Raw genomic sequence first — 62,143 nt, 5'->3', positions numbered from 1 at the left:
AAAAACTACCCAAGAAGGCGCATTTCTGGCAGGCTTTCATTATTTTCCTGCTGTGCTCAGGACTGCTCCCAGCTCTCTCTGGAGCCACGCAAAGTGTGTTTGATGGCCTTCTCAGTGACTGGCTACACCACCAGAAAACAGCACACAAACCAGACCTGTGGTGCTCCCGCTGCTCGGCTGAGCTGCTAGCACTCTCTTTCATGTTTAACCTCAGACTGCCAAGAATCAACAACCCTTTCTACCCAACTGCTGGCACTCTCTGCCTCCATGAGACCGTGAGTTAGGATGTGACGAGACTCTGCTAATTGAGAAGAATAAATGTTTCCTGTAAACTCTAACTTCATTACATTCTTTGACCTGACAAAGGACCTTATAACTGTTCCATGGCTTTAATACACCTACGACGCTTTCGCTCCAGTAGAAACTCTCATAACAGCTTAGTATTACTAATGTGTACCATCACAGTGACCCAAAACCCTATTACAGTAACACCGTACAGACAGAGAACAAAGCTGCTGCCCCACTGACTGGGGGGGCAGACACACAGCCTGACAGCTTTACTGTAAGTGGAAATTCCCTGCAGTCTAAGAATAATATTAAACTTGCTTCTCAGGACCACCAGATGACCTTGCCTTGACACATGGCTTAATTTCTCTCCGGAATCAGTGCAGACTGGAGCAATTCTGATGTGGTCACCAATTTAGTGACACCATCCCTTTCAAACTTCACCACTCCCACACCAAGGTAGCAAAAGACCAGTTTGCAACAAAGAGTCCTTGTTATTAAAGGAATCTTGAGCACTTATCAAAGAACACGATCCAGCATCCCCCACCTAACCCCTGCATACTTTCAAGGCATGAAAATTGCTAAGAAAAGCCAAGCAAGGTTGTCAGGAAGACATCAGACTTCAAACTGCTACAGAAGAAAACAGAGGATACACACCAAATCCTCAGCCGACCTTGCATAACTCACCCAGTACCTGTATTTCTCAACAGGACCACCACAGATACTCACTTACCATTACATGAGAGTAATTAAACTATTAAAATAACAGACAACAGTAATTTCCATACAAGGAGTTCTTTATGCCAACTCCCAAAACTTTTGTTAGAGATTTTAACACCTCTTCAATGCTGAAACTATTCACAGACAGGTAAAAAGGCATAGGATTGATACAGCAGATGTGAAAGATGATGCATAAAATCCATCGCAGGGTTCAAGTGCCACTTATCCAACTTCTTTGCCCCCTCCATCCACCACACAGAAAAGTAAAAATACTTCCAAAGATACCATACCGACATGGGAAAATTAAAGGCAAGCTGAACTGAAATGCAGCTCAAAAACCATTTACAACTTGTGGTTTAAGAATCACCTCATTAAAAAAAAACAAAAAACCAAAAAGTAACAAACTTGACACAGATTCAGGCCTACCCCAAAACTTAACAACAAAAAAGAGCTCATGAAAACCCAGCCGTTCAGAGAGAAACAGCTTTCGCCTTAGAAATAACATACAGCAGGACAATTAACAGGTCGACCTTTAAAGGAAACCGATGCCCTCTTCTCCAGGTATCCAACTTAAAGGCTTCTGTTGTCAGTGGAAAACAAAACAAAACAAAAGCAAACCCCAACAGCTGCACGCCCTCCTCCCCTAAACCCCACACAATATGAACACATAAGGGGGCAGCAATCGGAGACTGCATTTCGGCCTCTCTGGCAGGTTCTTTTGTTCTTGCCGATTCCATACACCGGAGGAAATGTCTCTCCCCTGCGATCGCAGGCAACCCTCCACAAGCATAAATCCTCCACTTCCAGATACTTAAGGTTCAGTGCACTTCCACTTGCTGCTTGTCATGAGCGCGTATCTGGATTAACTCTGACAGCAGACCCTCACACTGGCGGGGCAGGCTCGCTACCAGGGCTGGAGGTACCATGCGTAGTGAAGGAAATTAAAGACAACGGCAGGGGAATCGCCACCCCACGGGGGGACAGCGGCGCCCACCACAGCACCCTTCCCCGGGAGGGGCCGGCCCGGCTCCCTCGGCCCCGGGGCGGGCGGCCGCCTCCCCGCGGCTATCACGGCGCTTATACGCCTTCACGAGCCGACAACGAGCGCTCGGCGCTCGCCCCCGGCAGCCAGGACCGCTCCCTGCCCCCCAGCGCGGTGCCCCGGCGGTGGCGCCCCCGCCCGCGGCCCCGCTCCCCGCCACCCTCCGGCCCCCCGGGCCGCGCTCGAAGGCGGCCGCAGCGCTCGGGCCCGGCGCCGCCACACAGCCCGGGGACGGCGAGGGCGGGCGGACGCCGCCAGCCTGGGATGGGCCGGGGGAGTGTTTTTCCACAAAAAAAAGGCAAAAAAAAAAAAAAAAAGGCCTTTCCGCTCACCTGGCGCCACGCCGCTCCTCACGGCCGCCTCACATCGCCCCGCCCCGCGCGCCGCCTCAGCGCTCCAGAAGGTTCCAGCGGGAACGGCGCGCGGCGGGGGGCGGCGGCGCTGCCGACTGAGCGGCCCAGCTCTGGGGATGGCCGACATGTGGGATCCGTTAGGGCGTTGAGAAGGAATTCACGTTCATTGTTTGCCTTGAAATATAAAGGTTATAAAACTTAACGGCCGCATGACAAGGAAACGATATGAAACACTCGGAGATTTACAGAGCCGCGGCGAGGTCCCTCGGGCCTGTGGGCCGGGAGCCGCTGTGCACCAGCAACACAACCCGTGGTTTGGGCGCCGAGGGCTTCTGGCACTTTTCTTTTTTTTTTCTTTTTTTTGACCTTGCAGACTGGTATTCAGTTACCACAGCAGCTCCAAAGTAAAACAGAAACACAGCTTGTATCTTCTTTCAAATATTTATTTCTTTTGTCCTGTTAACATCAAATCATGAAAGGAATTGTAAGGATTTAGGAAGGGGGGGGCGAGGGGTAAAGAGAATGAAAGCAGGAGAAAGGAGAAAAAAAACCAACAACGCAATGGCTTAATTTCTCACAGCATGTGCGGCATAAACGAACAGCAAACACACACCGCAGAAAAATGTGAACAAGGCTCCGGGCGCTCAGCGCCCCCAGGAAACCCACCATGAGTGTGAGCATGGGTGCCCCAGCAGTGAGTGTGAGTGCGCCAGCACCGTGTCCGCCATCAGCCCCCGGGGGGCCGGTGCCACCAGGTGTGCCCAGCACCCCTGCCCCTCGCCCAGCATCTCCACCCCTCACCCAGCACCCTCGCCCAGCACCCCCGCCCCTCGCCCAGCTCCCCTGCCCTGGCAGCAGCCTGCAGCCCACAGCCCAACCACCGTCAGCGTTAAGGCGTGGGAGCATCGCAATTACGGCATGAAGCGGAAGCTGCCATCTAACATAACGGGTCAAGTACAACTGGGAACAGCCCATTACGAATTTGCCACTAGGGTTTGTCTGCACACAGCGACGTACCTGAGCTAGCAACAGTTCCCAGGCAAACTGCGCTGCGACGTGCATGTCAGACCGAGGCCCCGGCAGCAGCCGTGCTGACCCATGGGCCCAGCCCTATAGCGGCCGTGAGGGCCCTGCCAGCCATGAACCGCTACCATCCCGCGCTGCCGCACCGGGCAGGGCTGTACAGTTCTCGGTCTCACCCTTGCCCTGTGTATGCAATAGAAACTGCAGCGCTCTGGCAGGACAAGAACTGCAAAGGTCTATGTCAAAACACTGCATTTGCAGTTTTGATACACAAGTTTCAACCCCACACTCTGAAGTCGAGAGGGAGGAGGGAGAATATAAGCATCAGGTGAACTGAATTGTGCTCAGCAGCAAGCACGATTTTTCTGCTAGCACACCTGTGTCTCAGTGCATCCAGACATTCTGCTCTTTTTTTGTACATTTGCTCACTTTCCCAATGTAAGTGGCAGTACAACTTTATTCCACTTGAGGTTTATTTTCTGAAATGAACTAAGGATGAGTATGCAGCAACAAGAATCCTAAAAAATCATGCCATTCCCTTCATATGGAAATATACTGCACCCTGAGGTCAGGTCACTTTTTATATTAATTAAATATTTCCAGGATCAGCACAGTATGGATCCAACCTCCCCCGACCTAAGGCTTAGAGAAAGGTGAATCCAGTGAAAGCAACAAAACCAAACTGAAAATCTTCCACTGTAAGTAAAAATCTTCCACTGTAAGTAAAGGCAAATGCACTTTTGACAGTATCCCAAGTTAAGAGGTTTTTTTCCCTTGAAAATGTCTGTAAGCATGTTTTTTGATGAGAAGATTGGAATATGTCATGAGCACACATTCAAGTACGCATTTGCATTAATACTGTTGCCAGAAGCCATCTCACAGTCATCACCAGACACACTGGAGCCCCTGGGAAGCTTCCTGTGGGATTGGGAGGCAGCCAGCCAGGGGAAAGCAAAGCCACCACTCATCTGGACGGCCAGTTCCACAGGAAAACGATACATTAATGAATGGCAAACACTCAAAGTGGTGGTTATGGTGAATAGCTTGCAAGCAAATAATTGGCCGTGAACCATTAAGTATTTAAATATTTGATAAATGAAAATTTGAAAGAAGTCTATTTAAAAACAATCCATTGAAAGAAAACAGGCTAATTTTACAGCAAGACTTGCCCATGTCAAAGAGTACTGCTAGCTGTAACGAAGATCACTAGAATAAGTTGCCCATCCAGCTTTAAAGCACATCCAATGCAGTATGTACTTTACACTGCAAAAGGACACTTTCAGGTATCATTAAAACAATCTATTTTAATATTCCTGAATGCTAAATTATCAGAAGAAATCAGATAGCAGTACTGGGTACCTTGCAGTTCAGGGCTTGTACCATCTTTCCATTATCCTGACAGATGGAAAGCATTCACGTGCTTTACTTTGTGTTTATTTTCTACTTCAGTACTGATCTATAAATGCCAGGAGATCTACAGTTCATTATTTGTCCCCAAAAGTGGGGATGTTGTACCTAAACCTACTGTATGCACTCTAGGGACTTTTCATGCATATACTGCCCATTCCAGCAAACCTTCCTTCTTTCATTACTTGATTTTTAGTCTACGATTCCCCCTTTAATGATAAACTGGTTAAATTTTGGCCAGCCACTACCTAACAGTCCTTCCTAGTTCAAATCCTAATCCTGTAGGTGTTAAAACCAATATGCAGTTATCAACTCATTAGGCAAAAGTAATTATAGCTCTCTGGGCTTTCCATACACTTGTGGCTTTAAAGGAAGCTGATCTTGAAGATATTTAGGGAAGTTTGCAGCATTAATGTATAAGAAGGTGTGGGCGCAGGCATGCCCAGGTGAGAGACTGCCTGAAGGGAAGGCACAGAGATGAATAATCTGCATGCACAGCATTCTGGCTCAGAAACTCTCAAAACATAGTCCTCCCCAATAGGAACAATTGGAAGAGACAGAGAAAACGGTGAAAAATGAAGGGATCAGCAGAAATAAGACCTAATATAAACCCAACTAAAATAAACGCAGCATGGCTCCTGTGGCTCATTCAAAAGAAGGTCTTCTCTGAGAGCTCATTTGCAAGAACTCAGCGCACTGAAGAAGGCAGACAGACTGCAGCTTCCTCTGTCGTGCGCTATTAGGAGCCACTGGCAAATCTGATTGACAATACGAAGAGGTTTTTAAAGGGAAATACTGAAGATTGCAATGCTACCTACCAGACTGCGTCACAGGGAACGTGACATCTCTAGCCAGAAAGCATCAGTGCTCCTAAATGCTGGGCTTAAGAGTTTGAAAGAATGAAGATTGTTTTCTTAATTGATGTAGGGAATGAGATCTGTGAGGAGTACTTGTGTGAATTAAAAAATAAATTGTAGCTTTTACATAAGAAAACTTACAAATCTGTAATTTGATTGAACAGAGGGGACGTGTATCGGGACACCTATTTTTGAAACTGGTATGAAGATGCATTGACTCTGTATGTTCAAAGCAATCAAAATGAGGTCAGACGGCTCAATGCTGTAACGCTGTAATGATGGAAGCAGAGCATTCTGTTGAATGATTAAACACAGTTGTTTGTACATGACTTCTTTGGTTTTTAATGTATGTAGCAACTTTTGCTGCAGGGCATCAACACTTTTTAAATTTTTTTTCTGTGTCAGCATCAGATCCCTCCTGAAGAAATTCAAGGTTATATTTGATTTGATTAACATGCTTGTTAAACCTCAGCTATGCTAACAGGACAACAGAGAAGATGAATGTGGTTTAGGGTTCAAAAGTATTGCAATAGTTTATGTGGGTGAAGGTGGTTTCTTGCACTAGCATACAGTTGAGAAACACATCAGATTGCTAATACTGAATATTCAAGAATATCAGAATATTGACAGTTACAGACTATTCAGCCACCGAAGCACACCCAACATTGCTTGGTGGTGTCTCTCTCTCCTGTCTTTTGCATAGCCCTTCGAATAGTAACAAAATTGTGCCCAGCTCTGCAAGCATTCTCCATGAATCTGCAGCCTTGACAGGAGTCCAGAAGGAACGAAAAGGTATTTTATTGCTGTGGAAAAGAAAGACTGATCTATGATTCTGTTTAGTCCTATTGCTGATTTGAGTCAATCATATTCTTCCCACTTAATTATTAACAAGGGGAAATGTGGCCTGAGACCTCAAGGAATCAGCTAGGAGGGACTGAGGCTTCTCTCTCTGGTAGCTGAGAGTCTTCTTCATTCTCTAAGGCTGACGCTGAACCAAAGAATTGCTTTGTTCTCAGATGGACATTTTAAAAATCTTTTTTTTTAAAAAAGGACTTCTTTTGCTACATTCAACAGTCGAGATAGCAGAGACAATGAGCCTGTCACCTCTGCTTTTACTTGCACGAGGGAGAGTTGCAGGGGGTGTAACGACCATGTGAGTGAACTGATGTTGCTATGACATGTCTGCATGAAATGCGCATTCCCAGCAGGCTCCAGGATGAGGAACTGTGTGTTTGGATATCACTTGTTTTCCATTATGGCCATTTCCATCTTCTGTTAACATTCTTCTGAGATGAGCCCTTTCTATTATAAAGCCTTATTCCATATGACAGCATTTTTCATAGAGCCAAAATACTCCAGAAACCATATCACCCCTGCATTTATGTCAGTCCTCTCTCTTCATAAAGGCACTAACAGTTGACTTTCCTGGAAAAGATAGCAATGAATCGCCTCCTTTTCTTACAGCTAATGTTAATAGTGTGATGTGCCAGAACAGTATCTGGGAACACTCATCAGGTCAAGAGCAAAGCCCAAAGCAGCAGCAGGTGGCTATACTCCAAAGTGCCTAATGCTAAAAAAGGAAGACGAAGAAGCTTTTCAGTTAAATGTATTCACACAACAACGTCCAATGTTTGCACAGAGTCGTTCAAGGGAAGGAATCAGTCAGGGGTCACAGCTAAGGCAGGACTTGTGGCAGTCCTGTAGGCTACTCTCAGGCACCCTATAGGCAAATAGAGACCTCACTGCAGTACTTGGGTTTGAACCGGCTACCACGTGTCAGCTCGTTCGTTAGCCTATTTTCTTCAAAAGTGTCTTGCAGGACCAGAAGTTGAAATCAGTTTGTGCAGTGATTATATGTACCGCAGCTTTCCATGCAGTCTTCCTCTGTACTAGTGCACTGTAATGGCTGCTCGCTCAGGTAAGCGATCTCGGTGGTAAACTGCCTCGGACCTGCAGGGAGGCACGTTTGGCAGCCAGGGCCGCTTTCATCCAGAAGCCTACTGGCTTCTGAGAGGTCTGGATTTAAGGCATTGATATGCCAGCAGGGCTCCTCTACATCAATTCCGCATTGCTGGGGGAAGAGGATGCTTGGGGAAGATGTCAAAAAGCAACTTTTCACTTTTGTATTCTATCAATTATCGTTTGATTAACATAAGGAAATCTCATGCCTAGGATGCCTGCCTGTGAGAAGCCTGTACAACAGAGAGGCAACTCTTTCAGATAAGTAAAATTCAAATTAAAAAACATTCTTTTGCATAAGAAAAAACCAGGAAACTGAACAACATCTACCTAGTAGCACTAGGTCAGGATGATTACCAGCACAAGCCAGAGCCATATGTCCTTGTAATACCTAGGCATGATGGATAACCTTTGCAGCTGGCTAGAAAAAATGGGGTGGTGAGTCAAACTGACCCTTCCTTGTTTTTACACGTATGGGTTGCTTTCCCTTCCTCAAAAAACAAAGCGACAGCAAACCGTAACAGGCATATTGGGGCGTTCTGAACCAGCAAGCTACAAAGTTAATGGACTGCTTTTTAGGGCATGGTGACCCATGGGAATGAGCAGGAGTAACAGCACACTTCTTTTATAGACTGTTTTTGGATGAAAATCACGTGCCTCTGTTATTATATAACTTCAAGAATTATGGTAGCACGTTGCCTTTGTCTGTTTAGGGCCACCACACTCCCCCTAAGATCGTATCTATCCTCTGTTTTGTTTTCTCATATACTTACTCTTTGGTCACTCTCAAGCTCAAATTAGAGTGCTTTCTTCCCTCATTTAAGGAGGAACTGTTCAAGATTTATGCAGAAAGATCAACATTTGCCTAGGGTTTTTTTCTGTGTTAATATGTCACGATGCCCATGGCAAAGGCGAGCATAAGGAACTAATAAGTTTGGACTCTTTGGGAAGGTGTGAAATATAAATTGCCTCCTCAGAGGTCCGTGCTTTTCAGCTGTATCCAGTCCTCACAGGCCGGCTCAGTGTGCATTTCTGCTAAAGCGTCAGCTGGAGGGATCCGTTTCAGAAACAAGAGAGGGTGTGATGTTTCAAGCAAAGATGACAGGAGCAGGGGAACTCACTGCCTTCTAAGGTACTGGCAACATTCGGGTTGTGTCTTCCGTCTGTAGCCCACAGGCTGCCGTACCTGAGCCCCGTGCAAACTGCCTGGTCCTCTCTCTAGCACATTACCTTGCAGATCTGACTCTCCTCAAGAATACAGAAAGGGTTGTTTCTGTTGAAGCTGTCAACTCCCTGAAGGTATTGAAGAAAGGTACTGAGGCAATCTTAGTAGCACAGAGCGTGGGAAGAGGGGCAGTTTATCAGTCAGAAAAGTTACTAAATTGCCAGCTTCCCGTAGAAATCACTGGATAAAAGAGAATGAGTAGCAGAGAAGGTGAAGTTCTGGTTTTCTTCATGTCTTTCTTCAAGTTAGTTGCTGAAATCTGCGGGAGGTGCCTGCCAGTAGTCACATCTCAGAACCTCTAACACTCTAACAAAGGAGATTCTGTTCCTCAGAGAACCTTGTGACTGACAAGTTTCAGTCAGTCTCCAAACTCCAGCAGGCTGAGAAGCAATACCAGGTTGAAGGATCTTCGCACCAGGGAGGTGAAAGCTGCAAAGACAGCGCAGAATATTCTGATTCTCAGGGCTGTCGGTTGGTTGGTGAAAAATGCAAAAGGTTACATTTGAAACAGTCTTGCTTTACCCCCAAACTTATGAACAAGTGCTGTCAAAAAAGTGGCTGTCACCCAGATTAAGTTTATTAAAGCCACATGAAGGAATAAAACCAAACTAGATGATCCAAGGTCACCCTGTATTCTTTTCTCAACAGTTGCACTTCAGCTAGAGGAAAACGCTAGGCCCAATTAACTTCTGCTACAAACAGGTGTGTTCTCTTTGAAATAAATGCACCCACTTATGCTCTGCCTGCATTGAGTCTGTTGCTGGGTTTTTATGAGATTTGGCAAGTGCAGTGCTATCTGTTAATATCTGAAGGTGGGAGTGTTCAGGGAGTTGTCTGAAAGGCTTGCAAGACTAGATCTGATCATACCCACCCACGCTAATTAACACATTACATAAAAGTACAACAAGTTTCTCTTTGCAAACATCAGAATCACTTGCCCAGGCATTTTCTGTGAAGTTCTGGAAGAACTACAGGGATGGACTCATCACTTTTTAACCTCAACAGAACAATCAATGAGTAGATAGGGTGCAGGGTTCACTCCTTTTCTTCATCCTGCTAGGAAATGTCATGAGCAGGGACATGGCTGGAATGACCTTGTTTAAGTTCACCAAGGGCGCACAAGGGAACATGATCCCCCCCCCCCATCAAAAACAAAACACAAAATCAAATATTGAACATGAGGAATCGGACTGACTTACAAAGGACTCCTCTGCTCCCTGCCCTGCCTCACTAATTCTGAAAATTAGTTTGTATAAACACCAGCCTCTGAAAACACGTGGAAAAGAAAAATCCTCCCATTTAAATAAGGTCTTTTAATGTCAGGAGAACGTATGTCCCAAAACGGCTAACATTTCTGTATCATTCACATTTTAAACCAGCAACAATCTCCTGTATAAAAATGACAGTAAGGGGTTGTCTCCTTCTTCCCAGATCGGAGCAAGTAAAACTAATTTAGTATGAAACTTCTGTGACCTGCTCATACAACTTCACCTAGATTCCTCCAGCAGGATAATAAATATATACCATGATTTCAATTTACTCCAGACTCTTTGTATGACATCTGGCTTCAAGATGGTGGCACTGAAAAGTGCAGTGATGACATAGGAAAACAGAAGGAAAAAAAATAATTGTGCAGTGGAAAGCAGGAGGCGGTGGAGAGAGCAGGGAAAACCAAAATTAAAATAAGTCAAAGGGCGGAAATTCCTTTGAGAAGGCCTTAGGCTTCAACAAAGCTTGTCGACATTTGCAGCACTTCAAGATTACCCAATACTAACCTTATGTGAAAAGGGACAGTAGACCTCAGCAGGCATTCCAGAGGAGCCTTTCTGTTACAAAAAAAAAGTCTTCAAATGTATCCATCCAAATTTGCAAGTAGCTGAATGGATGGAAAGCATTCTATCTCACAATACTCACAAGAAAGCCTCCTACCCAACTCCTCCCTACTATCTGAAAAGCAAAGTCAGTGTTTTCCTCATCATTTTGTTTGCTGCATACCTCTCCCCCACTGTGCCTGCTATTTGACCTGCTGTCCACCCAGAGACCCTGAGGGAAAGAGAGGGAAGTCTGTGTGTGTGTGAGTGTGTGTGTAGGAGAGGAGGGAGATGATGAGAGTCTCAGCTACCGCCCGACTTGTTTATATTCATTAGAAAGAAATCAACATGTAAGGCAACCTCTGAACATCTTTTATGCAGTGCCGGCAAAGAGCAGATTCATCTAAGGGACAGGATTTTGGGGATGAGCGGGGATTTAATGTCAAAGGGTGTACTAGTTTTTACCTCACTGTTGCATTAGAATGTTATCAATGAATAGAATTTCAGCATAAAGGTTTAATTTAAGGGGGGCACTGCAGGGTGCCCTCTCTCACCAATTCTGTTTGCTCTTGCATCCACAGGCCTGGCATGCCTGATTGTGATTAATGAGAAACTAGAAAGGATTAGAGTGCATGAGGGGGGGTATGTATAATGATCCCTTCCCCTCCCAAGCATCTCTTCATAAACATGGTACCTTCAGTATTCCTAGCAGATCCTGGAAGGGTTCTCCCCTCATTGCACTTGTGATTTCAATGAACTGGGTTTCTTCTCAAAACTGACAAAAAATAAAGCTGAAAGCTTCTATTAGGGTGGGCGTCAAAATCACAGAGATCAAAGTTTCTTTTCATCCTCTCCAGAGAGCCTCAGACATCTAGGAATTCAAAACAAAACTCCATTGTAAGAAACCTTTTCAAAGCTGGCACAGTGCTACAGCTTACATGTTCTGAACTCAGAAGGAAAGCACTGACCCAGACAGGAGAGCTCCTCAACATACCGGTGCAGGCAGCGGGGCCTGCCGCAGTGGCACTTCTGCCAACACCTTCCTCCCAAACTGCTCAAGAAGAGAGATAGCTACTGCTTCACAGTACGGCTCAGATCTTCAGATTTTAATATTCACACCATTACACCTAAGTAGTTGGTCTCCATTCTACATGGCAGAACCAAAGGAATATTTCAAATACAGCTCATAGCTTTTCTGCTTGAACTTAGATCTCTTTTAGGAAGTTATCTATTTTGGCATATGGGGTTTATCCTCTTCTAAATTTTTGTTTCAAACCTCTTGGTTTATGAGCAAGTACTGCTTTTCCTTTCTATAGCATGTTCCATTTGAATTTGCTGAGCTTTCAACAAACATTTAGGTAGTCAGGCTTAAGAGGTAGGGAAACACTAGAAATATCTGCTTTGCAGGTCAGGGCACACCTTGAAATTATGCAGTTTGCCCCAGGTCATGCAGGACGTCTATGGAAAAGCTCGAAATTCAAGTCAGGAGCCCTAAATTCACTCCTTTACTTTAACCCCGTGGCCTTCCTTGAGGCACTTCGTTCAGGTGCTCTCCAGTTAGGCTTGCTACTTTCCTGTATTGCAATTATATTAATTCCTCTTTTAGTAGTGTTCCAATAGGTTTCAGCTACATTACTATGCCTAGTGCTGCACACTGCATCTGGCATAGGAATGCAGTGTTGCTCTTACTAGGCTGTCAAAGAGAATATATCATTACAAAAATAAATAATGTCTAGCTGCTTCTGCCATTTCAGTCCAAGCAGTATTTATCGCTTTTGGCTGATCAGTGCCTGATTCAATGCCCCTGAAAAACAATGGGGATATTCCCAGTTGAATTCAATGTGCATTTAATCAGGTCTTTGCTAACTGTGCTTCCAAACTTCACATTTCATGAGCACAACAGTACTGTCTCTTCTATTTTTAGAGCATTATTCCACTTACTTCACTGTGCAGATTGATACAATGGATTTTCCTCTGCATGGATTATGTCAGTGAATGTATGTTTGTACAGGCAGGCTCTAGTTTTAGTTCTAGATTTAGCTCATCCCCAATGTGATGCTGCCTACATGCAGCGTGGCAATCTGGGATTAATGCTAAATATATATATATATTTTTTTTTTTTATCATAAATGAATGAAAATATTCAGAAAGACAATTAAATTCCATGTATGAGTTCAGTGACAGAAAGCATCTTCTATTCAAACTGTCTGCTCTTCTGACTGAGCATTCCTCTCCAGCCTTCGCAGGTGAAGTAAGACAGCTTTCCTGCACCCAGCACAGTCCTTCCAGGCAGAAGTCCTTGGTGGCCTTTAACAAAGAAAAGATTACTCCACACTTTGTTCCTTCCTTCCCTGATGTGAGCTGGGAACAGCTTCATTAGGGGATGTAAAGTGAAGGAAGGGAAGTAAGTTTCCATTAGATGTCCATAACTTTTAGTTCGTCAAAGTATTTTTTAAGTTCCCCATTGAAAAAGCTGAAATGAAACCAGTAGCAGTTCGTAATTGCAGTTCCTCTGAAAAGAGGGAATAAAGTATGTTAGGGGTGTGATGTGCTGCCTCTCAGCCGAGACAGCCTACAGACACTTCAGAAACAAAAATTACATCTTAAAAATATGAGTAGATTTAACAATTGAACTCTAAAGAATTAAACATCGTATAAACATTTCACACTTTCTGTTTTTCTTTCCAAGGGTCCATAGTCTAGTCATTCAGTCCTGTGCAAAGGTCATGTTACTATGGATATGACCTGCAAGAAATGTGTTGCCTCAGAGCAGCACAAGTCACATGAACAGGCTAAAAGCCAAGACTGCTGATTCACAGTCTTGTCAGGATTTTCATGCTTGTGTTGTTGGTTTCACTGAAGAATAGTAGAATAGTCCTTGCACCACCAAGTCTATGTTCGTCCTTTAAAAGTGTTCATGCAGGTGTAGCTCCCAGAAAACTTGTGGATTTCTTCAAGTGCTGCCTGAGGGAGAATGCTGTGGGAGAAGCAGAAAAAATAAGCAGATCAGACAAACCTCTTAAGTCTATTCTAGTAAGAGGATGTGTAAGTACGCGTTTACATGCATGCATATGTAAGGATACATATTCTCAAAAATCAGCTAGTGAGAGTGCACAGACAAAACGTGTCAGTATCCCACTGTGAGTAGGCCTACAGGGAGAAAGTTATATCAGGTTGCTCTTTCTCTACAGAAATACTTGTCCAAAAAGGTCTGTAAAATCTGTAACTTGGAAGATACCATCATTCCTCCCAACTACTACCTTGTACTCTGAAATACACAAATTTAAACAGAGTTCTCTGGTTAACTTGCCATCTATTTGTGCTAGTCAAGTGACCCCCGTATTATAAGACATGGATATAGATCTAATTTCATGACAGCTACTGTCATGGAAAATAAATGATTCATTCTTACAATAAAGGAGAACAGCCCTTTTCAGTCTGTAGAATTTCTGGGAACTTTTGAGAGTATCCCAGATTTTACATTAAGAGCAAAGCATTTATTGTGAATTATTTCCTCTTGTTTGAAATGCAATATTGTAATGAATTCCCACGGAAGTCTCATGACCTTGTTTCAATTCCTGACTGAAGCAGGTTTTCCAAAGGCTTTAGTGCAAACTTGCATGGAAACAAATTTTAAATGTCCTTTCTCTTCAGTTGTTTCAGGATATGAACTTCTTTCCTAAAGGACTTTAAAATTCCTGTCCTAATCATCCACAGAAATATTTTTTAATAGTTTCACAAGCCATGATCTCTAAATACAGCTGTGATGTACATATCTTACTGTACTGAAATCCTTTACAGTATAAAGCCTGGAGTCCAAAGAGTGACTTACTAAATCAAAATCAACTACCTGCATATGTTAATTGTTAAGAAATTTCGTAGATACAAATGCCAGTTCAGACCTCAGGAATCCAGATTTTGGGAGTGAAACTACTTTTGTAAAGGGGTTATATCCAGGGAAAACATCTACAAAGGGAATCTCAGGAAGTTTTCTCCCTTTTGCTTCTCTGACTGTCTTCCATGGGAAGGGATGAAGCAATCTGTTCCTGGATCCCACGTTACAGTCACACTGAGGTTTGCCTTGGTGGACAGGCACAGAGGACCATAAGCCCACCTTGCCTAACCGGCTAGGCTTTTGCTGGGCAAAAGAAATATTTACCTTTTTAGGATGACAAGAACATGCATTGTCCATGGAAGGAGCAGGAAAGCTTGATTCATCTGAACAGCTTCTACTGTCCTCCTAGCCACTGTCTCTGGCTTGAGAGGAGGAAAAAGATTAGGGAACCTGAATAAACAAAGTAGAAAATAAAATAATTATTTGTTAACCAAATTCCTTCTTTAAGAAATCAGTGTCCAAGTCCTGTAACTCACTAAGCTACCGCTGGTTACTGGCATTCAAACATGCCCCAAAGCAGGCTGAAAGAAGCAGAAAGTTCCAGTTCCATCCAGAAAGCTGGAAAGCAGAAAGCCCAGTTCCAACCAGTACTGCTGGGTTAGCTAAACGGTTAAGAAGGTACAAGTTGGTGCCTTTAGGGAGAAGTGGCAGAGTGTATTTGGAACCTTGATTCAGGGATTTTCTTAAACTGTATGCAGACCAGTAAGAAAATACTGTCTTTTCAGTGTTGGTGGTTTTCCTCTTCCTCTCTGTTGCTCTTTGCTTGATTCAAATTCTTGACAGGTGAAAGACAAGTATTATCCCCCATGGCTTCTAATATCAAACATAAGGCTTTTCCCAGCTCCAGCCATAGCCTGATACCACGTATTTTCTTGACTAAAAGAATACAAGCTATATTACTAGGCTACTTTGTCCATTGTAAAAGATTAATTTGGTCAGCTGTTAGTCTTTGAATTTAGCTTGTTTTCTTAGACAGAGGTAAAAAGGAGGTAGATAGCCTTACTTCAGTAAGCAGCTGCCATTCCTTTCAATGGGAAAGAATTGAGTATTTCAGCCACTAAAGAAGGAATTTGTACTGTTAATTCTCAAGTAATTTGTGAACTGCTCCTTTTGAATGACCTCAGTTTTCAGATTGCCTCCCCTCCCTCTTTGGTAGCTGCATATGGCCCAAATACGCTCAGGGAAAAATAGCTTTCAGTTTTCTCTGTAGAAGCAAATGTCTCACTCAGTACAGGCGGGCTGTATGAATATGCCAGCAAACTGAGGGAACCAGTCTGATGAGTCCCAAGTGGCCTAGAGTGACCCTCTGTTCCCAGGCAGCCAAATGAGACATCAAATTCTCCTAACTAAATGAAGCATTAATTAGGAGTGTATTCTGATGATTCATTTAAAATGAGATGCTTTATTCTAGTTCCCCTGGACTGACCTGATTCTCATGCCCTGAAACATCTCTGTGCTCGTATGGAAGGGCAAGACTGTTGTGGCATTCACTCCTGGGCAGTCCAGCAGCCCCAAGGTCAGGCTCTCCATAAAGGCAAAGGATGAGGCTTTGGAGGTGCAGTAGTCAATGGCACCAGGGATGGCTGACAAGGCCAGGACAGAGTTCAGGCAAACAATGTGTCCATTCTGCAGCTCCAGCATCCTTGGCAGGAATGCTTTGGTGGTCTGAAGAACAACAGAGTTGATTTTTTTTTAAAAAAAAAAAAAAAAAGTTTGCTCAGCAGACATACAACAAAACCAATAGTTACTGTAAAAAATAAGGTGACACGGAAACAACAAGCCAAACTGTGCTGCTTATTACACGAGGAAAAGGGTGGGAGAGTACCTTGTTGCTTTGTCATTTTCTGAAAGATTCCAAATAGGCAACGTTTGTGCAGACACAAAACAAAATCTTCCCTAGCACGTAAGTAAGCAGTACCCACAGATCAAGGCCGTGAACAGAATGCTTTGTATGTTTAAAAACTTGTACAGGATAAAGTCTTCAATGATGTGATGACATCACAAGAAGCTCTTTTTTTACTACTATTACCTAAATCAAAATTGAATTAGTTTCACACTAGCTTCCTTCGCTGAACAACGTCGTCTCGGTCTCTTCTGATGTTCCATACGCATCACTACAGAAAACTATCTTCTGTGAGTTCAGGCTTTTTCAAGAGAAATCAAATATTTTACTGGAAGTCACAGAATGGGGATACAAAAGCATCAAATACTGTGTTACTACTGGAAAAATTAAGTGGTTTTAGACTTCTTTCCTTTGGCTCTTGCCCCTCACATTGTTTTTTCTGTCTCCTTTTCATGTCAGACCGATTTTACCAAGCATCATTTAGAAAGGCCTAGTAGCAGCCAAGTGTTTGCTGGCTGTAAGCTATCACTCTCATTCCCAGTTGTGAATACACGTAATACAGGAGCTTATCTTACCCAGAACTGTCCCAGGGTGTTTATATGTTGTGATTTGAGCAGTGCATCATCATCGCTGTCCATCAGGCTCTTACCGTGGACCACAGCAGCATTGTTCACCAGGATAGTGATATCACCCACCTGCAAAAAAAGCAAATGACTTGTTACAACTAATATCTCTCCTCACGAATCAGCAGTCACCCTCATATCTGAGCATCTCTCATTGCTTGAATACATTATTATTTTCATAGCTTTTGATGTTATTGCCTATAGGCCTTGTAATCCTTCTGGATCACTTAAAGCAGGTAGCTAGACTGAATGGTCACCCTTCTTTTTTCCCAGTTTGCCAATATATTTTTATTCTCATCAAATATAATTGTTACTAAATGCTGCCCACAGTGTTTCCACAGACACTAACCTTTTCCCGCACAGCTTTGGCTTGCTGATAGACCTCCTCTCGATTTCCTACATCACAAATGAAATAATGGCATTCTGTCCCCATCATCCTGATTTCCTCTGTAGTCTCCTTCAGGCATTTCTCTGTTCGACCCCACAGGATGATCTGCAGCAAGAAACTTTTGTTAGAGTCAAACTGCTTCTGCTTCAAATCTAAGCTAATTAAAACATGCTTCTAACTTCAACAGTTTGATGAACATCTTTGAAGTGTTTTCACTGCCAGCCCTGTTGCATTGTTTCATTTAAGACTAACAATGATTTTCTATTACATGGGGATGGGACTTCAGTATCACAGTGGTAGCTGTCTCCCACTGCTGACAGTCTATTTACAGGTTCTTTACAAGCAACACGATAGCTTACACAAAAAATCAGATCTTTAGCCTAACATGACAAATAGATGAATCACTTGGCAAATTTTCTGTATCAGGAAATCTCAAGTCTATTCCTGTTTTCGCTATACACACACAGAAAGATAAATTTATTCTGAAATCACAGCCCTTCCTGTATATCTGGTATGTTATCTACTTCTTGTTCTACATCTGGAGATATTACCTGCTCTGGAGTAACACGTATTTTTTCAGCATATCATATGTAACTATTTGCAATGCTGTTTGCAGGCAGGTGTCCTAGGTACATTTCAAACCAGAGGTTCCTCCTAATACAGACACTCAAGGTGAGACATTTCAAGCATGAATTTATTTTGCAGCTAATATATGCAAGAATTCACGTGCCACTCCCTTTTAACAGAATAAAAATGATACGACACTGCTTGTACAAAGAATGATTCTGAATATCTGCAGAAATAAAACATTCAAATAATAGAGCATGGATTTGATGTATAATGAAGACATAAGCAGCACAACAATCCTGTCTGTATTTCTACACCATCATGGAGGTCAGAAATAGAAATAACTTGAAAAACTACCAGGTTCCTTAACATTCATGGTGGGGCTTTATCCAGTATTTTTCCTAGTGAGACAACAGTATTAGTCTCAAGGATGAGATAGTTCTTCCACCACTGTCTTTCAAACATTAATCTACAGCTAAACAGATTTAACAAAAATATTTCTTTCCTACTATATAACCTTATTTTCTATTTCTTTTAAGGCTACTGGAAGGAATGTGATTTTGTCTTTCTGTTACCTAAGACATTTATATATGAATCAGTCTACCCTTTTTGCTCTTTAAGCTAAGTCTTCTCAGCATTCAGCATGTTATGAATGGTGAGTCACTTGCCATTCTGCAAAAAATAAATTACTGAATGGAGTATGTTATGGAAATCAGCTGACTGCTCTGTGAGGCACACAGCAAGATCCAAAAGAGAAAAAAGAAAAGGTCGGTACTGCTTACAACTGCAATTGTGAGCACTGATAATGCAAAACTACTATTTGTACTAAAAAATAAATGAGGACACTCACGTAGTCAAACGTAGGTTTACTCTGATCAGGGAACTGGGAAACTGGGCTTTGAAAATGGAAACAGCTTTGTTGCTCTCAGAACAGTGCTACTTCCACGCAGTGGCCTTATCATCTGTGATCCAGGATTACAATTGATTCCTGTACCACTGTGTATAAAGTATGAATCTGACTGGTACACTGATATTTTTTAATGGTTAAAAATAAGTACACTTAAACTTTAAATAATTGTTGAGTTTTCCAGAAGTTGAAAGAACAGGAAAAAAAGGTCTGAACTACATCACTGTTTATAACTCAATCCTTGCAATTCACTTAATAATAGCAAGATAAACAAAAAATTAGGACCTGTGGTATTCCCTCCCCACCACAAATCTCCTGCAGAGAGCTTTAACATGCTTATTTTTAAGGACTAGTTAAGCTTATCTCATAACTGGTACTAAAACTAATTTCTGGCAAGGTCAAAGAGCTCTTCCAGTGTGACTAAGCAAGGCTAAAACACAGAAGTACCTGGGTCCTTAACTATTTCCTAAATGAGTTACATTTACAATTAATCCCATTTATAAGTCATTGGCACTTCTGTCAACATAAACACACACAGACTGATAGACTTATATTCTCAAAATCACCAAAGGACTACCGAGTTGGTTAACCAGAAACTTCAGAGCATGTATAAATATGCCAGAGCTGTTTCATGGGAAATCTTGTATCAGGGGAAGCAATTTTCAAGGAAAAAGCTGTGACCAGACTTAGAAACTGTAAGAAAGCACATGGCTAAAAATGTGGCTTGTGTATTGGCTTGTCTTTGAAAGTCTCAGCATTATCCCCCTCGGCCATCAGGCTTTGACATCTACGCAAAGCTTGTAAAACTGATGGCTATGTACATGCTTCTGAACTCCGAGCTAGACTGGGTGATATTTCTTATGCCTACTCTGAAGGGAAATCAAGAACATGTGAGACATTTCACAAGCTTTCAGGAAATATTTACAAAACACTGTTCAACTATAAGCATACACACTTACTTGCTCTCTCTTTCACAACCAACATCTCTGTGGAAAGAGGAGGAAAAAACCCACTACAAAATGTCAACTGTAAGCATCAAGTTTGATGCCAAACACAGTTCACATCGGTGTGAACTTCAACTTCTTAGCAGGACTGATCAGTCAAATGCAAACACTAAAAAATTAACTGACAAGTTGAAGAGTGATGGAAGGTAGAGGAAGAGGAGAGAAAAGAGAAATAAGGTGTCAGACAAGGTGAGTAAGGCAAGAAACTGACCTCACATACCTAGCATTCCAGGGTTTCAAACTGCTATTGCAAAACAAAAAGTAGATCCCCCATCTTCAGTTTAATCTGTCTCAAACATCCATACAGTCTCCTATTCCCAAGAGTTGCCACTGATGCATTGAATGTCAGGAAATATACATGGAAGAATAGTTAAGCAAAGGACAACCTGTCAAAGGAACATCTGTGTGTGATGCAGCTCTCGGACATAACATTTTTTATGCCCCAACAGTTACTTTGGGACCTTTAATATCCTACAGGCAAGTCTTGCAAGGTAACCCCATTAAAATTTGGGCCATCTGGGGAAGACAGAATTTGCTGGTTATCCTGCTGACAGCATTAACTTCAGTAAAGATTTTTTTTTTTCCATGGGAAGTTTTTGTGTCCTTGATACTGGTCATACTCAGGTGAAGGCTTCAGCCTTTGTAAGAAAAAAAGGAGTAAATAAAAGACCATTCTTTTGTGAGGGGTGAAAGTTCCCTAACGACACAGTGGGAAGTGAAGCTTTCTGCCGTCATTTCTGCTACTTTTTACAGATGGATAAAACTCAAAACTCAATACATGGTTTTGATCCAAATTCAAGCTTGACTGCTCCTACAAGATTATATGAGACTTTCAAATTCTCTCTTACATCTGGCCAAATTAAATTGGCATGGGCTTCCCTTGGGCCTCCTAGGATATCAGATCTTACAAAGAGACAAGACTTAGCTGCTGCATTAGCCTCATTGTTGAGGCTTCTGTTGCTCCTGAACTCTCTTGTCTTTACAGAGGGCTTTGGCTTAGTGTTTCTGTGTAGGCAATACTTTCTTCTTTTCTTGTTTGCAGCAGGTTCACCAACGTTCTTCTAGGTCCCTACCTCTACTATTGCCTTCTGAGATTGTCTACAAGCCTACTCATCAGTCCCCTGCTCTCCTGATTTCACCTCCTTCTGCAAATTTGCAATTTGACAGTTTGCTGCCAGGCACTCATAAGGTTGTGTTATTTGCAACATTCTCACTGAACCATTCAACTCGGCAGCTTCAGAGTCGGGGATAACCATGCAGCTCTCAGGGCTCCACAACAAAAACTTTTGCTCACTGTTGAACTGATGGATGACTGTGCGCCTGGGGGCTGCGTGTTGCTGATGGCACTTCCCTTTATCTGCAAGCGTGTGAAGAACTCTCCTTTTATTCTTTGCTCAGTCCTCATCAAGAAAGGCACGGTTCAGCCTTATCCTGCCCTAGTCAGGACTTGAGGGCTCTGCATTTGTAAGGAGTCTAGACCTGAGTTTAGGAAATGGTCCATTTGATTAGGATGCACAGTTTTGAAAATGTAGATGTGGGTCTCAGTCTGGTCTGTGTCTCCTTTCCTTTTTAAGTTTAATTCCAAATTGGCAATAAGCATGTCCAACTGGAGGCTAAGTCCTGGAGAGAATGACTCTTACAGACACCGAGGTTCCTGTCTGAGACAGAGGAAAATGCAGAGGAATAAAGGAGAAAAGACACTGTGTTCCTTATTACACAGCCTGTCAGGATGTTGCACAGCCACCCGTTCACGGTAATTTAATGGTGGATAGAGGAATATTTAATTCGTGTTTCGGGTAAGTTCTTGGACAGACAGTTTTCCGTCCTGGAAATAATCCAGCCCCTATTTCTTCTCCCCCTTCATCTCTCATCATCCTCTCCTGCCTGCGCCTCCCTGCTGCCCTAGACACGCTCTCCTTTCAAGACCTTACTGACCAGAAAGCTGGGAGGGCAGCAGCCCAGCGAGGGGCCAGCCCCCGCTGCGGCAGCCCTCCGCCCCAGCCGCCCCCCGCCAGGCCTTACCTCCGCCTGACCCCGCGGGCCGGCAGGCAGGTGGCTCGGGAAAGCCACCGCTTGTGCCGCGCTGCGGGCCGGGGGCGGCAGGGTGGCAGTCCTGCCACTGCACTACGGAGTAACAGATTTACGGCGACAGAGGAACTTAACACGCCCTCCTCTTAATTAACTTTAAAGTAGGCAAGGGCTGTGACATCACAGCTCAGTGCAGATTTTCCCAGGATTTATTCATGAGCAGATTTTTGCAAAACAAACCTTATCTCCAGATCTTCTCCCCTCCGGCCAGCCCCAGAACTCCTTATCTGCCCTTCGGAAAATGATTTCAGGCAGAGTGGCAGGCTCAGTAGACACTGCATCCTCTGCTCCCAGAGGACTCGTTTAACTCTGGACTTAATCTGCTAATGAGACATGCCCTGAGGTCGGAGGGGAGTCAAGAGGAAGGTTTTAGCTGCCCTTGTACTAAGGCAACACTGTAATAGCGGCCGAGGCTGGCTGCTTGCCAAAAGCCCCAAACCTGACTGCAGGTTGAAATCCTGATTTTCACCGTAACACAAGTAAGAGTTATGCTTTTGACTGCCACAGAATCAGATAAAGCCACTAATTTATATAAACTGGTGTAGATTGAAGCTGCTGTCAACCACAATATACATGCATGATCTATGCTTCCAGAGCCTGAAGTATATTATTGGTGCAGGAGATGAGGTTAAAGCTAATTTTACATAATTCACAAGGCTATTACTTAACTTGTTTGGTCTGATTTTACTGCTAGCAGAGCGCAAGAACGGCAGCAAAGGAATGCTGCCCTTTTACATCATCAATTAATTTGTCACTGTATCTTCAGCAAACATGCTGGGCTAGACATTATCCCTCCACTGAACTGGACCAGTATCGGAAAAGGTGTCCCACAACAAAAGTATTTCTGACACTGAACATGTGCCATTTCTTGACACTCCCCTTGGATTATCTGGGTTGTATGTTAGTAGTACAGAATTGTTCACTCTTGGTCTTTTCCAACACAACAACGTGCACTGTGATTAGCAGATATAACTGCCATTCCAAAAGTTTCTGCATCTTACAATTCATGAAGCAATTCTCTGTATCAATTTGAAGACACTGAAAGATTGAAGTGTTAGACACAAGAGTGCCCTTCCTGCTGATCTCATTAAGGCTGCCTTCACAAATCAACCACAACGCCTGGCCACAGATCACCAGAGATAGCAAGTAGTTGGTAGGTCAACACATTTCATCCCCCTCTTTCAACTTCCTTCCTAGTCCAGCGAAACAAAAGTTGCTCTATTTGAGTTGGTATCTGTAACTGTGCAGACTGCTACCTTTGTTCAAACAGAGAAAGCTGTTCTGCACCCAATACTGAAAGTTCCTGCATACTTTTAGGAAGTACAAAGTGTAGATAATCCACTGGAGTATGCCGGTTTTATCCCCATGTATTTACACAGCCTGGTAGTACTAACTCACAGTTGGTCCTCCAAAGAAATCCATTCCAGTGTATCCCATAATCCTGGCAGAGTTTTGCAAATCATGGGAACAGGAGGCTAAATCCTACAGCCTCAAAAGTGTTCCTGTATTTTGCTTGTCAATGGGATAAGGTTTTTCTCCACCCCTTCCCCTCTCTCGCCCCCAGGCAAAGTCAGGCAAGTCCTTTCAGGAGCTCTGGCTGGGACAGGCATGCTAAAACCAGATTACTGGAAGAGCAGAAGGTGTGGCTGTTCAGTGTGAAAAGCCAATCTTTGCTTTAGAAAGGAAAAAAAGAAGCTTTTGATGCCTGAAGTAGGTCAAAATACTTAACCCAGCCCCTTACTGACACTTATATAAAAGTAAGCAAACAAAGCAGGCCAGTGGCAAAATTTTCTCCATTCCCACAGTGGAAAGTGAATATCAAAGCTGCCAGGGATGGGTATAAGAAAGATTACAGGTAAGCATGGGGGAATTGAGGGAGTAAGCCTATTTACCTATTTTACACACAAACTTTTCTAGGTTAGTATTTAGAAGAAGTTGTAAAGAGATTAGACTATAAGAATTTATCTTAAATTTAATCCTGCCACCATGGTAAGCACAAAACACAGACTTTATCATAAACAGGTTTGAGTTAAGGTCAGGAGTAACATACAGTAATGAGATTAAAAGTTAGGTCTAAAGAGACTTCAGAAGGAGACTAAAAGAGTGAATTCCAATTTCTTTAGTCTAGAGTCAGACCTTTTATTACTTTATACATTGATTTAGCACTCAACGGGATTAACATTATCCACCTAAACCACAGTCAGTTCCAACTGTATCCCAGTCATCCCTTTTTTCCTCTGAAGGAACAAAACAGCACCTAAAAAAATAATTGAGAAGTATGTAAACACCTGTCTTCTATTCAGTAGAGGCCCTCCTTGGAAGTAAAATTTGTAATTTTCTGTCTGCATATAGGCATTTAAACCCAGCTCCCTCTAAAGAAGGGAACAAATGCCTACTGTTCTCACAGTCAGGACTATTTAAGGACAGGTGGCCCCATGCTGACTTTTTTCCAGTGGTTTTTCCAATTGCTTTCGTCTGCAACATGAACTGCGACTCCAGACTGCCTTGGGAGTAACACTTTTCAGCTCTGTGGTACAGAACAGTTGAGGAAGGGGAAGGGTTAGGGTTGTTTGCAAGAAGAGGTCATGCAGGAGTCAGCCTTTACAATCCTATTAACGCTGGGACAGGGTCATATGGAGTGCACGTTCCAACCAAAGCACCAAGTGGCCACAAGCTGTCACCCGGCAAAGGGTCCTGGAAGCATTTGAGGGGAAAAAAAAAAAACAAACAAAAAAAAAAACACCAAACAAACAACAAAAAAAAAGAGACAGATTTTTAATGGTGAATGTCTGCCACACCATGTGTTAGAACCGGCCTCTGCTCCAGGGAACCAAAGCACACAAAGAAATATCCAGCAATAAAATTCTCTGGCTGCAAAGCAGAAAGATGTGGCATGTTTAGGGGGTGGGGAGGGGGTTAAGTTTAAGTTATGTATTTGAGGAAAGGCTTTGTAGATAGCTACCAACAGAAATGTAATACTCCATCCTGTAAAAATAACCAGCGTGCTGCTGCCTCCATTTGCTTGGCATGCCATCCTTATAATCCAGATTCATATAAAAAAGTCCGCAGAGATCTCAGGAAATTGTGGGGAGGGTAAATATGCAGGTGCAGAAAGCCCTTTGGTACTGCAAGCACAGCAGACAGGATGAAGGGATAGAAAGTCAGTAAATAACATTTCAAAGGAGGAAAAGAAAGTACTGGTTCTTCTTGACAGAAATGCCATGGTCTGGCAGGGCGTTTTAACATAGCAGAAGGTTTGCCATTTGCACGTTTTCCTTCGAAAATGCTGCATTATTATTTTTAATTCTTCCATATACCTCTCAGGGTAAAGAGTTATTAACATGTGGCAGGTTAAATGTTCATGTAATAGAGTTAAACATTTACTATGACAGAAAATTATGTTGACACTGAACGGTGAGAGTGTTTGTTTTTGTAAAGCCAAAAACAATCAGAAGTTTAGGTTACAGGGTAAGGTTAGAAGTAAGGGACTTGTTAAATTAAAAATATGGATCCAACAGTAGTATTTCCATCACGTGACTGGGTGAAAGTAACTCCTAAAATTGTCCAGTTCAACCTACACTTAACTGAAAAGTCTGCTACTTCTTAACTAACACAGTGGAAAAATCAGACCTAACACACATTTACAGAAAAGAAGAATTAAAGAGCTATAAACTGGGTGCCAATAGAACTGGATTATTTTGTAGAGTTTGCCTTTTATTTCCGAGATGAGTGCTGTAACAGAGTGCCTAATCTTGAAATGCTGAGCGGTTTGAATGTGGAGCAGGGAAGGCCGGCCACTGCATCACCACCCCTGAGACAGCACTCAGACCTGTGGGCTAGACCATGTGTAGCTTACAGAAGGACCAGTTATGCTGAATTACCAGCTTAGAGTAAAGCATTGTCAGTGTTAATTCAGAACATCTTCAAGTTGTGCTTTGAGCAAAATCATTATGAGGACTTCATCAGCACTTTACTTATTTTGGGGAATATATAAAATTCCACTACAAGCTCTATAATAAATACAATTTTATTAACCAGATGTTATACTGAGAAGGTAATTTAATCAGCTTTCTGATGCTGGACCGGTTCTGAACTTGGGCAGTAATCTATGATCACTGCTGTGTGAACTGGAGCTAAGTTTACTACACGTTCTAACGTAGATCTGTGAGACGTCATTATAGTTCTGCTACCAGTCAAAGAGACTTCGCATTTCTCTGTACTGTCACATTAGCACAACTGAAAAATAAGATGGACAAAATGGTGACTGTTTAGAAGGCTCTGATGAATGAGGAAAGCTACAAGGAATGTCTACAAGCCAGAGGAAGACACAGGCAGACAGACAACCCCAACTCTTGTAGGAGCGTCACAGAAAAGGAAGACTAGGGGAAGTGTTTAAGTATGTTAAACTAGAAAAAGCCTTGCAACAAAACCAGGCACGGAAAGCTAAGGATGAATAATGTTTCTAACACTGTCATTATAAACTACCCTCCAGAAAGCCCTAAAATATGCTCTAGATCATCCACGTGCATAATATGATGCAGCTCTTGACTGAAAAAATAAGGTCTCCCATGAGGCTACTGGAGAAGTATTGGGAGTTAAAATAGCCTACATTAAATTCATATATAAACTGAACACTAGCAACAGCTCGAGACCAGCTCCACTACAAGCTTCCTTTGCCTCCAGAAAAAGAATTGCTACCAATTGAAAATCATCTAAAAGCTGTCAAAAGGAGCTTTTCTTACAAGTATTTTAGTCAAAGAAATAAAGGGTAATGCTTTGAAGAAAGCTTTGATATTTAAATGCTTAACTGGTTTCCTATCTTTCTGTGTACATTTCAAAATGTTATTTTTTAATGGCCGCTGTTGCTATGCAACAGGGCAGAATTTCTAAAATCTATTCATCTGTTGTACAAATGACAATGTTTTCAGGACATATTTAACTCTCACAGCCTATTAAGTCCAAGGAGGACAGAATTGGAGGATTATAAGCTCCTAGAGCATGCAACCCCCAAAGGGGTACAGCATGGCTAAAAAGGGTCTTTCACCAATTATCCAATTTTTCAATATGCTGTAAAGATGAAGTAGCTACTCTGCTTATAGAAATTGTGAAAACCAGTCCAGCTTCAGTTAAATAAAGTGACATGTAAATGTAGAAACAAAAGTTATGATCATTACTTTTATCCAGAAATTATCAAAGCAATTCTAATCAGATTCTGCTACAATGATACTTATTGAAACTACAGGTGCTGGTCAGGCAATCACAAATCAAGCTCCAGCATATTAATAACTTACAGCTCCCTTGGAAGTTATCACCCTTTGGATATGATCATCTATTGTGTGCATGCTTTTTAGGCCGCTGCAATGCAAAATGAAGTTAATTCACTTGAACATGGTCATAAAATCAATTAAGCTATCACAGAACATGAGATAAGCTTTACTTTCCAGTAAAATAAACTATGTAAAGTAACCTGGTCAGTAAGCCGAAGGGGCAGTAATACAATCTTGAGGCACAATAATTCCTTACTGCTCAAAGCTGGTAACAAGCACAGCTCAATGCCATAAGGGTTTTCTACCTATCAGTAGACTGCAGAGCACTGGGGATGTGTAAACCACTAGGAAATGTGTGAAATTTAGCCCTAAAAAGCAGGCCTATTTTTGGCTGACTTGCATTCACTGCAGAACAGTCTTTACTTCCACTGAAAAATATCTATAGGTACACAAAAAACCAAAACCAATTGACCTGACTGACGTGATTTGCAGGAGCGATGACTAACAGCAATCTCCACGTGTGTCAGTGGGAAACCTGTGATGTATTGTCAGCGTCAAAACTGCACTTAGAAGCCTAGATCTTGAAACAAGTAACACCACTTGGCCTAATTCTGTAACTCAAAGACAAACCAGAAGTATTTTAACTGGTTTTATTGACTCTACTAGCTAAAGCAGCCATTCTGCCTTCAGAATAGTTCATCCCAGTTACATTGACTCCCTTTGAGATGGATCTTTTTGCAATCTATAACCAGCATTCTGATTATTTAGTTGCTTTATAACAATTTCAATGACGACATGAAATACTGTTCTTGTAACAGAATTTCAATGGTTAAGAATTTTCTCTCCTTTATTTTCCCTTTTATATCCATCAGGAAGAGAAAGTAAACTCACTTTATAGAAGATGCTTTTCTAAATGTCTAATTTTGCAAAAATGCTGGACTGAAATAAGATAATGGCAGCGGTCAAACCCATCAGCACAGCACTTCCTCTGTGTGAGCAGTAAACAAGTGTAGGGATGTCATTAGCAGCTTGGCTGACCCACTGATGAACTCCGGGCTGCAAAGGAGATGCAAGGTGCCAGATCACTACGTGCACACTCTTACTACACACACACGTACACACACGTGTGCATGCACACACACAGGTCCTTACAGCATAAAAGGTGTCATAGAGCAATCTGCAACAGTTACACATCATCATCTAGGGAAATGAAACCCTGAAAAACCCCTTTGACAGCGAAACGTTTTGCTTTTAAAGAGGCAAACCTCTTGCTTTCATAAAGCACACATTCAAATATAAACACCACACAGACAATAGTCTCTAAGGGGCCTGGATTAAAATCAAATAACAAGCAACACAAAGAACACTCTACAACATTGCACAATCAGCATATCTCAAAATCCAAAATCAAACAACTCTGTTCAGTGAGACAGGACTCCTGCGCTTCCCAAGAGTCTTGGAAATGTTCTTACATCATTTCTGACAGCTCAGAGCCAGCCCTGTTCTATTACCACTTGGGGAAAGAAGCACTTGTACCAGCTGGCTGGCTTTAATATTCAGCTTGGAAGCATGACCTCTTCTCTTTAAGGCAGTGAGCTGAGTTTTGTTCTCACTGGTAATGATTTTTTTAGGAGGTAGGGCACAGGGCATTGGAGTCTGTAGTCAACATAAAGCCAAGCTGCTGAAAGTGGATGTCAGGATTTCCCATTCCCTCTCCAAACTACCCCAGCCAAGTCTCACCCCACGAACGCACTGATCAGGGAGACAAGGCATCTGTTTACTGCTAGCAAGGAGATTAAAATGACAGATCTAAGACTAACACTAATTTAATCTTCGTGTAGAAATTATCTGATTTTCCACTGTTATTGTCGATCTATTCTTTTTAAGGGCATGGAAAGGTGAACTGCACAATGTCTTTACAACAACATCTTCCGCTCCCATTAATTTATTTTAAGCCTAGTATATTTGAGGTTTTTCTTAACGCCCAGTTAAAAGATTATCTAACAGTTTCTGCTTTCAGTTAAAGTGTTGCAAGTTTGTCCACTCCTCAGATATGAAGAAAATCTTGAAAGTGTAACTTGTGTTTACCCAGTGATTCAAAGGGCAAACAGAACAAAACCCCACTTGTATATAGAACATCATGCTTTTTTTGAGTGGTAACTCCCGATTTGTTAAAGTAGGCCTAGCTATACAGGACACATTTGCCACCCAGTGAAGCTTCTAAGAAACACTGAAATAAGATTTTATTCAGTGGCTGAAGTTTCTACATCCTGATACAAGTCAGCACTCAGAAACTTAGCTAGCAGTTTCAGTCCAGGACTTAGGGGGAAAGAGGTCATACCCAAGACAAACGCTACCTGTTGGTACAACTGGTGTAAGCCAGTACCTGTGATGACCAAGAGGAGAAACACCGACTGAATGAGAAGTCAAGCTTGAACTCCATTTGCACCTAAATGGCTGTTTCACTTAGATAAGGGATGAAATATATTAGCCAGGTCATACCAACTGCCACCCCACCTCCACACAGACTTCTAACCCATGGCTAAAACTATGTCATACTACAGGATAATCACAACCCAGAATCTTTACAGGTATCGTTTTTATAACTCCTCAAAATATGTATAATTTTATGTTGTTTAAGTGTACTCAGAGGTACAATTGCCACTGATTACATACAGAGAGACGGATTTATCCCCTAGTTACATACGTAAAGAGTAACTGATTTTAACAGAGCTGAATTTATGCTTTCAAACACTATTTTATTGCCAAAAGTGGAGCACTGACACATTTGCTCAGGCAGTGTTTGGACAACAGAAATCCCTATGTTAATCAAAACAAGTAAGCTCTGTAGCACTGTATTCAATAAACTGTAATTAAGAAGGTGGCAACATAAGGGTGGCTGTCCACAAAATCCTTTTGTAATTATGCATGGTTTGTGGCTGAGCTAATAGGATGAACAATCTAAATTAGTTACAAACTCTACCAAGTACCAAGGTACCATCCGTTCCCGAGTCTATTAATTAGAATCAATTTAATCCCTACTGGGATAAAGGTCAAACAACATGTATTTGACCCTTTTCTACTGGCGTCAGTGTTATCAGCCAATGGATCTGGCAGTGCCTGGGTCTGACTTGTTCAACTCTTCAGCATGTTGACATGATGCTTTGAAGAACAGAGTCTGGACCCAGCTAAAAAGATCTAATAATTTCTGCTTTCTATTCCTGATAAGCACACAGGTTTAAAAACTCCAGAGTTTGTTCTCTCTCGGTGGCCAGCTCTGAGGCTGTTGTTCTCCGTCTTCAAGATTTTTGCTTTCCAGTCTCCCTTTCTTACATAATACCTTAAGGAAGCAATGGTTTTGGATTTTTATCTTCAATTCAGTCCAGAAATCAAAGTGAAAAATTAACTTTAAATGTAACAGACATTTGTTAATGGATTTTAAAACAAATGCTCAGAATCAATAACAATTACCTGACATTTCCAAACTGTCCAGAAGGAGACAGAATTTCTGCACACTTATCCAATTTTATGGGAAAGAAATAGAGAGAACTGTTGTCTCTTTTGCTTTTCCCCACAGTTCCTGTAGAATTAACTGACTACTACTGTGGAGTTCATCATCATTTATTTGTCCTACTTCTTTTCTTGGAAAAGTTGTTATAATACTTTCATACCTCTCAGGTTACAGTAAGGCTAAGTTCCTGGTCTTGGCTATGGTAATATGATGTAAAACCAGCTAGATCTTGATGTACTTACTTTGTGTATGTTCCCTTTGAACGTTGCTGTTCTGTTTGAGGAATGTCATTCAGAGTCTATTCAGAGTTTTCCAAGCTCTTCCTTCATATTTTTACTATCCACTGCATAGTATCACCCTATCAAGAGAGGTTTCCACAGCAGGGTAAAAAAAAAACAACACAAAAATACACTGTAAAAAAAATCTTTGATTCCTTCTAACCTTTTTAGTCAGAATGCTTAAAAATGTATGTAGGGCTTATGGTCATTCTTAAAGCAAATTGCTGTGCCAAACTAATCAGAGATTAGCTCAACAGCACGTTTAATTAATTTTATAATGCAGTAGTATATTTATCAATGCTTCAGATGGAAATAGTTCTACAAATCTGAGACAACTTTTTCCTAGCCTGTGCCAGACTCATGACAGAAATGCAACAGAAATACACAGCAGCACATTTACAGGTCACAGTAGGTGATGAAACCGTGCAAATAAAATAGGGATGAATCACTTCAGATAAGTAAGGTGAAACATCACAGACCAAAGAAATGTTGAAAAGCAGCCTTCTGAATCCTTTCTTTGGTACAAGTAAGACCAAGATTACAGAATCACAGAAGGGTTGAGGCTGGACAGGACCTCTGGAGGTCATCTGGTCCACCCCCCCTGCTCAGGATAAGATCCCTAGTCTACTACTTTGACCAAGTCAACTCTCATTTTGAATTTCACTGACTCCTCTTCAAGCTTTCCATATCAAAGCTTCTGTATTCACTTTCAAGGCTGCTATCCCCATGTTAACGCAGACCTTTCATTTAGCATCAGATCTCCTATTGCAGCCTTTACCTACCAGCATTAATTAAAAAAAAAACAAAAAAACCCAAACTTTGGGTTTTCTACTACACTGTCTGCACCTTTGTAAACATTCCCCTAAACTCTTTATTGTAGCTCTTCAAATCCCACCTTAAAATCTCTGTTGCTGCGATGCCTTTCCAAAAACTTGAAAATGGCTAAACGAGTGGTGCTGAAATCACTTGCTTTACAATCACCATCAGTACAGACTTCTGTGTCTCTATTCAGCTGTTGTTTTTTGGTTTATATCTACAATGTAAACCCTGAGGTAGGTATTGTCTTTTTCTGTTGTCCTTATACAGCACATTTAGCATCTTTATGCTAAATAATTTCTGGTGCATGATTTGATTTCTGAGGCACCACAACAACATTTATATATAACCTCACCTTTAAAATGTCAAGACTTCTTACAGCATTGACATGGCCCTTGTATTTTGTGGAAAGCCTCATATAACTGTCTTGATGCCAGTTCTTAAGCATTTTAAGTGCTGGATTTTTTGGTGGGCCAACACAGCATGGTTGCACTGGGATAATATTTTCACATGACATCACTCTATCCTGATGCGAGATGACAAGCCTGTTACTCTGCAAGTTCCACTTCTTGCCAACATTATTTATTCTCCTTACAACACACCCAGTAACAAAAGACAGGTATGTTCTAAATTATAAGCTAAAACAGCTCCAGCCAGAATGTCTGTGAAGCAGCATCAACAGATCTGATATCTGATAAATTCTGGCTGTGCTTGCCAACCAGAGACACTTATTCAGCATGTTATCCAAACTGTGGCCTTGGCACTAGCACACATAGCAGGCTTAATGCCATTGAAGCCTGGGACTTGAAGCGAGGGTTCTTCTGCCCATCCTTAACTTCAAACAACAAGGAAGTGAACTGCCAAGAGGAAACCATTAAATAAAGCTGCTGTCAGTATATAATCTTTATAGAAAGAAAGCCTTTCCACAGACCATAAAGCGACTCAATCAAATCTGTGCTCTCACAGTTTACCAAAAGTTCCAAATTAATATATTATTTTGCATGACATGGAAGAACATTCACACCCCAATTCTTTTCACATACTTCTTATTACTGGTAAGTTATGACACACTCTAATAGTTCGTTGTAAGATTAAGTGCTTAAATTTAAGTAAGATTAAAGTAACTATCACTAAAAATATGCCTGAAACTGTTCAGTTCCTATGGTGGTGGTTTGGTTTTTTTCAACCACAGCCAACAGGAGAGAAAAATTACCTAGAACCTGATATTTACACTATTGGTAAATCTTCTCATTATACTAAAATATCTATAACATAGAAAATGCAAAATTTCCTTTTGGCTTACGTGATCTTTTTCACTTTGAGACAGGTCAAAGTCTTTTTTCAAAAAGGCTAGTTACTTATTTCCATTTCTAAATTACTACAGAAAAATCCGGTAGATACATGAAGTGTAAGTCTATATGTCATTCTGGTATCTCCACAGGGCATAAAAAGCATTCTGGAAGTGGACAGATGCTCCCTTGACAACATTGTCTTAGTACTGGAATGTAAAAATACATACGTAAATTTTACAGAGCCTTTTTAAAATTATTATACACAAGGCTGACTCAACATCTGCTTGTGCAGTACATTTGCGTACTGCATTTGCATTGAGTACGTCAGAACTGTGTCCATTTCTTTTATAAACATAATTTTAAAGGCCTTCTGGTTTCATTATGTCAAATCATGGTGCCTGTTAAAAACAAGTAGATGATGATTAATCATATTTATGGAAAACCAGTTCCTCTCAGCTCTGACATTATGTAATTTTAAAACAGTTCTTTTCCTTACATCTAATCTCCTCTGGGGTGGCCAGATCAGCTGTATTCATGTTCTGAACTCAGACTGAATTGCAAGATACATGTCAGAAATCAGTTATTACTGGCAGAATACAAGGATCTTCTCGATGATAGGCCAAGCTGCGGTGGATTTACAACCTGACAGACAGCAAGCAGAAGGACTTACCGAGTTTACTTTAGGTATGCTATCTCATCCCTTCCCCACTCCTCCAGCACATTATCAGAAATTACACGCCTTTGTACATGACAAAAGAAACATTTTCAGGTTTGGAACACCATCCATCTGGATGGAAGCCTATGGCAGATTAAAATTCCTGTGTGTTAAGAATCTGATGTCAGGTCCTTTAGGCAAGAGCTAACTCTCAAATACAGTTTAGTAAGAGTGTTCTACATGTTCTGAAAGTGAAATCGGAGACAAATGTTTGAGCATGACCAATATTTTAGGAGAACTTTTAGATTCAGAACTCTTACTGAAATCCATGAGATACTAACCGTTTGTCCTACACCTTAAAAACAGTTGCAGCTCTGGATGACTTTCAGCATCAGCCTCAGTATTTTGCCCTTGCTTCACGAGATTAGCATTAATTTCCATTTTTTTGTTGTTCACTGTCCCATAATAATCACCATATTATTGCATTTGCGGCATTCTGCAGCTGTCCATCACATTGCCATCCTGCTAAAGGTGACTCGCAGACATAACTGGCTAGACTCCAGTGCTGACAGAGCGAGGTCATGGCTATCAAGCAGTACATTCCATGCAAGAGCAAAGTTTCCGTTTCTTGTTTTTGTTGGTGATACTAGCTCCTTGCCATCTAGTAAGGGCTCTTGTCTGTCCTGATATTCCAGACTGTTTACCTCGCCTGCTGCGCAAGCATGCAAACCCTTTGAGGGGCACAGTCTCCTGCACATGGGACGTGAACGTTCAGAGGACAGAACAGTGAAAGGAGAGATCTTTCAGTGTGTTTACGAGGTCATTTCTTGCACAGTGATGAATGTGAAAAACTCTTTAATGAGGTTAACAGGAATTGTTCAACTCTTCTCTGCAGTGCTGTCACACTTAAGACAAGGCCGGGGCTACCCCTAACCCATCTGGTATTTTGGAGACATCTCTCATGCCAAAGCATCCCTAGAAGCCCTCTTGTTCATTCATCGAAAGCTACTGTTACCAAAATAGCAAACATATCACAGCTGGGAGGGAGCAAAATAGGAGGATAAAATACACATACTTTGAAAGAAACTGAGATTACAGAAATGACCACAAAGAAACAGCAGAAAAGCACTTCTGCATAAGATCCCTTGTAGATAAGCTACTGAAGATACCACTGATCTCTGAGCCCAGAACCCTCAGCATTAATAAAAAACCTAATGAAAATCAAAGGCTTTTGATTAGTTTCCCAACAGGGAAGGCCTAAGAAACTCTTCCAAAGTTACCGTCAAACAAGATCAAATACTAAAATACATACTATAGTTGGGGAATCTGTTTCTGTCCTATAACCATACCTTTTTCAGTTATTTCTGTTAGCTTTTGGTGACACTTAATAATCCTGAACACCTAAAAACCAAACATCTCTTTCCTGTTCAGTCACACACTACATTAAATAATACATGAACAAAGTAAATTAAAATTACAAGGAAAAATTTTAGACATCAAGGAAACTCCCTAAAACAAAACTTAACAAACAGCAAGACATATAAATGACATGCAAAAGACATATGAATCAATACTTCATCACTAGAGATCATCAAAACCAGGGCTGACAACTCTCTGGCAAAGGCACTATAACAGAAAATGTTGTAGGAAAAGCAAATGGCTCAGAGGAAACCAGAAGAGTTTTCCAATTCTAACCACCAGTGAATGAACCCATTCAGCCTCTGCATCCCCCTGACTACTCACATCTGCAGAGGGCTGTTCTTCCACACAAGAAATATTGTTCAAAGGGGCCAGTCTTCCCAATATTACCTTGCTTATACAGTATATCCTTTGCAAAACACCATTAGGCTTTGGAAGCGGATTTTTATTTCATAGGCATTAAATCATAAACTCATAAAAATCTCTCCTTCTCCCGTTTCATTAACGCAGATATACTCTGCCATTCTGGCTAACCACAGAATATCAAAAGCTAAGACCCTTAACAAAGCTACCAATGTGTGAGACTGAGGCAGAGGTGATGCTGTCGTGGTCAAATACTTTTAAGGTGTAGTCAAAATTCTCAAGAGTTAAAGCCAGCAATAGTGACAATTTTGAATTCTGCAAGCAACCAAGAAGGAACCGAAAGCAAAAACGTATGTTTCTCCAGCAATTCAGCCGCAGCAAAGTAACTCCTCAGCCAGCACTTCTGAATCTGGACACATCTCCAGGGAACAGCATGAAAGCTGAATTACAATACTTGAGTGCTTCCGGAGAAAATTCAGTGTTATTCATCCCTCATAGTAACACTAACATGTCCTGGATCATTTGTAAACCACTCTTTCTCTGTATACAGCAAATTGACATGCTTTTGGTTTTTCCCAGAAGTGTTACGGGAAGCATTTAAATACACAGTGCCTCCCATGACCAAGTAGCTTTTGAAAACTTCTACCCAAAGATAAAAATGGAGTATGGATCCTTTGATCTCTTAGTATACACCTGAACAGGAACGACCTGATGATTAAAGTCTCTCATTGCCTAAAAGTTGCCAGTAGTTTCGATTGAAAAGCCAGAAGATACACACTTCTGAAACTGAAAACACAGCTGACAGTGCTTTGTCCCCTTCTTGGCCACTTCATCAGACAGGCCAATGAACAACCATGAGAAAAGAAACATCAACTTAGAAAGAAACGTCTCCTAGACATTTATCCTTCTAAGTCATACCTGAAGCACAATGGCAGAGCAACGGACTCAAAGGAATGGAAGCTGAGAATGGGAACCAGGATGGATTTATGTGATCATGCTCAAGAGACTTCCATTGAGAATTTCAGTGTCCATGCTCATCTATCAAGCAGAAGACACTGTATCCCCATTTATATAACCCCTTTTTTTTGATGTATTTCTTGCCGTCTCCATAGCTTTAAATGCAAGATCAAATTTTACAGTAAAAAGGTTGCCTATGTAACAATTTGTAATCTTAATGAGATACGACACTTGTCGCCTTATGCGAAAACCGCTCAGATACATCTCATTTGTGATTAACAAAGCCAGCCTCTGAGGTAATGTAAGATGAAATCCAGTCCAGCGTAATTATCAGAGGAAATTTCATATGCTAACAGCCTCAACTAACCTATCTTTCAGAAGATTCTAATCTCAAAAATATGGTTATATATCGCCGCCTACCTCCAAAACTCCGCCACTATGTCTGTGTGCGCAAGCGCTGTGACGACTTTTTCAAGATGCACTGCACACCCATTATTAGAATCTGAATCTATATGTTACTGTTTCCATTTATCTCTATGTATCACTGTGCTTGGCCTCAGAATTTCACGCCTGCGGTGGAAGCGTATTTCTATACTTGGAATATTGTGACTACACCATCTGATAAGCAGAATCTGTTACGAATTATTAATTATAATCAATAATTCAAGCTTTGCATGTAATTGTAGAACAGTTAATGGCATAAGAAGTCACAACAAAAATAGAATAGTTAATTTTCAGAAGCCTTATTGAAAGACAACTTGCCAGCCACTTCAAGACTTCGTTTCTTTTTAATCATCTAAGGCAAAGCGTAAAATTGAAGAGTAGTGCCAAACAGAGGTCTTGCATTCTACATGGAGACTGCATTAAATTCACCAAGTTAGGGTTGAGCACAGAAGGCAGAAAAAAAAAAATGAAACCTTGGAGCAAAGGGAATGGAAACTACCGCATCTAGGTAAAATTGTCATTAAAAATGTTAAGGAAGAAAAGGATAAGCCTGTGTTAGTGGTGCAGGGAAAACGTGCCACTACCAAAGGCAAAAAGGCAGTGCCACTTCAAAACTTGCTGAGTGCCATACCTGACTCACTGGACAGCCACGATATAACTGAAAAAAGAACCTAATTCAAATTCAGTAAAAGCAAAAACTGAAACACCTTGATGACAGACATGAAAACAACCCATAAGGCAAACCCTGCCCCCAAAGTTCTAAACATAACTAACAACCACACAGCATTTCACAATATCACATGAGGCAGGTACAACGGTTCCCAACAATCATTCCCATTTATTCTTTCCTTTTAAGATATGTAGAGATTTTATAGATAAAACACACAAATTAACTACAGTCTATATCTGTTCACAGTAGTGCCATGCTCAGCTCTGTATCTTACACAGTGCTCTCTCCTTTCAGCCCATGTCACCTGGTTCATTAGGGCTGACTGCCATTGTTCAGCCTCTAGCTCAGCTGCAGCTAAGCAGCTCTTCTTGAGCAAGCCCTAGAAATGGTGGTACTTCAATACCAGAGCTTAGCATAGCAACCAGCCGGACTAAAGAAATAAATAATGCAGCATGGTATTCTAACAGATAACATAAATACACTTGCAGCAAATTGCTTGGGTCCAAAGGTCAGTCAACTTGTTTGCTCTGTCTCCAAGAATTTGTAAATCCCAACATGATGTTTAAACACAAACATACACAAACATCAAAGTTCAATGCTGACATATTTTACACCTCAAAGTTGTATGCCAGAATAGCTCCACACCACACAGAGAAAACTGTAATGCATGTGGAAGAGAGTGACAAAACACTATCCCAAACTAAATGCAAATTTTTCTTTAAATATCCTCTCATTCTGTGTTTTCTTCTTTATTCTCTATTTACTCTCATTCATCCTTTCTCACACAGAGAAGTATTTATGCAGCTGTCTTAATTTCAGAATTCCTCCCTTTCATTACCCATAAAGGGGGAGATAACACTTTAAATCTTTAAGCATGTTTTTTGTATTCCTGACTGATTCCCACATAGGGAGACACCTGTACGTATGAAAACAGAGCGTTTCAAGGTAAACCACCAGTTCCTGTGCTGAATGGACACACCAACTACACTGCCTGGAAGCGGTTGTGCAGACAGAGCAGTCTCTCAGCCTCTTTCCCTCTCTCCCAAAGGAAAAGTGCAAACAACCTCACAGCTCCTACTCATGTTGTGCTTTTCTTCCTTGCTGGGCTCTCATTCATCTTACCTTTGAACAGCTCTGGGCTGGCCAAAAGTAAAACACAAGGGACTTTAGAAAGCACAAGAAATTAATTTTGTGAATGGAAGACCGTCGGGGAAGACCCTTCTCCCCCCTTTCTGGAGAGCCAGAGCCGTCCCCACGCACCATTTGCCCCCTCCCGAGCCAAGCCCCCCTCGGCGGGGTGGCACCATGGCTGTGGCAGTCTGGCTGTGCCGGAGAGCTCGAGATGTGCTCAGCCCGGGCGGCTGGAGCCGGCGGTCAGCTGCCCCCTCTGCCTGCGCACGGTCCCAGCAAGCAGGACTGCCAGAAGCAGCCCAGCACACAGGAACGCAAGCGAGCACTGGCCGCACGGGTGGGAGTCACACAGCCCCCCCGTCCCTGCCACAGGAAACCCAGGCTGGAGCAGACCCTCTCCTTTGTCAGCAGAGGAGCATTCGGGAGGGGCCCCCTTGCTCACTGTCACATTTCCTCAGAGGAGATGGGGAGAGACAGGACGCCGGGAAGGAGGAGTGGGCAACTTCTGAAACCTAAGTCAGCGTTATGGCTCGGCGCACCAAGGTTTTGCAAAATCAGCGCCCCTCCTCCCCTCTCACCTTTTCAAAGCAATCCCACCTGTAGGCGAGGGAAAAGGCTTTTAAGTCTCCGAGTCGGAGGACTCCCCCGTAGAGCAGCAGGTGGGAGCTTCCTCCCTCGTTCCCCCTCCGTGCTGATGCTCACCTTTCTGGCTCCTCGTTTAGCAAACTCCCTGGCCAGATGGCGGCCAATGCCTCTGCCCCCTCCAGTGATGAGCACGCTCTCCCCGGACAGGTCGCGGAGCTTGGGCGGCAGCACCATGCACACGGCAGCCTTCACCACCAAATAAACCATCTGCACTGGGAAAAGCAGCAAAGCGCCCAGCCACTTCCAAATCATCCTCTTGTTCCAGGCACGTCAGGAAGGCAAAATCTTCTTCCAACCCTTCACAAAACCAAGTTAACAGAGAAAGAAAATCAATACCCTTCATGCACCCCCAGATGGGGGACAAGTCTTCAAGCCCCTTCCAAAACTTGGGGGCAAAAGATTCTCAGGCTGGAAAAATCCTTCTCTCCCCCTAAAAAAATAGGGGTAGGAGTAAAGTAGTGCAGAAGACCAAATCACTCCCGTTTCTTGATCTGTGTCCTCTGGGATTGTCACATGCAGGTAAAACGGTTTCCTTGCTTTTTACTGGAAGACAGTTTTTTAAAATTACAAGAGAGAGAGAGAAAAAAAAAAGTAAAATTAAAAGTAACCATACATCCCTCCGCCTCAGAGACTGACATAAAAATCCAGTATCCACATGGAAGGCTTTTATATTTGGAAAAATAAAATAAAGCAGCCTATGTCTCCAAATTTCAGCCTGCAGTGCCTTCCAGGCAGCTCATTTCTATTCTTAGACTCAGGAAATTGCTTAAATAAGACAGAATTGCCAGGACCTTCTTTTTAAGAAAGGCTCTATTCAGGGCAAGGTTGTTGTTTTTGTTTTAATATCTATAAAAATCTATAGACGTCTTGTCCTGAGCCGGTTGCAAAGGTTGAGCTGATCACCGCCTCTCTCTGCCCCCTCTCCTGTTTTTTTTCACTCGGAGTATCTGTGATCACAGAGCAGGAATTATGCCGTACACTATTTCAGCTCTGGCTCTTACTCATTTCTCCCTATTGCGCTCTCTGCCTATCACAGCCGCGGCGCTGGGGAGTTTTTATACCCCATTAAGCCTGATTGACAGTTAAAGTGTTGGGGAGATTTCACTACTGTTTCTGTGAGTGGCTGGCTTTGCTCTCCCCTCCCCCAGCGCTATCCGGGAGCCACCGCACACCAGCTCGCACATGCAGGCAGGCTGAGGCGTGCAGCGCTGCCGAGCCGCAGCCTGCGGGCCGGGGGGCGCTGGGGCTGCCTGCGGGCCGGGGGGCTCTGCGCTGGGGCCGGGGGGCGCTGCCTGCGGCGCTGCGCTGGGGCCGGGGGGCGCTGGGGCTGCCTGCGGCCCTGCGCTGGAGCGGCCGAGCCGTCTGCAGCCCCCGCCCGGCGCCGGGGGAAGGGGCTGCGGCGCCCCCCGCCCGGGAGGCAGCGCTCCCAGCAACGGGCAGGGCGAAGGCGCAGGCCGGGGGAACCGTCCCTGCCTTACCGGGCTCTGGCAGCGAACTGCTCGCCCGAGATCAGCTGCTGCGGACGGGGAACGCTTCTGGCAGCCCCAGGTCGCCTCGGCTGATGGCGAGCGACGTCCCTACCGTCGGAGCCGTGTTTTTATGGACAACGTGACAACTCGTGGGTTCCCCGAGCCGGAAGATGCCTGCATTGCTGAAAGCTGGTCGTTCAGCAGTGGGGCAGTAAAAAAGGCAGGCTCTGCATGCAGGAGGGAGCCTCGCTTGCTCACAACAAAGGGTGGTTTCTTTTCTCCCCTTTTCCAAGACTTTTTGTGCAGTTGCGAGGGCATAGTTGCAACACAAGAAGGTCTCCATAGCACTTTAAACTGTGTTGTAACAGGAGAAAGGGCAAAGTGTATTGCAGCTAGGTCCCCAGCTTTTGGCAGTTTGCACTGTTAAGCATTAGGCAGGTACGTTATGTTTCCAGCTGTACTGATTAAGTATTTCTGAGGAAGATCTACATGCACATGTGAACTGAGAGCAGTTCACGCACAGTTAGAGTTGTGGCAGCCATCAGAAATAACCTAATCCACAAAGTCCTGGGAACATCCAAAGATGCTCAAGAATGTCAAACCTCACACTGATGTCCTCACAGTTGAGCTGGAAAGAACCTTGTTTTTAAGACTATATATATGATTAAGAATGTCCCAAAATTAAGCCAATCCCACATGTTAACAGGAGGTCTGGAGCTATATCCACTATCCTGGGAAGCCATCTAGTGGTAAAACCTAGAATTACTGAAAAATGACAAATTTGAAAGAGTCTCCAATTTCTTTCCATCTATAGTTACTAAAGCACCGCTGCAATGGAAGTGTGTGAGTCTAAGCATGTATACATAGGTAGCCAAGTTATATCACACAACTAACAGAAGTGAGATAGGAAGCTGAACCCCTTTGAAAATAAGCTCAGTTTCATGCTTTGGAATCAAACGGGTATTTTTGAAAACAGGTGGTGTTCAAAGTGGCCATATGGTAACATGGCAAGAATGTTCAGGGGTTATTTGTTTGCAAAAAGAAGAGTAAACTAGGTTCTGGTGCCACTCACATTTAAAACCTATGTCACACATAGGGTTTTTTTTAAAACACAAACCAGTTTCTAAATCCTTGCATTTCAGCTCTGTTACAAAGTTCCACACAAGTTTTCAGAACAAAAGGAAATAAAATTGAGAGATAAACTTGCAGAGTTCTTACCTTTAAATGTCAAATTACCTCATATGAAGTAAGCCACATGACTATCACTGCATTATCACAAAGTGTCAGGAGAGAGGCTTTTGGAGAGAAGAAGATGAAGCATTCTAATTGGAAACTGAGAGCCTGTACATATTGTCAGAATCAGGTGGTATTCCCTAACTTAACTGTGTCTGAAGTAATCAGAGCTCAGAGAATTTCCATTGCTGCTTGGCAGCATTTAGCACCTCTGTGTGTTTTTACAGTAATACCTTTAGAAATGGAGCTAGGGGAGGCACCTGGCATTACAATTTTCCTCTCAGTCCAAAAACTGAAGGGGAGAGAGAAATTACACAGAGAGACTAGTGTCTGGTTTAAACAAGAATGACTCAGTGTCTGGACTGGTAACAAATATAACAACTTTCTGGTATGGAAATAAGGAGCAGTGTTAAAAATGAAAGGATATGAAGTTCATCAAAATAAATTTCATTTTTTGATTCCTGAGTTCAGTTTCTTTTATGCATACATCACCACAGACACACTTAAAACAGAAAAGTCAGCAATATTACACAGTTAACCTGTCCAGATTAAATCCAAAATTAATTATTAATTCAAAACATTTGCAGGTCCTTTGAAAACAGGGGGAATGGAATAATCTTGTGAATGGTGATTTCATGTATCTGTTGCCAGCTTGAATAATACTCTAAAATGTATTGGAATTGTTTTTTTTTTTTCATTCATGATGATTTCAGCTTATTGTTCTATGTGCAAAGTTGCTACCAAATTTGGTCTGGGGGTAGAAAGACAGTTCTGAATATTTAAAATCTTCCTGACCTGCTCTTCAAGTTTAATGAAATTATGAACTATTGTACTTCCTTACCACTTCACTTTAGATTTACCTTGAAGCAGTGAAAACTGGTAGTTACTATACTGTACAAATGTACAAAAGCAAGAACCAAAAGCAAATTTACAGTAAAACAGAAGTTACTGCATCTTGCCTGTAATAAATAGTGTGAAAAATACATGCAAGTTATTTTAAAATTCACCTAATTCAACCAGAAAGTAGCTCTACATTCTACACATACTATATAGAACACTGAGAACAGCTGAGGTTTGTCCCTTTTAATTGCAGTCCCACTCTGAAAAATGGCAAAAAAGTAGCATTCTGGGGTTTCATCTGACTGTTGTATAGCAACCATTGTGCTCTTTTTTGGCAAGAGGTCTTTTCCCAAACTGTCACCTTTACAAAGCCAACATGCGCTTTTGTTCAAAAAGTTCATCTCTGTTAGTGAAACCCCCTAAAATATACCTAACCCCCTAAACCATACCTTCAAGGCTTGATTATCCAAACTGCTTTCAGTAAATGTCTATAGGTGCAAACATACGCTTAGTACATACCTTTGTTGATGGTAGCAAGGATCTGTTACACCACAGCAGCTGTTCCTAATCGAAAGTTTAAAGTCCCAAAGTGAATCCTTTCCATGTTTCTCCTCAGAAGTCCTTAATCAGCGTACTGGAGCATTCAACAAGCAGGCCTGTTAATTTTGTAAAATTGCATCTGTTGCTAATGCTATCACATAGTTACAGAATTATTGTTGCATTTTGGATAACTGCACTGTACTGAAATATTTGTTTCCTATGTTGATACTCACGACAAAGTATAAATTGCAAAAAAACTTGGTTTAAGCCATTTTCATGGCACTTTACATTTTAACAGGAGCAAGAAGGTAGTCATGTAATACATCTTACTGGTAACTTGCTCCATTTTGGCCTCTGCTTTAAATTTCTGGGTTTGTACTTCTTAACAGAAGTGTAAAGTAAGACAGCTTTAATACAGTTTTTACAAATCTATTCTGAATTAATAGATTTAAACGTAGATCATCCCTGACTGAGTTGCTCCTGGGACCATAAAAAGATGTGTTTAGCTTTCTAAATATTTAACCACAGTGGTGCCTAACTGTAATAGTCCAGCTTAAAACTAAACCTGTTGTTCATATTTAGGCTAGCTAATGTAAAGGTAGGTTAGGAAGGCCTATAGTAATTGAAACCCAGCTTTTGGATTGTAGTTCATGTATGTTTACTCATACTCACAATGAGAGCCATAGAAAACTACTTTTTCTTACTTGCCCCGTCTCAAAGAAAAAAACAGCAACGAAAAAGCAGCATTTACCCCCAAAGCAAGTCGATTTACTCTATACACATCACTTGCATAACAAAGGTCCATTTTTGGAGAACAATGTTACATGGATCTATGAAAAGGCTCGGGTATTGTGCCTGAATATGCTTAGATCTTCATGTATCTTCTATACATATTGGCAGAACTCTAAACTTGTTCACAGAGCCTTTGCAGCTAAGTTCCTAGCAAACCTGGAAGTCTGTTCATGCAAATGAAGTTGCTAAATTTTAAGAACTTTTAAAAGGAAGTGGAGCTGGAAATTAAAAGCATACTCAAGGCATGTTTGAAAGCCATTTGGGCTAACAGTTCTGTGTTTTCAGCTTAAAACCCACCCACCCCAATATATACAGTACATTGGTAAGCAGATGTGAAAAAAATTGGGAACACATAACAGCATTGTTACACAATAGAAAGTCTGTGTTACTAGGGTGTCAAGTACTATCAGTTTTTTACATCAGTGCAGGGTTCTTGACCATGGACAATCTATCACGATCACAGATTAAAACTAAACCCCATTTAGAAAAGGAAAATCCTTTGCCAACTGATCTGTTTTTTGTTAGATGAAGTACTGCTGTCAGATTTGGATAAATCAAGAGCTACAATTTTGTGCTTCTTGATTTCATTCTTCCCTTGAGTTCACATTTTCCATTTGAAATGTGTCCCAGTGGTTCTATGATTTCACACTGTCCTTCTACATGCTATTAAGTATTAAGAGTCTGATACTGTTGCCTTGTAAGTGGAGTTTTGCCATGGACTAAGCTCAAAGGGACCAGGTTTTTGTTTAACGTTCAGCCTTGACAGAAAACAGTCTGCGTCCAGCCTTGTGTAAAAAGCTACATTTGGATGTCTTAATTGCTTTCCCAGGGTCTGTCTCACAACAAATCAGTATAATGAATAAAGATATAACAAACATCTCTTTCTAGTTCAATATGTGTAAAAATAGTTGTCTTTATAAGCAGAAGTACAGTGTTTTCAAGTGCATGTAGGTGCTATCTGGAATTCAGACAAAGGGATACAACAAGCATGTGGTATTTCTTTCAGTTGCTTAGTCATTTTAGTACATTAGTTAGATTTTGTCATTTGTACTAACTGCCCTTCTTTTTTCTCACCTATCTTTAATTAGAAGCCAAATCTGCCACAAACTGTTAGTCTGCTTCTTCATACTGGAAGAGAGAAGAGTAAAAAAAATACCACATGTAAACAGGAATGGAGTGATTATATTTTGTTAAATCAATTGACTCATCTCATGTTCTCTTTAGTACATTTACCTCACTTTTAGGCCAAACAATATTCACCATTCCTTCTGACTAATTCCTCAGTCCTGACAAAACTTGTAAGACACACAAGGACCTAGGGAGGCAGAAGAATTAAGTCCATAAGGGCCTCAAAATTAGAGAAGCTTATTGTTTCAAGAGTCTGAACTGAAATCCTACTGAACAGGTGTGACACAGATTTTGACAAAACCAGAACAGTAGGCTAATGCCTATAGTAAGTTTCCACCAGAAACTTGTAAACTAGCTTAGGAAAAAAATTCTAGATAAAACATTCCCTGAATCCTTTCTAACAGTATCTTTTAAAAAAATTCATTATATGCAGCTATAATTTCTTCTCAGAGCTAATGGTTCACTAGTACATACAGAGGTGAAATAATTCAAGGCCTCTGTCATAAGCTTCTTCAAACCTGACAATTCCAGAAAGGAAGCCAAAAAGAGGAGGAATGTTAGGAAGAGAATGCTGTTGTCAAAGGCAAACCTTTTTGGTTGGAAGGCTAGGATGGATCAGCTTTAGGTGTATGAACTGATGTGGAAGAATACGATCATGTTATAAACTGATGATGGGAAAATAAGATCTCTGGGAAGATTCCCCTGAGCTAAGAGAAGGCACAGAGGGATCCCAGGTCTTCGTTCAGACAGAACCCACAGCATTTTTGATGATGGTCTGAGCAAGCATAAAGTTTGGAGTTTTAATAATTTATCTGGATATTTCTAGACCTATACCCACTGTTACCAGAAAGTCAGTTTGCTCATTCTTGCTGAATCATTGCCATTAGTCCTACAAATTGTTATCACTAATCTTTTTAAGGGAAGAGCAGTTCTGGAGGCGGACACTAGAGCAAATGATCCATGGGGTAAACAACACAGGGCTTCCAAAGGCCAACTGATCCTTTAACTCATGTAAGGGAACTGCTGTCTTCTTAAAAGTTACTGTATAGGCACAATGGCACAGGGCAGTGAGAATCAGCTGATTCTCTGGAGGAAGAAAGATCTGTTACAAGAGTAACATGCATAAATCCAGATGTTTCCTAGAAGCTGACTTGTAAAATAAGTAACAGAGATGCTTTTTCAGAACGCTCATCCCTGCCCTCCAGGTAAACTTTGTCCAACACTACCTGGTTAAAAAAAAAAATCCCTTATACCAACCAACCAACCCCAAAATCCAAGAACCTCTCTTCACAGGACTCCTACCTCCCCTCCAATCTCTCATTACATGCTTGGATGCTGGCCTGAAAGTCTTGATATCAAGGGGGAAAAAACATGCACACTGGGAATGCCTAAGTGACTTGGCAATTGGTATTCTGACATCCAGCTTTTATGAGGGGAAATCTGGATATTCCATAATTTCCTCAGATGATAATACCAGTGGGGTGTTTAATCCATCACAAGGAGAATTAAAAATTAATAAGGAAGAAATGTCTTTGAACTTTCACTTGTCATATTTAAAAGCATATGGGGACATTCAAAACTTAAAACCTATTAATTTTAGGATGGATTAGTAAAACTCATTAAACCCCAACCTAGATATTACTTCTCAGAATATAAAAACAGCCTTAAATTTTGCTTTATGTTCTTTTTTTTTTAATCATTCCAGTTAGTGCACCCCCACAGGTCTGGATGAAGTAAGAAGTTGGGAAGGGCTCAGTTAAGCATCCCATACCTCACAGTGGTGGAAGGGATCAGTTATTCCCCAGCTTAGTCAAATAATTTGGGTCAGTATTGGGAAGATGTTCAGTATGATCACAAGCTCCAGGCCTGCTGCGTTAAGCTGAGAGTTCCATGTTATAATTTGGATTTCATGGATTTCTTACCCTCAATACCTTTTTACTTATTTATTTGAATATTAAACCACATAATTCAATCAGTTGTACTTGCTGACTTCCACTGAAGTAAACGATTAGACCTATCCTCTTAAGAATCCACTCTGGTCACTTATATCTGGTACTTTATCTCTTATGATTCATGTTATATACTCTTATTCATTTACCCTATTGACTAATTCACATTAAAGTTTCTTGCCCTTTCCTGTAATGCATATTTTGCATAAATGGGATTTTTCTAAGCAGACATATTTCATCTGCTTCTTTTAAGGGTATAAGAAAAGCTAGACAGGACTCACCTTTTCTTAGCCAAGATGCCACTTTCTGAAGGAAACCACTACAGGTTTGTTAGCCAAAGGCAGAATGTTATGGCTCATAAAAAGAGGTATTTCTCTTCTATGACCACAATTACAAGCTTTTATAAGGGTTTTTAAATGGAGCACCCAGGAGATTAGTGGGGATAAAGAAATATTTCAGAATGTTCAGGCGATAAGCATAGGTTGCACTGCTTACATCAAACTAAGCTGATGTTTGTTCGCTCCTTACTTTTACCCAAACAAGTTTTGTCCAGTCACACGGTGGACAGAAATATATGGAATTGCTCCTAGTCACTCTTTCCTTCACTATTATCACTTCTATCGGTACAAGCATTTGGCTAGCCATATGGTCTAATCACTAAATTACAACAAAGGATAACATGGAGTTGTCTTGGCAAAAAATAGCAAACTATGAAGTTGTAAAGACATCAAAATCTTTTCTTTTGAATGATTCAGAATAGAGGGTTAGGGCCAAAGTTCTCCAAGTCAAGAGGAAGTTTCCCTCTGATATCACTGGCTATCATTGGTGAGCCCAGAGACCTTTACTGCACACTCAGGTAGGGAGCCTCCAAATAACTGAGAGCTCTGGATGGATCTATGAAAGCAGGATGCCTTTAGATGTCCTTCAGAATGTCTGTTCTAACTGTTCTGCCTCAGCAATACAGCACGGGAAAAAAAAAGATCAGCACTAAGCAAAAAGTCTGAGACTCATACTTCAGACTTGTTCCAAGAGCAGAACCATTGCAGTTCCTGAACATGGAGAATGGAGCTCAGCATGGCTAGTCACCCATGGGTTGTTCTTAAGTATCTTTCATTACACTAACTAGCACACTTGCAAAAAATCACACATAGCTTTTCAGGCCTGTAAAGTGGAATATAATTAAACCAGATGAAAAATAAAGTTCATTTGCAATCTTGGGACATACAAAATAGTGACATTTCCTGGATATGACTCCTCTACGTATTAACTTTGACCATGCTAAATGAAGTCATAATAGCCGGATGTTTGTGTGCTTCTACCAGCTGGCAGCCTTACCATCTGTAGGAGAAGGGTGGAGGAATTTTGGTATTCAAATTAGTTCTCTGTGGAGTCAGTCTGGAGGATATAAATATTGACAGACTTGTATCAAGCAGTTCTCTAATAAATGATTCCCACCAAAGAAAAATGGAATCATTTCATGCTCTGGCTTTAACAGCGGGAATTCTAGTTGCTTTCGTATTACTGGTTTTAATTGCAACTTACCGTAATTCCTTCAAGGTAGAGATTCCTCCTGATGTTGACCAGCCAGCAAAGCTTCGCTTATATCACTTCATGTATATTCTGATAGGAATTCTGGTAAGTTTATCATGCTCTGTGATATTATGATTTTCAGGAAAGGAAAAACTTCAGTAGAACTATGAAGATATGCATCTAAATATTGCAGTTATGTGTAATGAGAACCACAGAGTAACACAGATTCAAAGATAAAGGCCAAAGTTTGATTTGGGATTCTATTAATGTATATAAAAGTAGCCAGTATGAGGTGAGTTCTCTTAAATACTGAGATAACCATTCTTATGCCTCTGTTGTAATTTGATAGCCTTCTGTAATGAAATGATCGGTCCTGTGGATGACAGGAGGGCTGTGGAGATCGTTTATATGAATAATAATAACCAAACCTCCTGTATCTCAATACATTTTGATATATTTAAGGTGATTTCCTAAATTTTTAACTATCTGCAGTAATTTTCTTACTTGTGATTCTGTTCTTATTCCTGCAGTGACTGAATTACTGAAACTTAGCTAAATATCATAGAATCATGTAGGTTGAAAGGTACCTCCGGAGGTCATCTGATCTAACCTCCTAGCCAAAGCAGGTTCAGCTAGACCTCTTACCACTTATTATCATGTAGGTTGAAAGGTACCTCCGGAGGTCATCTGATCTAACCTCCTGGCCAAAGCAGGTTCAGCTAGATCTCTTACCACTTATTATTTAAGTACTTGTAAGCCACATGCACTGTGCTGTGTGCTTTGCCATCTGAGAGAGAAACAGTTTTTGCCCCAAAAGATTTCAAAGAAGGCAACACAGGAGCACATAAAAGCAGGCTAAGCCCTGTCACGTCTGGCACATAACACATTAAAAGAAAGCCTGCAGGAAAATTTCAGAGTGGTTTCATTAACATTTGTACAGAGCTCATCTGAAGTAAAGGTATTCTCTAATCCCCTACTTATACCTAATGAACACAGTAACTAGGGCTCATGTCCTGAAAGGTATTTGGGGCACTCTAAGCTATTAAAGCCTTATATGGGTTGCTTGAACTTACATAGCAGCATTCACCAAATCCAGTAATTGTCCCTGGGTCTCAAATGGCCACGGCCCCATGTACCTTTCTGCATTGTCTGGCATGAAAGAAGAGTCTGCTCTCCTTATGTATCTCACATTTCACGTTAAGCTATATACAAAGTTAATACCATAATATGCCCATAATATAATAATATGACTGTATATTATTAAGCTCTCTATGTTTCTATACTTGGTTGGATGAAAAGATTCTTTCAAATCATTATTTTTATCTGCTTTTACAGCTTCTAAATGGCTGTTATGGCATAGTACATATTTTATCTTCATTGATAATATGTTCCAGAAATTTCACCTTCCTTTTTCTAAATAGTTTTAAAGATGCATTTCACCATTTGCTATGCATTGAATCCATTCATTACCTAATTTTTTTTCCAAAACCTTTAGACATCTGCTGGTACTTTTGGTGAATTTCTAGGTTTATGTTTTTACTCACAGAAGCAGCCCTCATAGTGAGCACTTCACAGGTTTCTTACAAAGTTCACAATGCTTTGTGTATTGCCCATGTGCAATGAATGTATCCTGCTTATTCTGATGAACGCTGCTGTTCTTGTGCCAGCAACGTGTCTGTACTGTATGTTGCAGTAAAGACCTCTTTTTTCTGCAATACAGGGCAGTCTTTTCCTCTTTTCTTCCACCTTACTTGCGAGATGACTTAAAAATCCTGCATCAATGGTTAAATGTGTAGTTCCCACAGCATAGGTGTCATGCATACGATGCTCCTGCTGCACCTATCCACATACTCTGTCATAAAGAAATCAGTGACAGTCTCTAACGGAAGAGATGAGAGAAAGCCTCCTATCTCACATCCTAGCTTTTGTTTTAATCTATTCATACAGATCTGCATTTAGACTAACTGTACATACTGCACTGTGATATAAAGCTTTGATGATAATTATTTTGGCTGGCAAAGTGTAATGCTTCAAAGTGACTGACAGAAAGACTGTCTAATGTAGTGTTAAAGTCCATGAAGCTCAAATTGAGTATTTTTTTGCTGGCTGGTATGTGATTTCATAATTATTTTTGAAGTAAAAATCTGGTCCCCGTATGATCATCCATATAAAAAGTCAGAATTCAGGTGCTCCAGCAAATAGCTTTTCAAAGACCCTATTTTGCAAGAAAAGGTATGCCGACATGCTGATCTGGGTCCTCTTTCTCTTACACATATACACATTTTAGAACCTGGCTTATACAGTATGTTTCACACAGTAACACTGATCACATCTGTCTAGGAAAATGGTCACACCTTTTATTTTTTCAATGTATTCTTATTGGTTCTGAAGTATTTTGTAATTATTGATCAAGAAGCTTTTCAACAGAATACATACCAAATTCCCCACTCCCCTTCATGACAGTGTTTTCCCTGAAACTGAAGTTGTCAGGAACTCCTAATATAAGGAAAGGAAAGACAGTATTTAGATAGAATGCTCTGATGCCAAGTTTATCATATATACTACTCTCATTTGAAATCTCTGTAAAAATTCAGGGATGTTGGCAAGTACAGATGAGACTAAATGGCAATTCTGCCAACTTCAACCATTCTAAAGTTGTAACTCTGACAAAAAGGTTGACTTAAGAGTCATGAGAGTTTTTGAAAATTGCTGCATTTGGAAGGTTATATTGACCCTTTGGTTTTTGCTATGATTGCCCTGGCTCTTATATTAATTTTTCCCTTTGCCATGATACCTAAAAATGTGCATTTTCCAATGTAAGGCCAGAACTGTATCTATCCATTTATCTCTGGGAACTGGGACTTAAAATACCCAAGCACTGCTGGAAGTTGTTGCATAGAGTGTTATGAAAAAACTCCAGATAATCTCTGGGTTCCTGTCTTTTTTTCTAAATTACTTTCTCTTCCATGGCTCATGGTGGTTTCTTCTCTTACTCCTCACCCAACTTGTTTATGGCAGCAGATTATTAGGAAGAAAGAATCTGTGCTGTTTGAAAAAGGCCTTGGTGAGAAACTGGGTGTTGCAGCACACTTGAACTCCATGAGATCTGCCTTCACCCATACGTGATAGCTGGGACAGTGCACCTAAGAAAGTTCTGCCCCTCTGTCATACTCTGGTGTTCTTTCACAGCAAAATTACCATGTAAGGTAAATAACTGAATGGTCTCTGTGACAGAGCAGATCTAAAAGGCCAAATACACAAGGCTGGAAAGAACAATTTGCAAAAGCATAGCTAGCCTTTAGTTTGTGAGGCATTGACACAGCAGTATACAGAGACTTCTGTTGCTTAGAAGAGAGCAACACAATTTGCAAATTGCTTGTGATGATTACCATAACTCCAGAAGAATGAATGATAATAGTCCGTAAGGCCAACTAAGTCACCATTTAATGGGAAGGGAAACATTGTCCTAGCAGGAAGTGCATCTGTTACAATACGTGTTCAAAATAAAGGAGGATTGATGTGTGATCTTCAGGCTATCTTAATTATCAGCAGTTGACTGGCTTTGGGTAAGAAAATATTTTCACATATTTAACAAACCTCCCCTGTCTTCAGAATATTTGCTCTCCCTGATTAGATGTAAGAGACTGACTGCAGAGCCATTTCACGACTACCTGTGAGATCTTGATCAAGGCAACAGTTTTGCTGATGGAGGAGATAAGATTCAGAACCATTTTCATCTGTTCTTCATTTAGGCCAGCAGCCCTTCATTATTGATTACAGGCAAAATTATTTTCTTAAATCTTGTTCTCACTGAGTCTGTGGCATGGACATGACCAGTAAGTCACCCAATTTTGCACGCAAACCAGTCTGAATCTCCTCCCAGTATGCTAAATGCTGTCATGCTAGGGACATTTTCATCTCACTTAACCTTAAATACTTTAATTGAGGCATCTGAAGTACACAGCTTCCCTTCATAATCAATGGAGATGAACAGACATCTCCAGAGCATGATTTAACACACCTGAAATCGGAACCGTCCTCAAGAAATGCCTCTTTCTCTTCACCGATCAGAAAAGGAGCCTCAGGCTTCCTGACTCCTAACTTCCATGCCTAAGCAAATGCCTGCTGTTACTTGTGGTAAATCCAGATCAGGCAAATTAGAAGGTATTTATATAACACATTTCATGGAACAGGTATTACAACATTCTTCTAAAAATAATGGTATCTCAAATCATGAAGATGTACATTTTCACCTTCATAACTGAAATCACAAAGCTGCTAGAGTTATTTGTGGTAATCCTAAAAAGCAGCAAATAACCAACAGAATTATCCTAAATATAGTATAGAAAAAGGTAGCTTGTGGCACTTACAGAGTGGGAAGACTAGAATTCCCTATACTAATTTCTTATTTTTCCTATTACATCTATCTAGGCAAAGAACTTAGAAAGTCTGGGTATCACTGAGGAGCACACACTTCTAAGGTTGATTGCTGATGGACTGCCGGCAAGCAGGGATTCAAAGCTCTTCATAAAGGATCTGCATTTTGATGAGGTGCCAGTGAGGATTTACCTGCCAAGGGTACCATCTGCAAACAAACGGAGAGGCGTCCTCGTCTTCCATGGAGGATGTGGGATATTTGGAAGCATCAGTAAGGAACTGAAAGACAAAATATGATTATTTAGGATTGTTAACTATGTATTTTTTAAAACTCTCCTGAACCTAAGAAATGACTGAAGCTTAGTTTGAGAGATTGAGATAGAAAGCACTTAATGTGTATTTTTCCTTTTTAAACTCTTAATCTGCCCTTATTTAGTATCTAAATTATTTTTTAATAGGATATAGCACTCTGTTTAGGATACAGCATGTATATTTCTTACAGTAAGTGGTGCTGCTAAAGAAAAAAATTCTTTTTTTGTCTGTAAACCTTACAGAAGTTATTAACACCTGCATTCCTCCCTTTGACCTCTAACTGCAGCATGTTTACTGGGACTTCCACAAACAGTGTTCTCTGCAATTCAAGTGGCCTATAGCAGCCACATTAAAACGTGTGTCCCTGATGCATTAGTTATGTTGTCTTTTTTTTCCATTTTCCATTCAGTTTATTAAGAGACAGCAGATAATTTCAAACATAATCTAAAAAGTTCTAAAAGATACTGTTTCTAAAGGCAGTAGACATGCACACATATTAAATGGCACTAGAATTCTGTAACTGAAAGAACACATCATTGAGCAAATACCTGTAAACCAAATATTCTAAATGTACCAAATTCAGACGTAAGGTTGAAGGAAAATTCAACATATCTTTATATACATTAAAAGAGGCATATTTTTGCCTATAAGCTTCCCACAGAAAAATTATATAATTATATAATCAGACAATTTACTGTAACACAATTTGGATGCCTTAGATTTCTGCCTACGTTAGCCACACAGAAATACACTGATTTTGCAGGGAGCATACCAGCTGCACCCTTCATTCTTCAGAAAATAGTCAAATCTCTGTTTCAAATACACAATTTATTTAGACTTAACTGTAGTACTACAATTAGCATTCCCACAGCAGCAAAATGATGTCAGCCTCAGACACAGTTACTTAAAACAATGTAATAAGCTTTTACAAAGATCTCAAGCTATTTTATCATTACTGTCATTATTATATTACAACGACTCTAAGCAATTGTGCATTATAATTACAGAATGTTTTGGGCTGGAAGGGATCTTAAAAATCATCTAGTCCAACCCCTCTGCCATGGACAGGGGCATCTTTCACCAGCCAGGCTGCTTGAAGCCCCATCCAGCCTGACTTTGAACACTCCCAACGATAGGGCATCCTGTCCTAGGTGACCTGTTTTATTGCCTCACCACACCCATCACAAAAAATGTCTTCCTCATTTCCAATCTAATTCTGCCCCCTCTCAGCTTAAAACCATTTCCCTCTGTCTAATCATAATAGTCATAATTCCTTATTTTCCTTACAGGTCAACAATCTCCCTAATTGCATGAATTTTACAGCGTGTCCTGATGATCAAAAATCTAGATTATTTTTATCCTAGAGAAAATTTGCGTAGCTCACTAAATAGGCAAGGGGCCCACATTCAATCACGGTAATATGTCATAACAAAATAAGGGTTGATATTGCTTCAAGTATTCTAAGATATTAATTACATTAACATTTGTTCTTCAGGAAGTCATGAAAGAATATGCCGGCACATAGCCAGAAAATCTGATTCAGTGGTTGTGTCTGTTGGGTAAGTGAGCTCCACCCAATATTACTCCCAGAATTAGACAGTTCGCTGCTTCCCCCGCTACCTCCCCCACCCCTCTGAACAGTGCCCATGCTATACTTACGTTTCTTAGAATATAAGAAAAGAAACTGAGCTCTAGTGTTGCCTGCCCCTATGTTGTTGATATGTGTGAGCAAGCACGTGCCACGCAATGACAATGAGAAATACCTGATGCAAGTTTATAAAGTTACAGAAATAATATGTATGCCAGCTGTTTTCAGAAGAACAAAGAGATTTACTAATTTCATGTTGTTATTGTCACAAAAATCATTGCCTTTCATAGTAAGGCTGTTTGATAGCTATAAGCTGTTTTCCTAACTTCAGGTTTTAATAGTTAGGGGGCTTTGGGGATGATTGTAAAGAGTAAATAATAAGTCTAAAATTCAACATTTTTTTAAAACTGTATGGACCACTGCTTCCTTTTAAGATGTTCTGCTTGTGGAAAATAACTGATGGTATGAAGAAACTTCAGTTTCCAATAAATTGTTCCATTAAAAAACTCATTGTTAAAGAATTTTACAAAGTTCAGAGGAACTGGTTTTGAGAATGAATTGCATATTCCATGTCTTGTCTGAGTAAGTCACGATGCATTTAAAGCAACTCTGAAATAAGATACTGATATCCTTTTATTCCTGGGTTATTACAACAATTACTTTATGAATCCATTGAATTAATTTCACACAATAGTGAAAAAACAGAAAAGCAGAAGCAGTGTGCCTCAGCAAACAGTGAAAGGTTAAGAGAGAATGCCTGCACTGTTACCTCTGTAGTATTTATCTTCTCCTTATTAAACTTAACCTTCTCCAAAAAGCCCTAAGACCACAAATGCAGAGAAGAAAGAACATGGCTGTTAAAAATGTAGTCTTAAAGTAGTCTTATATGTCATTGGAATCAAAGCATACCACTTTAACTTGACTGGGTATCTGACTGTTATGCCTGCCTTCTTCTCATCATATGAAAGTAAGTTGTTAGTTAAGAAATAAACAGTTTGTTATTTTAACATTATTCCTCTGTAATTCATTTGTTCCAATTAATAAAATAAATAAAAGTATTGTCTACAGGAAGCTATTTTGTCACCACAGTACATTTACTGTGTGGTGGTTTATAATATATTACTAGATTTTCTTTTTATATTAAAAAGTATTAGTAATACACAATACTGGACTAATATATAATAATACAATAACCACTGTCCCCAGTGTAAAAAGCTCAGGAGCCAGAACTTGGTTGGATTTTGTGGATAAGCTGGACTGACCATAGCCATGCATACATCCAGGCTCAGGCCAAATGAGAGCATTGCAGACTTGCTGGCTGGTATGAACTTTCAGCCCAGGCAGGTGCACTCAGAGCAGGACTTGTGTAAATGTGTGGCTTTGTATAATGTGGGTGATTGGACTGCACTACTCCAGCCCTCATGCTCTTAAATTACGCTGGAATAAACCCCAATGATTAATGGTCTCTGTATTTTGACAGAAATGGGAGGGGAAGCTGTTCTGGCTTGCTTCAGCATGCAAAACTTTAAATCAGCAATACTGGTTTTGGTGAGGTTTTGTAAATATATGAGATGCATTTAAAATAACACATTCAAGCAATTTACAAATCTATGTTATTAGATTTGTTATCATTTGTTAATATAGATTTGTTATTAGATTTGTTATCAGCTATGTTATAGCTGTCTTTTGTACATTTCAGGTATCGTTTATCTCCTGACCATAAGTATCCAGCCCAAACTCTGGACTGTCTCGCTGCTACTGTATACTTTTTGAAGACCGCAGAAAACTATGGGGTGGATCCTGATCGGATTATCATTTGTGGGGATAGTGCAGGGGGCACTTTTACTGCTAGTGTTTGCCAAGAACTGGCAAATAGAAGAGATATCCCAAAGATACGTGCCCAGGTACTGATCTATCCACTTCTCCAAGCACTGAACTTTAATCTGCCATCTCACCAGAAAAATGCTTTTATTGCCTTCTTGTCCCAGGAACGTGCAGTCTATTTCGTTCTGAAGTACCTGAACAAGGATTGCTCTATGAAGGAAGCTATTTTGGCCGGCTCTCATGTTCCTGAGAGTATACATTTAAAATACAGGAAATGGATAAATCCAGATCTTATCCCAGAGGTATTTAGACTAGACTATAAGCCACCATTACCCACTTCATTTTTACCTCAAGTTCATGAAGAAACAAAAGAACTGTTTGAGACAAGATTTTCCCCACTGTTAGCAGAAGATGCTGTTGTTTGCTGCCTACCTGATACTTGTATAATTACCTGTGAGCATGATGTGCTCAGAGATGATGGGTTGTTGTACAAGAAGCGTTTAGAGGACAACAATATAAAAGTGACCTGGCACCACATACAAGAAGGCTTCCACTGTGCACTGGGATTTTTTGGTTATGGTATTTTCTCTTTTCCATCATCAAGTAAAATTGTGAATCACACTGTAAACTTTATAAAAGGTTATTAAAATGTCTTCTTGAATACAGTGTACTGGTATGCAGAGTGTATTTCAATTAACTATTTACTAGCTATTTGTACATTAGAATCTAGTAGGGAAATAATAAGATTAGCATGGTCTGCTGCATTCTGATTTTCAGTTGCTATTACTTGCAAACATGATGTATTTTTCATCTTTTTTAAAAAAACATTAATAGGTATTAACTAACATTAAAACATCTTGTTTTGCTGTTCTTTTCTTATATTGCAAGAATTTTTATTCTCTTCTTATGTCAAAGGATAAAAACTCACCATGGCAAATCCACCCCTCCTAACATTTTAAAGCATGCAGTACATGAGTCATCAGCAACATGCATATGCATATCCACATAATACATGCAACATCAGCATGACAGCACAGACAAAATGCCAACCCCCAGTGCCTCTGGAGACTGGAGAGACTTTCAGTACTTCTGAGATGAGTAGTAATCATCGTCAGACTATGCGTACAGGTAACCAATCACTTTGGACCTGGCTGTAAAATCAGAAGGAGGGAATTGGCGGTACTTACAAATCTGATCTTGAAGGGCAATAGGTGACCCAGAAGGGAGGTACAGAAATGTAAGCTGTACGAGATGCCTATCTGTATAAATATCTGAGACTGGCAGCAGAGATGAAGCAAGGGAGAACTGTACAAATATAACTGAATGTCCTCTAAACTATATTCTATAAAGTTCCTTTCTGAGAAGCATTTGGTTGTATTCAGGGAAGACGGGGACATATTGGTTTTTGCCTTTTTGTAATTAGACAAATAATCAACTTGCTTACCTGGAATTTAGGGAGAAAGTATGTAAACAGCACGTGAGCTGCCAAAACAATTTCTGCAAATATCAAAAACATGAAGGAAAAGAAAAATCTGAGCTCAATTGCTACATTGCTTATTAGGACAGATCCACCTTTGCTAAACACAGATGCCAAGATAATTGACATTGCATGTCAAAATAGCTGGCCACGCAATGCCTAGGAATTGTAAAATATTTATTCATTGTTATGCAACCACCTTGCACTTGTAATATCTATGTACACACAAGTGTGGAAAGAGGTTAGTACGTATCTTCATCCTCTGCCAGCCAAACTGTGAGTAGGAAGAAAATGGTGGGTTAAATTCTTCCCATTGTCACCATATTAATTAAACACAGTGACAAGTTAGCAGTTACAAATCTCTGGAGTAACATGTTGTTACTTGTGAATTCTTGTTCCACAGTCCCTCTCAGCAAAATGAAATTATGTTTCTTCATGCTCTGTTGACACAACAGACAAAGAAATTCTTCCAGGAGTAAACAGCATGATAAAATTCCAGATGTTCCACTGTTTGAGGATTTCAGGATTTGCCTTGGTTATGCAACCTGATGTGACACTGGGGATTTGTTTTGGTTTCTGGTCTCAAGATGAAGGGTGGCTTGCCAGCTTACGTGTTGGTATCTGAAGCTAGGCCACCAGAGTTTGTATCTGCTGTAAAAGCTATGCAGAGCTGGACAATGTTTGAGCAGTTAATCCATGGCTGTTCTGCCATGGCTGTACTGTTATCTGGACTGAGCAAGCTGGCTTAAAGTTAGTTTTGGCATGTCTTCACAAACTTTACTCAGACCTGTGACAGTCATTAGATTTATCTTTATTCAGGATCATTTTTATTCCTGTATCACTCTTCTTTGCATCTTCTGTAGCAGGCTTGCTCTTTTGATGCTTCTTTGCAGGTACCAAGATGGTTGGAATTGCTAGAACTAAGGATATCCATACAGTTTCACCTTGTACGTTGTAAGTTATGAGATGATCACATATGATCTCATACTATTTTACACACATCTCATTCAGTGCAGCGTGTATTATACTCCTTGTCAGTTCAGCAAGCCAATACTTGTTTTCTCTCCATTACTCAATCTCCAGACTTAGGCCTCATTTATGAGCCAATGTCCAAACTCTACAGTGATCTACTTGTGAGTTTTTTCTGCGGTCCTTTATCTGTAAGTATTTAATTTACTACAAATACTAATAAATGTAGCTTTATAATACGTCAGTGGTATTACTGCCTCTCTTGAACTCATGCATTTTAATTTGTATTGAGGGTTATAACCATGGTAGTACAGAGGGGTAAGTAAAGAACAGCAAGTGCTGAAACAATGTATTCGTTTTTCAGTAGTGATTCCCATATCTTCTAAATTTAGAAAGTTACAAGATCTAATTGTATCCATGGAACTTCCTATCCTCTAATTTATTTTAACTAACTACAGATCTGCTATGTGTCTTGCATTGCTAAGACAGAATACTTGTTCATTTGAACACATTTTATAGTTTCCGAAGTTTGGTATTGATTTTCAAGTACTTAAAATACAATCAATGACAAACTTACACTGCACCTACAGAATTACGCACATTACTGTCTTTTCACAAGGAATTATACCTACAAGTACACATGGATACAAGTATGCACACACAAGTTACCACACAAAATAGGCCATTAACAGATCCTGTCAATGCTTTGCATAGGAGTTTACAGCTAATGGCAGTCAGAGCATGTTGGTGAGGACCTGACTAGGCTAGTTCAGTGCTCCAGCTCAGACCTGAAGCACCAGGTAGCTCTCACACTCTGCAGGACTCCAAAGGAGCTTCCTGGGTCAGGCAGCACCTTCTCTCAGGAATGTTTCCCAGTATCCGAGTCCAGGCATCTATCCAGTCACACTTGGTGTGTCTGAGTCTAAGCAGGTGAGTACCCAGTTGCCACCTACCAGCACCATGATTCAGAGACAGGCAGAGTTCTTGCAAACACCTGGAGACCACACAAGGAAATATTTCATACATGTTGCAACTGGCTCAGTCTCTGTCTCCCCTTAGCATGTGCAGCTACATAACAGAAAAGAAGCTTAAGGGTGCCAGCCCAGCACTGACAAGATTTCAGGCACTGACATTTAGCTCTTCACTGGAAATTAATAAGAAAGGGAGTTCCTGGGGTCGGAGAAAATGGGATTTTGGCCTCGGGGGCCAAGGCCTCTGGTGTATCGCACAGGAGAAAGAGATAAGGTTAAAATATCAGAAGCCAGAGAGAGCATACCTTTGAAAGATTTAGGTAATGGTTCTCCGTTCTGGGACTCAAGCAAACTTGTAAATTGCTGAGTGTATGCTTATAAAACATTAAGCATTACCTGTGTAATGCAATGCCCAAAGGAAAAAACAGTCTATTACTTCAGGAACCAACTACTTTGTTTCTTTTACAGCTGATACCAGATTCCCGCACATCCAGATTTTGTGTGGAGCCTCTGGGGTTGGTGGGCATGCTGGAAGGTCTGGAGCCAGTTAATATGCCCGGCTACCATAAGGACTGGTACCAAAAAGATTTAGAAAAGAGATGAACAATAGGTGGCAAGAATCTTAGTAAAAGGATCCGTCACAAGTGTCAGGAGACTTCTTAGATCCCCAGAGGGGCCAAATCTGATAAGTATACTTGGACCACACCTAACTCATTGGGACAGCACAGTTCAGCACAAAGCTGATTAACTACTTTCACTATTAAACACTAAAGAAGTGAGCTGCAACCATGTTTTGTGTAACAGTATTTCCTAATGATCTTCTCCGAGCTATAAGAAAGCTGAACCCTATATGCACTTTGGTCCTGACAGGTCTGAATTCACCGCTTCCATTTCCCAGGAGAGTGTCCCAATCACCAGGCAACGTGCCTTTCATCAACATCCCTTATTGAGCTGGGTGACTATATCACGTGCCACATGGAAGAAGAAACAAAAAGCAACCTGATTTTACACCTAGCATGTAAATAACCTTCTGGCAAGGGAGGGAGAGGGAAGGGGGACACTGAGAAATGAAAGTCTGCAAAGAGTTGTTGGATAAAATGAAGAAACAGTTTGGCCAGAGGGAGCAGAACATGGAATCAGCTTCTGCTCAGAGAGCACATTACAAGACTTGAAAATGAAGTTCCTTCCTGTTTATTCTAAACAATTAATAATAAAAAAAGTTTCTAAAGTCAGGAATCAAGTCTGAGGTCTTCCTTCCTACACAGGTCATGGATTTTGAATTCTAAAGATCTGGGATTCTCTGTGTTTAGTTTAATGTTAATATACATGTCAAGTTCAGCTCATTCCTTGTACTCTTATTTATTTATTTATTTATCTATCTATCTATCTATTTATTTATTTATTTGTATCTCTATCTATCTATTTATTTATTTATTTTTAAGTTTTACACACCCATTTACCCATACTGGTATTTTTCAGAGTGACAATCTGTTGCCTTCACAGTTTGAGCAGACTGGTCAAAAGACACTGTTCCCAAAGGTGACATTGTATGGACCGAAAAAGCCTTGCTTTATACATGCTTTACTTCACGTTAAATCTTATTACTAATGATTTGTGCACTGAAAAATATGTTTGTTCCAGAGGAAGGCACAGATTCTAAAGCTCACCACAGAGTACACAGAAAAGAACGCGCTGCTGA

At 40.9% G+C, this 62,143-nt stretch overlaps 2 protein-coding genes across 4 annotated transcripts; one reads left to right on the top strand and one right to left on the bottom strand.

Annotated features, from left to right (window-relative positions):
• Window positions 1-10,164: 10,164 nt before the first annotated feature.
• DHRS3 (dehydrogenase/reductase 3) lies at window positions 10,165-40,490 on the bottom strand. Of its 3 annotated transcripts, XM_055800139.1 has the most exons (7): window positions 40,424-40,440; window positions 39,503-39,742; window positions 17,393-17,536; window positions 16,996-17,115; window positions 16,004-16,242; window positions 14,842-14,967; window positions 10,165-13,659 (listed from the first exon to the last, which is right to left on the bottom strand). In XM_055800139.1, the coding sequence occupies exons 2-7, from the start codon at window positions 39,695-39,697 to the stop codon at window positions 13,575-13,577; spliced, it is 909 nt and encodes a 302-aa protein (XP_055656114.1). In that variant the 5' UTR covers window positions 39,698-39,742; window positions 40,424-40,440; the 3' UTR covers window positions 10,165-13,574. The 3 variants fall into 3 exon arrangements, with proteins under 3 accessions (XP_055656114.1, XP_055656113.1, XP_055656115.1); XM_055800138.1 differs by having other exon boundaries at window positions 39,503-40,490; XM_055800140.1 differs by lacking the exons at window positions 39,503-39,742; window positions 40,424-40,440 and adding an exon at window positions 39,379-39,473.
• Window positions 40,491-48,860: 8,370 nt separating this feature from the next.
• LOC101913640 (arylacetamide deacetylase-like 4) lies at window positions 48,861-57,674 on the top strand. Its single transcript, XM_005229652.1, has 4 exons — window positions 48,861-49,031; window positions 53,358-53,574; window positions 55,111-55,174; window positions 56,903-57,674. The coding sequence occupies exons 1-4, from the start codon at window positions 48,861-48,863 to the stop codon at window positions 57,672-57,674; spliced, it is 1,224 nt and encodes a 407-aa protein (XP_005229709.1).
• Window positions 57,675-62,143: the final 4,469 nt, after the last annotated feature.

This window comes from Falco peregrinus, chromosome 3 (assembly GCF_023634155.1).
Source record: "Falco peregrinus isolate bFalPer1 chromosome 3, bFalPer1.pri, whole genome shotgun sequence".
In the NCBI taxonomy this organism is placed as follows: domain Eukaryota; kingdom Metazoa; phylum Chordata; class Aves; order Falconiformes; family Falconidae; genus Falco; species Falco peregrinus.
The sequence above is the reverse complement of the archived record's forward strand: the minus strand, read 5'-3'. Positions and strand labels throughout refer to the sequence as shown.

Coding starts and splice junctions, on each gene's coding strand:
- LOC101913640 (XM_005229652.1), top strand. CDS start 48,861: ATGGAATCATTTCATGCTCTGGCTTTAACAGCGGGAATTCTAGTTGCT. Junction 49,032..53,357: donor ATATTCTGATAGGAATTCTG/GTAAGTTTATCA, acceptor ACATCTATCTAG/GCAAAGAACTTAGAAAGTCT. Junction 55,175..56,902: donor TCAGTGGTTGTGTCTGTTGG/GTAAGTGAGCTC, acceptor TGTACATTTCAG/GTATCGTTTATCTCCTGACC.
- DHRS3 (XM_055800138.1), bottom strand. CDS start 39,697: ATGATTTGGAAGTGGCTGGGCGCTTTGCTGCTTTTCCCAGTGCAGATG. Junction 16,243..16,995: donor ACACCCTGGGACAGTTCTGG/GTAAGATAAGCT, acceptor GTTGTTCTTCAG/ACCACCAAAGCATTCCTGCC. Junction 13,660..14,841: donor GTTCTTGTCATCCTAAAAAG/GTAAATATTTCT, acceptor CTTCTCCCACAG/CATTCTCCCTCAGGCAGCAC.